We start from the raw sequence: 60,948 nt of genomic DNA on the forward strand, positions 1-60,948 counted from the left end.
TGGTACCTACGATCCAACTAATGAGGGCTCAAACCCATGCTTGTCAAATGGCTAAATAGTGACCATCCTCCTGGGAGGGGTTAGATACGTGAGGCCTTCTTAGAGCTAGTATTTACGGCCTGGCTCTTCGGCAGGAGCTGGAAGGGCAGATCATTCACTGGGGTCAGGGAGTCATCACACTCACCTCCTGTTAACCCTGCAAACTGAAGCCCTAATAGGTAGGGTGGTCCAAGCTGGACTATCAGTGGGAAAGCTTGTCAGACAACGATATCAATAGCAAGACATACGGATTTAGCTGGTCTACCAATACCCCAATGCATCCTCTGGACCCTCAAGCCTTGGCTCTTATCAACCTGTGCCTAATACTGTTTGGACTTTCACCCACAAAATGTACAATCAATTCACTTTACAGTGTATTCTGTGAAACGCTTTGAGATGTCTTGAAGACGTGATAAGGCACTATATCAAATGCAAGAATTATTATTATTAATTGGATGAGATGAATCCCTCCAGGGAGAGAGTGTACATTCCATTCAAACAGTCTTATCTCTGGGATTTCCATGTGTAGGTGGTAAGTCTCAGTTTCGTTTGAATATTCTTAAGTTTCCGCACGTGTCAGACACCCGGCTGTCCAAAAAAAAAGGCCTCGACCATAAACTGGCCCCGCATTGGTTGACATTCTCACGCAATACACCGAGCATTGGCAGCGGTTGACCGCGTGTCACACAGAAAGCAGAATACTGTCACTGCTTAACACCGGCACTGTACAGTCACACAGAAGACAGCATTCGTTAGCACTGGCGCTGCACTGGTTAACACTCGCAGTGCTGCTGCATTCAGTCGCGCGGCTTCCACCTTCTCTTTCACCGTGTCCTTGACTTTAAATTGCAAGACATGGACAAGGCTCCTCCACTGTCGCTTCCTGACTGCACTTCTCTGATCTAAATCACAAGCACATTTGAATGCCTCCCACTTCGCGTCTGTCTTTCTCCCTCTAAAGCCTCGTCTATCCCCTTCCATCTCCAATGTCTCTCCCTCGTGACCTCTCTTCTTTCTGTCTCTTCTGTCGCTCTCTCTCTCTCTCTCTCTCCCTCTCTGCGTTTCACTCCTCGCTCTCCCCCCCCACCCCCCCCACCCCCTTTCTGTGTTCATCTGTCTCTCCATCCCTGCCCAGGATCTCTGTTCCTCTCTGGCTCTCCATCTCTCTCACGTCCCTCGTTTGGTCTCCCTGCTCTTTCTGGTTTCTTCTCTCTCTCTCTCTCTCTGTCTGTCTGTCTGTCTTTCTGTCTGTGTCTGTCTGTCTGTCCCATGGAACACTCCAGCACACAGACACACTGATCACACTGCTGTAACCCCCCCCCCCCACCCCGAGTCCTTTCCTCACATCCTTCACAGGACAAATGATTGAATTCGCATTCTGCAACCAGGAGCGATACAAATAATATAGTCTTGAGACCTGGATCGGGACGTGGGAGTGTGTGCATTGCATGCATACATGCACGCACGCATGTATGTACGCACGCATGTCGGTGCGTGTGTGTGTGTGTGTGCACATATGACCGCGTGCATGGATGTCTCTCTCAAATGCGCGCAGCCTCGCATCCATCCCTGCATTAATCCTGGGGGGGAAGCTGCTGCCAGTCTCTGATCTCCCCACTGCCACCATTCAATCCGCCTTCACGTCGCAGTAAAAGATCGTGTGAAAGGAGAGAGGGAGAGAGAGAGAGAAAGAAAGAGAGAGAGAGGGGCGGAGAGCCTCTCCTTTGTGAGCCTCTCTCCGGGCATCCTCAGCCCTCGGCTCCCAGTCCTGCTGCAGACAGCCCTCTCTCTGCCTCCATCCCTCCTGCCCTCCCTCTCTGCCTCCATCCTCCCTCCCTCCTCCCTGCATCCATCCCTCCATCCTCCCTCCCTCCAGCCCTCTGCCTCCCTCCCTCCGATTGGCTGCGCGAACGCAGGGCGAGGAAGGGCTTTGGGTACCAAGTCCCCACGAACAGGTGACTGTGCTGCCGGTGCCGGTGCCGGTGATGCTGACGGTGGGGCCGGCGGGCGGGCGGACAGTCTGAGCTCTCGGCCCCCTTTTTTTTGCGGCCCCGGTGCCCTCTGGAATGCGGGAGGAGGACCCGCCTTTGTGGATGTACCTGTCGCCGAGACCGGGAGCGGACCGGGAACCCAACCGGCGGCCAACCGGAGGGGTCGGACCAGGCGCTCTCCTCCTTGTGTAGCTGACTCAGCGTCTCGGCAAACGTGCGCTCGCGACGGTGCCCGGTGCCCGGTGTGTGGGGCGGTGCGGGTGCGGGTGCGGGTGCGGGAGCGGAGCGGCGGTCAGGCCGTCGCGGTTGTTGGGAGGAGAGCCGGAGGAGCCCCGGGGGCTGTGTGTGTGTGTGTGTGTGTGTGAGGGGCTGTGTCAGAGAGGGGGGACGGGGGTGTTAGAGGAGGGTGTGTGTGTGTGTGTGTGTGAAGGGGGTTCAGTGTGTGTGAGTGGGGGCTGTGTAGGGGGTTCAGTGTGTGTGAGGGGGGGCTGTGTAGGGGGTTCAGTGTGTGTGAGGGGGGGCTGTGTAGGGGGTTCAGTGTGTGTGAGGGGGGGCTGTGTAGGGGGTCAGTGTGTGTGAGGGGGGGCTGTGTAGGGGGTTCAGTGTGTGTGAGGGGGGCTGTGTAGGGGGTCAGTGTGTGTGGGGGGGCTGTGCGGGGGGGGGGAGGGGGAGTGTGTGAGGAGGGCTTTATTAGGGGGGGATTGCGAATAGGGAGTCTGTGAAGAAGGGACTGTGTGGGGGGCTGTGTGTGTGGGGGGGGCTGTGTTTGGGGGGGGGCTGTGTTTCGGGGGGGCTGTGGTTGTGGGGGACTGTGTTTTGGGGGGCTGTGTTTCGGGGGGCTGTGTGTTGTGGGGGGGCTTTATTAAGGGGGGGCTGTGTGTGAGTGTGGGCTGTGAAGGGGGGAGTGTCTGTGTGAGGAAGAGGGGGGGGGGAGTGTGAGGGGTGGGGGGGGGGGTGCAGTGTGTGAGTGTGAAGGAAGGGAGGGTACAGTGTGTGTGTGTGTGGGGGGTTACAGTGTGTGGGAGGAGGGGGTGCAGTGTGTGTGTGTGTGGGGGGGGGGTGCAGTGTGTGTGTGTGGGTGTGTGTGTGTGTGAGGAGGGGGTGCAGTGTGTGTGTGTGTGGGGGGGGGGTTACAGTGTGTGTGTGTGTGGGGGGGGGGTGTATCAGCCTGTATGAGGGTGGGGGAGGGAGGGGGTGGGGTGCTTGACGGCTCTGCTCTCCCCCCCGCCTGATGCCTGCGGTTCCCGACCCCCCTCTCCCTCTCCCTCTCCGCGCACCATGAGCGAGAGCGGCATCTCGGCCGCGCCGCCGCCGCCTTCCTCCTCCTCCTCCTCCGCCTCCGCCGCCGCCGCCGGCGCCTCCCTGCCCGCCCTGCCCGGCCCGTGCGACGGCGCCGCGGGGCCCGAGGAGCCGGAGGGCTCCGGCGGGTCCCGGGAGCTGCAGTGCAGCGGCTGTCTGGTGTGGCCGCGGCAGCAGAGTTGGCTGTGCGCGGTGCCGCTGCTGATCGGCTGCGTCGGGCTGGGGCTCAGCCTCATGCTGCTGCGGTGGATCGTGGTGGGGTCGGTGCGCGACTACACCCCCCCCCCGGCCCCGGGCCCGGGCCCGGCCGGCTGGAGCCCCCCCCGCGACCCCCGCCCCCGCCCGCGCCCCCCGCCCGCGGGGGCCAGGACCCGATCTTCCTGTCCAAGCCCAGCGCGGTGCCCAAACACGGGGACAGCAGCCGCCACCCCCCGCCGCCGCCGCCGCCCAGCCCCGCGCCCGCGCCCCCGCCCCCGCCCGGCCCCCTCCCCTCCCCGGCCGCCAGCCCGGCCCCCCCCGCCCCAGCCCCCCGCCCGGCTCGCCCGCTCCGCCCTGGCCGCTGCCGCTCTCCACCTCGTCCACCAGGCTCTTCCTGCACGACTCCACGCCGTCCTGGACGCTGCCCGGAGCCGAGGGAGGCGGCACCGCAGCCCGCACGCCGCCCGCCGCCACTGCCGGTGAGTCCTCCCGCCTGTCTCCCCCACTCCCCCCCCACACACCCACACACACACACACACACACACACACTCCCCCCCCCCCCCCCCCCACTCGGTGTTTTGTGTGCAGGGCTCCGGGAGACCCTCCCGGACCCCCCCCCCTTCTCTCTCTCTCTCTCTCTCTCAGCATCCACAACCCGTAACGTCCCGGCAGACGGTGCTCAGCCCCCGGGCACCTCCCCCCCCCCCCCACACACACACACACACACCCCGAGCACACAGGCGGAGAGCGGTGTTGGGAGACCAGGATACACTGTAACCAATACACCAGTGATACACTGCCATCACCCACCCCCCCCTACACACACACACAGACAGTCAGTCACCCCCCCACACACACACACACACACAGTCACACACACACACACAGACACAGACAGTCACACACACACACACAGACAGTCACACACACACACACAGACAGTCACACACACAGACAGTCACACACACACACAGTCAGTCACCCCCACACACAGTCAACCCCCCCCCACACACACACACACAGACAGTCACCCACACACACACAGACAGTCACACACACACACACAGACAGTCACACACACAGACAGTCACACACACACGCACACAGACAGTCACACACACACAGTCAGCCACCCCCCCCCCCACACACACACACACAGTCACCCACACACACACAGTCACCCCCTCACACACACACAGTCAACCCCCCCACACACACACACACACACAGACAGTCACCCACCCCCACACACACAGTCATACATACACACACAGACAGTCAGCTCCCACGCAGTCACACAGACATTGACTGACCCTGAGCCCTGACCACTCCTCCCCCCCAACCCCCACCACACAAACACTCACACACATACACAGATGGTCACTCCCACACAGACCCCCCCCCCCCCCCCCCCTCGCACACAAACACTGACCCTGACACCCACAAAGTGACCCTTTACTCTGGAAATTGTGAACTATGGAGAATAAAGTCCAGATTTGGGGTAAATTCTTCCCGAGAACTTAGGAAAGCTCCATAACGAATACACCAGTGACACCCTCTGGGCCAGTGACAGCCTCTGCACCAGTGACACCCTCTGGGCCAGTGACACCCTCTGGGCCAGTGACACCCTCTGGGCCAGTGACACCCTCTGCACCAGTGCCACCTTCTGCACCAGTGACACCTTCTGCACCAGTGACACCCTCTGGGCCAGTGCCACCTTCTGCACCAGTGACACCCTCTGCACCAGTGACACCCTCTGGGCCAGTGACACCTTCTGCACCAGTGACACCCTCTACAACAGTATGGAGTTCTATAACCAGTTCTATATACTCTGTGTGCTCTATAGCGTATTGGATAGAGAACCAACCTCACAAGTAAGAGGATCTGGGCTTGATAAACGGGCGCAGTGAAACATTAGGCAAGTTTCCTGACTTCACACAACTCTGTTTACCTTGGAGTAAGTGGGAACCCAGCTGTTAGTCAATTGGCGGGTTGCTTTCTGTGGGTAATAATCCCTTCATAAAATGATAATAATTTGTCACTCAGTCTCTGACTGTTTGTCGGACATTGCTGTGCGCAATTGGCTGCTGCATTTCGCCCACAAAATACACAGTCAATCCACTTCATGGTATATTCTGTGATTTGCTTTTGAGACATCTGAAAGGCGTGATGAGGCGCTATATCAAATGCAAGGATTATTATTATTACACCAGTAACACCATCTAGACCAGTGACACTGTAACCAGTGACACTCTGCATCAGTGGCAATCTTCATCAATGACATACTGTGCACTTGTGATACCCCCTTACACCATTTATCTCCTCTACACTAGTGATTCCCTCACACCATCGATTACACCAGTGACACACTCTAAATCAGTGATGCTGATGCTGTCTACACCAATGATATCGTCTGTAATCTCAATGTGCCGTATGCTAGTGATACGCCTACAATAAAATATGCCACCAATACCACCTACACCCTTACACCATTGATACCCAGCATACTGGAGTCCTGTAGCTCAGTGGTTAGAGCACTCGCCTCACAAGCGAGAGACCTGGGTTCGATTCCCGCTAGGGCGAAACCTTGGGCAAGTTTCCTTACTCCACACGCCTGATAATAATCCCTCAATAATAAATTGGTCACTTCAATCCAAGACTGTTTGTGGGACACTGTTGTGCGCAATTGGCTGCCGCGTTTCGCCCACAAATATAAAGTCGATTCACTTGACCGTATATTCTGTGAAGCGCTTTGAGACGTCGAGAAGACGTGAAAAGCGCTATATCAACTGCAAGGATTATTATTATTGTTATTATACAAGTGATACCCCCTACACCATTGACACCCTCTTCACCAGTTAAACCCTTACAGCAATGATGCTGTCAACACTAATGACACCTCTAAACCAGTCATAATCCTACACCAGTGGTACCCCAACACCAATGTTATCCCCTACACCAGTGATTTCCCCCCTACACAAGTGACATCCAGTACTCCTGGGACACCCTTAGTGATGTACTTTAAAATAGTGATATCCTCTAACCAATGCAGCGTCCTGTAGCTCAGTGGTTAGAGCACTCGCCTCACAAGTGAGAACCCTGGGTTTGATTTCCAGCAGGGCAAAATCTTGGGCAAGTTTCCTTACTCATCATGCCTGATAATAATCCGTCTAGAAATAAAATAATAATAAATTGGTGATTTCAATCCACGACTGTTTGTGGGACACTGCTGTGCACAATTGGCTGCCGCGTTTCGCCAACACAAATATACGGTCAATTCACTTTACAGCATATTCTGTGAAGTGCTTTGAGACGTCTAGAAGACGTGAAAGGCACAATATCAAATGCAAGTATTATTATTATTATCCCTACACCCATGAAGCTCTCTACATCAGTGATACCTCCAACACCATTGATTGCCCATACACTTGTCATGGTAACCCCTACATCAGTGACACTCTTTACTCCTGTGACACCCGTGACAAATGTAGCTTTACAAATATAATTACTCCTATGACACCCTCTTCTCCAGTGATACCCCCTATAGCAGTTAAGCTGTGGGACCTACCCAATGTGCAGGATGCTATATAAATGCAAGTTGTTGTTGTTGTGATGGTTTTGATGACACCAGGAATACCCCCTACACCATTGATTCCCCGTACACTAGTGATTATAACCCCTACATCAGTGACACCATCTGCAACAGTGATTCTCTAGGGAAATGCCTACACCAAGGTCAAGTGCTCTGGACACTACTCTGTGTAAGGGGCGCTATTATAAATGCAACTTGTTGTTGAATACACCATTGATTCCCCGTAGACCAGTGATACCCCCTACATCAATGATAACCTTTACATCAGTGACAACCTCTGCATGAGTATTGTGCCTACAGCAGTGATACTCTCTAAGCCAGTGACACTCACCATAACAGTGATGCCCTCTATTAAAGTAATCATCACCCTGACACACCATTGCTGCTCACCACATGTGATCCATGATTAACCAGCGATACCCCTTGCACCAGTTATACCCCCTCCAGCAGTGTTACTCCTATTCCAGGGATATCCACTGCATCGGTGATACCCGCTACACCAGTGACACCCTCTGCATTAGTAATACCTTCTGCACCAGTGGTACCCTCTACACCAGTGATACCTTCTATTCAATGATGCCCTCTACACCAGTAATCTTCTACTCCATGGATACCCCTGCACCAGTGACACTGACGACAACAGTGACACCCTCTACTCGAGTGATTCCCATTGCACCCATGATATACCCTACACCTGTAACCCTCTCTACACCACACTGGTAGACTGGATCATATGGATATCTTATGGATCATAAGTAGTCTGGTACGCTACCCTGTGTGCAGGACGCTAAATAAATGCAAGTTGTTTCGTTGTGATGGATTTGACTATATTGTATTGTGATGGGTTAGACTGGATTCTTTTGTGGTTGGTTAGATTGGAGGATGTGTTCGGACAGTTACCCTTTTATTGGCCTTTTCTTCACTATGGTGTTTCCATTGTTTGGCAGTGGATAAAGTGAATCTGTTCATAATAATAATGCTTGGATTTGATATAGTCGCTTTACCACCTGATTGAGACATCTCAAAGCGCTTCATAGGATATATTGGAAAGTGGATTAACTATATATTTTGTGGGTGGAACTAAAGATGTTCTGAGAGGTTGCTATTTATATGACACCTGTATCTCTTCCTTTGTCTGTTTGTATTTATCCCTCTGTCCATTCCACCATCTGCCTCTATCTGCCTCTCTGTCTATCTGTCTGTCTGTCTCTCTGTCTCCGTCTGCCCCTCTGTCACCCGCGACTCCAGGCCCACTGTTGTCCTGACGGATTGTTTGTCAGATATCAAGTCCTGGATAAGAGCTAACTTTCTTCAGTTAAATGTCAACAAGACCTTACTGCTTGGCTCTAGTCAGCACCTCCACACCTCAGGCACTAACAGCATCACCATCCGTGGAAGCACACTCCACTTCACTGAGCCAGTCCGGAACCGTGGCGAATTGTTTGATCCTCAATTGTCCTTTCTACCCCACATCCATGCTATGACCCGTTCTGCCTTCCTCAAGCTCCGCAACATTGCCCGGCCCCGCCACCACCTCTCCCCTCAGCCCGCCAAAACCCTCATCCATGCATGGAGTCCTGTAGCTTGGTAGTTAGAGTGTTCGCCTCACAAGCAAGAGGACCTGGGTTTGATTCTCGGGCAGGGCGAAACTTTGGGTATGTTTCCTTACTCCATATGCCTCTGTTCACATAGCAGTTAGTAGGAACCCGGTTGTTAGCCAATTGGTGGATCACTTTTCCGGGGTAATAATCCCTTAAAACAAACTACCACTAATAATAATTTGGTCACTTAATCCACAACTGTTTGTGAGATATGCTGTGCACAATTGGCTGCCGCGTTTTGCCCACAAAACATAGTCAATTCACTTCACAGTACATTTTGTGAAGTGCTTTGAGATAGCTCAAAGATGAGTTAAGGCACTATATTAAATGCAAGGATTATTCTTTTATATCAAATGCAAGGATTTTTATTATTATTATTCATCACATCCAGGCTCAACTATGCTAACTATCTGCGTGTTGCCTTTCCAACTCTTCCAGCGCCTTGGGACGTCTTCCCGACGTGAAAGGCGCTATACAAATGTAATCTTGTTGTGTTGTTGTTTTTCCCTCCACAAGCTGCAGATTATTCAGAACTCTGCACCTCATGTCCTCTCCCGCATCAAGATCTGTGACCCTATCACCCCCATCCTCGGCAGGCTCCACTGGCTTTGCATTCCCCCACAGGATACTTCAAAATCGTCATCCTTGCCTTCAAAGTCCTCCATAACCTCCTGATCCCAGCCCCCTGCTCGGGACCAAATCCCTGACTGTTAAGCGACTTTTGGACGTTCCTCCCAACGTGAAAGCACTATAGAAATGTAATTTGATGTCGTTCTCTATCTGTCTCTGGCTGGCTCTTTGTCCCTGTCCGTCCCTCTGTTTATTTCTTTATGGGCCTCTGTCAATCTTTGTTGTTCACTTTCATTAGTACTGTTGGGCTGCTCTTCCCTCTGATACTGTGATACAATGATATTAAGAACTAACCACACGAACAACTGTTAGCAGTCTCAGCAGCTTTATGAAGGTTCTTTTGAATAGGAACTTTGGCCCAACATGACTAGTAAATAAAAGATTGAAATTGTGCATTTTGAAGAATTGAGCTTTTTTTTTTAGCTTCCTCTTAGCTTTCCTCCAGCTGCTGGTGGCGTCGGACGTCGCTCCATTATTGGTGCAGTGATAGATTGCTCATTATTGTCGACTATGTTGATACCTGGTTGTGGAGGATCCCTGAAACTGGTTGCCATGGATATGCATTGGGATAAGGAAATAAGGGTGTATAGAGCGGAGAGCATGTGAGGTTCCTCTTCTCTGAATATAAACCAGACTATTAGTAATCGTGACCATCGCCTGACCCTCTGACACAGAGAGATATCAAAGGGAACAGCACCCTCCACCCCACCATCCCCAACAATGACAACACTCAGACAGAGAGAGGATTGTCAGAGACTATGTCTTTCAGGTGAGACATTAAACTGAGATCTCTTCTGTGATGAGATTCCATGGCACTATTTGAAAAGAGAATTTCCCAAATAAAATTTCCCAACAATCTCCCAAATAAAATGGGTTACTAGCTTCATGACTGTTTGTGGACATTGCTATGCACAACTGGCTGCCATGTTTGCCAACAAAACACACAGGGAAGTGGTATCAGGCTTGAGCAAACTGCTAATTGCTCACTGAATCCCACTTCTAATGGGAGGGTTACTGCTGTACAACACTCATTTGCTGGCTGACTGACTGGCTGGCTGGCAGCAGGTCCTTCTATTACACAGAGCAACGGCCAAGCCCTGAGTCAGGCATCAAATACCCCCCATCCCCAAAACATTCCCACCAAAGCTCCACCACCCTCCACCCGATCCCAGGCTCCATCGTCCTGTTCATCTGGTTCTGTTTTATGTTGTGTGTTTATATCATTTGTAACAATCCTTGCATTTTATACAGCACCTTTCACATTGGAAGGATGTCTCAAAGAGTTTCACAGGATTTACTGTAAAGTGGAGTGACTGTGTGTTTTCTTGGCGAATGCAGGAGCCAGTTTACACACAGCAACATCCACACAAACAGCCATGAAGTCAGTGACCAATTTTATTTGGGGGTTTGTTGACCGAGACACTGGGAGACAGAAATCCCCTTCTCTTTTCCAAAAGCGTTGTGGGATTTTTAACATCCACCTGAACAAGTGCTGACGAGGCTCTGGTTTAACATTTCATCTGAAGGATGGCACCTCCAACAATGCAGTGATCCCCCAGCACTGCTGCAAGAGTGTGAGCGACTGAGCAAGGCTGATACCATTCATCCTATCTTATACATTTAAAAAGTGTCCTGTGCGTTGTACGAGGTGTGCCAACATGTTTTATGGGGTGTATCAATGTTGTATATAATAATATAAAATAAACCTTGCGTAGTGATCATGTTGTGTTTCAGCCTAGCTTTGTCACTCACACTTTTGCTTCAAAGTCAAAAGGTTGTAGTTTCAAGCCCCATTAAAATGAAAGCATTATTATTTATAATAATGATTTCTCTATCTCTCTGTGTCTCTTGTTAGTTCTCTGTGTCTCCATCTCTCTGTGCGTCTCACTAAGACTCTCTCTGTCTTGTGTTCCCTTTGTTGCCTCCCTTGCTCAATATCTCTTTCACTCTATTTGTCTCTTTCTCTGCCTTACTCTGTCTATAACGTTGTCACTGTTTCTGTTTGTGCTATACCATTTACGAGCTTGCTGTCCCCTCTCTGATTTTTGAGGTGACTGTACAGCTTCTGAAGTTGCTGTGTGATTTCTGAGGTGCCGTATGACTTTTGAGGGTGCCATATCATTTAAGCGGTCATTGTACCATTTATGAGGTCGCTGTACCATATAAAAGGTGACTGTACAATTTCTGAGATCGCTGTCTGATTTTCGAGGTTGCTGTAATACTTGCTGCAGCTTTTATGAATTCAGAAGTTTCTGTACCTTTTATGATATTGCTGTACTGTTTGCAACGTAGCAACCCACTATTTACAAGGTCAGTACAATTTATGGGGTCATTGTATCATTTTGAGGCCATTATTCCAATTCTGAGGTCCTGGTGTCCCTTCCCTCGTTTCCATCCAGAGCCATCTCAAGACCTTCCTCTTTGACCGTGCCTTCAATCATCCTCCCCCACCATCACCCTCTTGGCCCCCATCCCTCCCTAATCCACCCACCTTAGCATGTCCTGCTGATATGAAATGTTAATGTTGTTGTTGCTCTTGTAATGTGAGACAGGGAGAGTGTGGGAGGGGTCGGTGGGGGAATGGGTGGCATGTGATGGGGGTCAAGGGGAGAGTGTGTGGGAAATGACCAGACTGTAGGGGTAGTACGTGGGGAGAGCATATGGGGGGAATGGGAAGTGTGTTGTGGCCAAGGGAGCAGAATGTTGGGGCGCTGGGGCTGCAGCAAGAGTATGGATCGATATTGGGGATTAGCATGAGGGGGCCGTCAGGCAGAAAGTGTTGTGGGTATGTGGTGGGGGGAAGAGATGGTGTTGTCCGGTCAGGACAGGTTGGGAGCAGGGGAAGAGGTGAGCAGTGGGAGTGGAAGGAGTGTGGGAGTGGGGGGCTGAGGGAGAGCGTGAGAAGAGTGGGGGTGGCAAGGCGGATCCTGTGCAGAGGCACATTGAGTGGGATTGGGAAAGGGTCTGGGAGGACCGAGGGAGACTATGTGGGGAGCACTAGGAGTGGGGAGAGTGTTTGGGGGCTATGGAGAGAATGTGATGTGAGTGGAGGAGAGATTGTTTGGCAGTTTGGGAGAGAGTGTGAGGAGGGTGGGATTTTATCTGTTTGTGAATCTTCCTGCGGCTGTATGTGAAACACAGTATTGTGTGTGTAGGCCATGAACCTTGCTGCATCTATCTGTGGATCTTGTGGTTGAGTGTGGATATTGCTATGCCTATATGTACATCTTGCAGTGGCTTTGTGTATACCAGACCATACGGTGCTGTGTGGATCTTGCTATCGCTGTATGTGGACCTTGCTTTGATGGTGTGTTGAACTTGCTGTGGCTATGTTTGGAACTCACTATGCATATGCGTGGAACCTTCTATAGCTTTCTGTGCACTTTACTGTCTGTGTATGCGTGGAACTTGTGGGTGTGTGGATTTCGCTTTGGCTGTGCATGAACCATGCTGTGGCTCTGTGTTGCTGTTGCTGTGGCTCTCTGTGGACCTTACTATGGCTGTGTGTGTGGATCTTACTTGAGCTGTGTATGGACTTTGCATGGGTGTCCACCTCGCTGTGGCTGTGTGGATCTTGTGGTGCCAACTTGTAGATCTTTCTATGGCTTTGCATGCACATTCAGAATTCTGCAACTTTCCCGCACGTGACTCCGTGACTATCACCACCACTCTTGTCCGGCTCCATTGGCTCCCCACCCCCTCAGAGGATAGAGATTAAAATTCTTGTCCTCGCCTCCACGGCCTTGCTCCTTCTGTGACTTGCTAATGCCATATCAACCTGTCCGCTCTCTCCGCACAGCAGGCTCCCGCCTACTCCACATCCCCCACCCGACCTGCCCCACCATCGGCGGTCAGGCCTTCAGCCTCTCTGCCCCCACCCTTTGGAACTCCATCCCACAGTCCCTTCGCCTAGCTCCCTGATTTGCCTCTTTCAAGGGCACGTCTCATCTTCGACCGTGCTTTTGGCCACACTCTGACCCCTACAATCTCTGCCTTCTACTCCTCCTGATCCCAACCTCCTGCTTGAGTTCAGATCCCTGAGTTTACAGCACCTTGGAATGTCCTCCTGACAATGAAGGCACTATACAAATGTAATTTGTAGTTGTTGTTTACTGCATGTATGGGTGAACCTTGCTGTGGTTGGGTGGATCTTGATCCTGTGATGGCTGTGTGTGGATCTTGCTGTGGCTGTGGATCTGAGGTTTGTTGTTTGGATAATAACAATAATAATAATAATAAAAGTCCTTGCATTTGCTATAGCGCCTTATCACGTCATTGAGACGTCTCAAAGCACTTTGCAGAATATATTGTCAAGTGGATTCTCCGTATTTTGTGGGATCTCACTGTGGCTGTCTGTGGACCCTGGTGGTGAGTGTGCACCTTACTATATAAGGTCCACACTCGCCTCATTTTGCTATGTGTTGATCTTGCTATGTTTATGGGTTGAAATTGCTGTATCACAGTGTGGATCTCATTGTGATTGTGCATGTGGGACTGTGTGATGACTGCACAATGACTGTGTGCAGATCTCTCTGTGGCTGTTTTTAGGGTTTCTTGTACCTATGTATGGATCTTGTTGCGGCTCTGTGTGGACCTTCCCGTGACTTCATGTGCATTTTTTTTATGTCTTGCTGTTTTACTGATATTGTTTTTTTTGGTTCAGCCAGGTGTCTGACACATGCAGGAACTCATCACCATGCTTGAGAGTACGCAAATTAAGCTGAGAATTTCATGAATCCCACCTAAATATGGAATTCCCAGAGATAGATTGGAATGCAAAGCAAGCTCTCTCCCTGGAGGGACTCATCCTGCTTATCTAATTCCGGAAGGTATTTGGTGCAGGTTAGCAAGAGCTAAGGACCCCAGATTGTGTGTTGGGATACTGCTGGAGTCTAACCAGCTAAAACCACAAAGCTTGCCATTGATATTTTGTCTGGCAAGCATTCTCATTGCTTGTCCAGTTAGGACAACCCTACTCGTTTGGACTTTGGCTTTCAAGGTTAACATGGGATGATTCCCTGCCCCCATTGACTGGTCTGCCCTTCCAAATCCTGACAATGAACCAGGGTGGGCTGTGCTGTCATCAGCAGTGCCCTGGAATACTGCAGACTTGCCTGGCTCAGGAACCGGACTACTGAGTTGACTCCATTCCAACCTTCCATTGCCATACATGTCACCTTGGAGCCAGCCCCCCACCCCACGCCCCTCAAGGAGCACAGTCACTACAACAACAACAAAATTATACTTGTATAGCACCTTTCATGTCAGGAGGATGTCCCAAGGCGCTGGACAGTCAGTGTTTCGGAACCGAGCTGGGTGTTGGGATTGGGGAGGGTGGGGTCAGGAGGGGGAAGCAGGGTGATCGAAAGCACGGTCGAAGAGGAGGGTCTTGAAATGGGTCTTGAAGGAGGCAAAGGAGGAGGTGAGGCAGAGGGACTGCAGGATGGAGATACAGATGGTGGGGGCAGAGTGGCAGAAGGGAGGGCGGGTGAGGCAGGGGATGTGAAGCAGGACGGAGCCCGCTGAGTGGAGGGAGCAGTCAGGATGGTAGAGGGTTAGGAGGTTGCAGAGGTAGGAGCAAGGCCATGGAGGGCTTTGAAGGTAAGGACCAGGATCTTGAACTGTATCCTCTGGAGTCGAGTGAAGATGGGGTTGATAGCATCACGGAGCCTGGTGTGGGAGAAGATACGGGCTGCAGAGTTCTGGATGATCTGCAGCCTATGGAGCAGGGAGTTTGCATAATCAAGCTTCCAAGTTATGAATGTGTGTAATGAGGGTTTTGGTGCCCTGCGGGATGAGACAGTGGCAGAGCCGGGCGATGTTGCAGAGGTGGGGAAGGCAGAGCGGGTTATGGCACAGATGTGGGTTAGAAAGCATAATTGAGGGTCAAACAAGATGCCAAGGTTCCAGATTGACTTAGTAAGGTGGAGTGTGCATCCATGGATGCTTTAGGTGTGGCAGCGATGAAAGGAGCCAATTAGTGTGGAGTCCTGTAGCTCAGTGGTTAGAGCACTCGCTTTGCAAGCGAGAGACCCAAGTTCAATTCCAGGCAGAGGGCGAAACCTTGGGCAAAGTTTCCTTACTCCACACAGAGCCTAATAATAATCCCTCCAAAACAAAAAACAATAATAAATTGGTCATTTTCAATCTACGACTTTTTGTGGGACATTGCTGTGCGCAATTGGCTGCCGTGTTCGCCCACAAATATACAGTTAATTCACTTTACAGTATATTCTGTGAAGCGCTTTGGGACGTCTAGAAGACGTGAAAAGCGCTATATCAAATGCAAGGATTATTATTATTATTATAGGAGAGCCTTGGTCTTGTTGACGTTCAACTGAAGAAAGTTAGCTCTCATTCAAGACTTGATGTCTGACAGATATTCTGTCGGTACAGCAGTGGTCCTGGAGTCAAGGGTGGAGGCAGAGTGGTACAATTGGGTGTCATCCGCGTACATGTGGAAGTTGACTCCTTGCCTGCGGATGATGTCACCAAGAGGGAGCATAAAGATATTGAAGAAGAGGGGACCAAGGACAGAGTCCTGAGGAACACCGCATGAGACGGTGCGGGGCTAGAGGAGAAACTGTTTGTGGAGATGAAGTGAAGAGGTACAATCTCAACCATTTAAGAACAGAACCATGAAGGTTGAGGTGAGAGGAGAGACAGTGGAGGAGGATAGAGTGGTCATGTGTCAAAGGCAGCAGAGAGGTCAAGGAGGATGAGGGGCAGAAGGAGCCATGGTTGCAGATGGATAGAATGCCATCTGTCACTTTAACCAGGGCTGTTTCTTTGCTGTGGGCAACATGGAAACCCGATTTGGAGGGGTTCGTGAAGGGAGTAGTGGGAGAGGAAGGAGCGAAGCTGGGAAGTAACTTTCAGGACCTTGGAGAGGAAGGGAGGTTGGAGATGCGGCGGTAGTTTAAGGGAGGGCTTTTTAAGGATAGGAGTGATGATAGGCATTTTTAAAGGGATGGGAATGGTACCAGTGGACAGGGAGAGGTTGATAACAGTCACTAGTTTGTTTTGTGATAGCAAATGAACATTTGTATTACTGTACCTTTAATACCTTCACTATACATATTCCATTTTAGCTTTAAATGAGATTTTGCTGATGATTGTACTTTGTAACCTTGCTAGGAATGAATTTATGTCTGTCTTTTCTCTTATCTAATATCTTTGCTATGCCAGTACTGCTATGCTTTGAAGTGAGGTTGTATTGATAATTTTGTGACATTCCTCAGTATGAACCTGATGGATGTTTGTTATTCTTTCCTTGCTTGGATGTGTTAATGAGACGAAGGGGTGCACTATCACATTGCCCACGTCTTGAGCGAAAGTAGAATGTTAGTTTGTGATGAGGGAATGGCCTTCGGTCGTAATTGGAGTCAGTCAAGCCTCCTTATCTCATGTCACTGTATAATAGTGTAACGCTGTGCTTCCTTATCTATGTCCATAGTTTTACCAACACTGTCAAGATGCGCTCAGGGGTAGAAGGAATGTTTTAATGGGAAGTTTTTATGAGATGAAAACGTAAAAACGAAAGTGGTATCTGTGAGATAAACCAGCTCACAAGTTGAAAGAAGGGTTCAGCAAACAAGTGGGTATAAACAGAGCTGTTGTAGCTGATGCTCTGCAGAACAGAAACAAAGACTAAGAAGAAAAGATGAAACTCCTGTAACTAGTTCTTCTGTTCTCCAGATTGGTAACTGTACCTTTCTGTAATTGATACTGCCAATAAAACATTTGCAACCTATGGAGACACACTGTGAGCTTAGTTATGTTGGGTCCAAATCCACTGAAGACTTACGTCTGCCAAATCCACTGACAATTTAAGTCGACAATGGACCTTGGTGTGGCTGTATGTTGACCATGCTATGCTATATGTGAACCTTGCTGTGGTTCTATGTGGAGCTTGTTGTTGACCATGTGTTCGTTTTGGCTGTGCTTGGACCTTGCTGTGGCTTGCACTTGTTTTTGCGACATGCCGTCAGTGTGTGTGTGTGGAAATTCCTGTGTGTGTTGACCTTGCTGTGGTTTGCGTGGACCTTAGTTCGGCTCTACCTTGTGTGGACTTTGATGTGTCATTATGCAGATTTTGCTGTAGGTTTGTGTGGTCTTTGATTTGGTTACGTGGCAGGTTGCTGCAACTGTATGTGGAGCTCAAAGTATTTACCGCAGTGACACAGTGATACCTGTTCGTATTTACCTCAGACCCAGTGATTCCTGACTCTATTTGCAGAATTTACACACTGATTCCTGTCTGTATGTGAAGCAGTCACGTTGATTCCTGTTCATATTTACAGCAAAGACATATTCTATCTGGGATTGTTCTCCTTAGAGCAGAGAGGGTTATGGGGAGATTAATAGAGGTGTTCAAAATTATGAAGGGTTTTGATAGAGTAGACAGGGAGAAACTGTTTCCACTGGCAGGTGGGTTGGTAACCAGGGGACATAGATTTAAGATAATTAGCAAAGAACCAGAAGGGAGATGAGGAGAAATGTCTTTTTATTACAACACAGAAAATTGTTACGGTCTGGAATGCAATGCGTGAAAGGATGGTGAAGCAGGTTCAGTAACAACTTTCAAAAGGGAATCGGAGAGGTACTTGAAAAGGAAAAATTTGCAAGCGTATGGGGTAAAAGTGGTGGAGTGGGACTGATTGGACAGCTCTTCCAAAGAGCCGGCATGGGCACGATGGGCCAAATGGCTTCCTTCTGTGCTGTGATATTCTATGATTCTATGAATCCTATCAGGAATGACAGCAGTGACACCGTGATTCCTATTTATGTGTTTAGGAGTGTCACAGTGATTCCTTAGTGTGTATATAGGAGTCACACAGTGATTCCTGATTGTGTATATAGGAGTCACACAGTGATTCCTTAGTGTGTATATAGGAGTGACACAGTGATTCCTTAGTGCGTATATAGGAGTGTCACAGTGATTCCTTAGTGTGTATATAGGAGTGACACAGTGATTCCTTAGTGTGTATATAGGAGTGACACAGTGATTCCTGATTGTGTATATAGGAGTGACACAGTGATTCCTTAGTGTGTATATAGGAGTGACACAGTGATTCCTGATTGTGTATATAGGAGTGACACAGTGATTCCTTAGTGTGTATATAGGAGTGACACAGTGATTCCTGATTGTGTATATAGGAGTGACACAGTGATTCCTTAGTGTGTATATAGGAGTGACACAGTGATTCCTGATTGTGTATATAGGAGTGACACAGTGATTCCTTAGTGTGTATATAGGAGTGTCACAGTGACTCCTCTGTATTTACTGCTGGGATGCATTAATTCCTGTCTGTGTTTACAACTGTGAGCAGGGCTGGATTACATTTGATGGGGGCTCAGGTTTATTATAATTTTGGGAGTCCCTCTCGGCATCTTCAGGTACATAGACCTGCACAGACATGCACAGACACATAGACCTGCACATGTAGACCTACGCGACACACACACAGACAGACACGGCCACAGTACAGACACAACCACTGCCACACACACGGGCACAAGTGCAGGCATGCAAACGCGCAGACACACACAGACGTGGACACAGCGACAGACACAGAGCCACAGAGATACACACACACACACACAGACAGACAGGAACACACACACAGACAGACAGACAGAAACACACACACACACGGTCGTGCACGGCCCCGCGCACATGATCCCGTGCACACAGTCACACGGGTGCACACAGTCGCACATGTGCTCGTGCACACAGTAACGCGCACGTACACAGGCACACGCACAGTCACATGCACACGCAGTCACAATCATGCGCGCGCACAGTCACAGTCACGCACACAGTCAGACCCATACAATCACACACAGTCACACAGATAGACAGACACAGTCAGACATACATAGACACCGTCTCACACACACATAGATACAGTCACCCACACACAGACAGCGTCACACACACACACACACACACATACACCGTCACATACACCGTTTCACAGACACAGTCACACACACAGTCACACACACAGTCACATACACAGACACTCACACACACAAACAGTCACACACACAGTCACACACACAGTCACACACACAGACATAGTCACACACACCGTAACATACACAGTCACACAGACAGTCACACACACACACAGACAGACACAGTAACACACACACACACACAGTCACGCACACACAGACAAATATACAGACACAGTCACACACACAGTCACACACATACACCATCACACACACCGTCTCATACACAGTCACATACACAGACACTCACACACACAGTCACACACACACACACAGTCACACACACCGACACAGTCACACACATAGACAAAGTCACACATATAGACAAAGTCACACACACAGTCGCACACAGACACAGTCTCACACACACACAGAGTCACACACACAAACACAGTCACAGATACAGTCACACACAGACCCAGTAACACATACATACACCGGCACACACACAGACACACAGAGTCACACACAGACACAGTCATACACACAGACACAGTGATACATACAGACACAATCACACACACACGCAGACACAGTCAAGCACACACAGACAAAGTCACACACAGACCCAGTAACACACGCACACCCACAGACACACAGAGTCACACACAGACACAATCACACAGTCATACACATAGACACAGTCATACATACAGACACAATGACACACAGACACAGTCACACACACACACAGACACAGTCACACACACACTGTCACACACACACAGACACAGTCACACACACACTGTCACACAGACACAGTCACACACACACTGTCACACACAGACACTCACGCACAGACATTCACACATGCACAATCACAGACAGACACGCGCAGTCAAGCACATGCACAGTCACACACAGACAGTCACAAACAGGCACACTCAGTCACACAGACATAGTCGCACATACACAGTCAAACACACGAACACAGTCACACACATACAGTCACACATACAGACACAGTTACACATACAGACACAGTCACACATATATACACAGACACAGTCACACATACAGACAGTCACACATATACAGATACCGTCTCACGTACAGACACAGTCACACAGACGCAGACACCATCACACACAGACACTGTCTCACACACACACAGTCACACACACACAGTCACAGTCTCACACACACACCTTCACAAACACACACAGTCACAGACACACATACGCAGACACAGTCACACACAGGCACTGTCATACACACACAGACATTGACACACATACAGACACTCAGAAACACAGACACTGTCACACACGCAGACACAGTCATACAGACAGTCACACACAGTCGCACAAACACACAGTCACACACAGACACTGTCACACACACAGTCACACAGTCACAATCACACACATACAGTTACACACACACCTTCACAAACACACACAGTCACACACATAGACACTCAGAAACTGTCACACACAGACAGTCACACACACAGACATTGTCACGCTCACACAATCAGTCACACACAGTCACACACAGACAGACAGTCACACACACAGACAGTCACGCACACACAGTCACACAGACACAGTCACACAGACAGTTACAGTTGCACACACAATCACACACAGTCACATACACAGACACACAGTTACACACACAGACACTGTCACACACACACAGACACATACACCCACACAGACGCATACACCCACACAAAGAGACACACGCACACACACACACAGTCACACAGGTCCTGGGGTAGAAAGGAAAGCTAGGGATCAAACCTGATGCCTAAGTGGAGTCCTGTAGCTCAGTGGTTAGAGCACTTGCTTTGCAAGCGAGAGACCTGGGTTCAATTCCCGGCAGGACGAAACCTTGGGCAAGTTTCCTTACTCCACACAGAGCCTAATAATAATCCCTCAAAAAAAAAAAAATTGGTCATTTCAATCCACGACAGTTTGTGGGACATTGCTGTGCGCAATTGGCTGCCGCATTTCGCCCACAAATGTACAGTCAATTCACTTTACAGTCTATTCTGTGAAGCGCTTTGAGATGTCTAGAAGACGTGAAAAGCGCTATATCAAATGCAAGGATTATTATTATTCTTATTAAGTTGCGCACGGGTTCGGTGAGTCCGCGGGAGAGCCTATGGAGGTGGAGGAATTCAGACCCACAGGAGGGATGATTGACCGGAGCCAAAGAGTTTGGCTTCCATCTTGCCGACATTCAACTGCAGGAAATTTGTGCTCATCCAGGCCTTGTCCGTCAAACAAGTTGACAGGACAACAGCGGACTGGGAGTCACAGCTGGAGGGGCGAAGTAGATATGGGTGTCATCCGAAACATGTGAAGTTGACCCCATGTCGGTGGATGACATCACTGAGAGGGAGCATGTGGATATGGAAGGAAATGACCAACGATAGAGCCTTGGGGTACCCTACAGGTGACCAGGTAGGGGCGGGAGGAGAAACCATTTGCCAAGATGTACTATTGGCGATTAGTTAAGTAGGACTCGAACCATGCAAGTGCGATCCCTCTAATCATGATGAGGGAGTAGAGGCCATGGAGGAGGATGGTGTGATCGACGACTATGTCATTTGTTACTTTGACGAATGGTGTCTCTATGCTATGGGCTGTAAAACCGGACTGGAGCGATTCGAGTAGGGAATCGAGGGAGAGGTATGAGCGAAGTTGAGTTGCATTGACACGTTCCAAAACTTTGGTCAGGAAGGGCAGGTTTGAGATGGGTCTGAAGTTTATCAGGTCGGAGGGTTCGAGGGTAGAATTTTTTTTTCAGGAGTGATGACAGCGGTTTTGAGGAGGAGTGGGACAGAGCCTGAAGAGAGAGACTGGTTGATTGTCAGGCGTTAAGTGACCAGAAGCTGGTTGAGGAGCAATTTGAGGCAGCAGGTGGAGGGCTTCATCTAGGTGATGGCGGGGGAAAAGGAGGAGGGAGAGATGGGGGCAAAGGAGTGTAGTGTGTGGGCAATGGTAGGAGGAAAGGGTGATGAAGGAGGAATGGGGAGTGGTAGGAGGAGGAGGCAGTCAGGAAGATGTTGTCTACCTGGGAGATAAAGAAGTCCAGGACCTCTTTGCACTTGGCATCTAAAATGAGAATTGAGGGTGCTTAAGAGGGGGCGTGGAGAACAGGATTTTGGAGTTATTTTTGGCCTTAAGGATGACCTGTGAATAGAACGCAGTTTGGGCTTGTGAGAGGGATCAGTGGTGGGTGTGAAGATGCTCAAGCCAGAGTTGCCGGTGAACCATGAGGACGGTTTTGTGCCATCTACGCTCAAGCAACCAAGTTTGGGATTTGAGAGACCAGACATGACTGTTGTACCAGGCGGAGCAGGTAGGGTTAGAGATAGTCCTAGATTTCAGTGGAACGAGGGAATTAAAGGTGGAGGAGAGGTGATCGTTTAGCAGCTTGACGGCTGCATCAGGATCGCTACGGGTGAAAGGCCAGAGGGAGAGAAGGTCCGAGGTCCAGACTGTATTTGCAACAGACAATGATTCCTGACTTGTTTATAACAGACACAGTGACACAGGCCACTGGGCAGTGTCTGTATTGGCACTGTAAATACAGTCACACACGCACATACATCTCTGTATTTACTGCAGACGCACTGATTCCTCTCTGTATAAACAGTAGTGACATAATTGTTTCTGTATTTACAGCATAGTCATGGTGTATTGACAGCAGTATTTCACAAACAGCCATGACATGAATGACCAATTTTTCTTTCTTGGGGATTGTCAGCCGAGAGAAACTCCTTTCTCTTTTTGCATAGTGCCATGGGATCTTTAATCAGAATAGACAGGAACCCTCGATTTAATGTCTCATCTGAAGGACGGCACATTTGACAATGCATCACTCTCCCAGCCCTGGGCTGGAGTGTGTGTATGTCTTTCTGTATGTATGTGTGTGTGGGGGGGAGGCATTACTCTCAGGTACTCACTCAGTACAGACTGGAGGAGCAGTGGTGATGACTCTCCCAGCTCGGGCTGGTGTTCCAGTCGCCAGCTTGGCTTCCTAGTAATTATTTTCCAAGTTCTTGCAACTCAAAGCAAATTTTCTTTTGTAATTAAAACATACACAGCTGGCCTTTGGGAATCAGAAATTTTCTTGGAGTCTGTGCCTGGCTGTGGGGGTGCTTAAAGGAGACACATCACTAGCCATGGCAGAAGGTGTGCACCTGTACCTCCATCATGTTTATTCCACCCATGGTGTGTTTGCCTGAGTTGGGTGTCTGACTGCATGATCACCACAATCTGCTCGGTGTTAGGAACACAGGAGGGATGTCAGTCTGTAACCATATCATTACCTCAAGACGATATCTCAGCTAACCCAATTTCTCCATCTTGTCCCCTACACCCCTTAAATTCAGGCCCAGCTTTTAGCTGGTTAGACTCCAGCAGTTACCCCAATGCACACTCTGGGGACCCCAAACCTTGGCTCTTGCCAACCTGCGCCTAATACTTTTTGGAATTAGGTAAGCAGGATGTGTCTCTCCAGGGATCGAGTGCGCATTCCGGTCTAACAATCTATCTCTGGGATTTCCTTGTGTAGGTGGAATGCATGGAAATCTCAGCTTAATTTGGATACTATTAAACATGGTGATGGGTTTCCACATGTGTCAGTCATCCGGTTGACCAAAAAAAAAATCGTTCCTTGACCATAGAGAATTTTAACACTTACACGATTGTCCATGTTCGCCCAGGCAGATCTCAGTTTAACATCTGTTCCAAATGGCATTGGCTGGTGGGTCTGCAATTTTGTATTAAATCTTTTCATTCTCTCATGAGTGGGGAGCCCCAGCAAACAGTGACATCTACTGTATAAGCTGACCCCAGACAATTCACAGACAGTGACACCCACTGTATTACACTGACCCACACGCTACAGGGTTACAGTTTAAAGCCCTGTTTTCAATCCATTAATACTAATGCAGGTTACTACACCTTACAATTTTTTCGTTGAAGTGCTTTGAGATAAGCTCTGGACATGAAAGTGCTATGTCAGATGTAAGGTTATTATTACCCTTGAAAGAGGCAGATTGCTGCTGTCATCATCTTCTAGTCAGCCTGGGAGCTGAGGACATCTTGGATAAAGCCCTGCCTACAGTTCTTTGTGTCTGTTATTGACACAGTAACAGCCATATCTCAGCCACACTCGTGTCATTTGCTTGACAGATACATCAATCGACAATGTAAAATTGGATTAAAATATATGTATTTTCCATTTGAGACATTTGTTGCTTCGAGAGTGATCTCTTTCCTTTTTATTAAAGATAGGAAAGGTTCACCATACAGGAACATATTGAATATGGAACACAGGCCCAATCTTCGTGTATGTGAGCCTCGTGTGAATAAGAAGGTTTGGGAGGGAATAAGGAGTTGGTGAAGTCTCGGGGGAGCATAGACACCACAGCAGACTGGTTGGTTCAAGTGGCCTGATTGCGTGCTGTACAGTCTGTATAAGGTCTGTAAGGTCCTCTCACACTGGCTTGGTCAGTGTTAAAGGGAGCTGATGTCTGCAGGCTCCAGGGTTAATCCCAGTGAGACTCTTGGTTTAAGTGACACTCACACTCTCTCACACTGTCCCACATTCAGTACAAACTGCACAAAGGGAAGAGAAAGAATATACATTTTTGTTGCATGTTATCATGTCAAAAACACTTTCCAGTAATTTACAGTAAGTATAGTGTTTATAAGCAAACGCAACAGGCAAAGTACACACAGCAAGATCCACAAACAGCCGTGAAATGAATGAACAATTAGATCTGGACGATTGTCAGCCAGGACTCCTGGAGCATCTCCCTTCTCTGTTTAAAATAGTGTTGCTTACACGTGCATTTACACAGCAGCTTTCATGTAGGAAACCATCACAGAGACTTCATAGTAGTGGAGTTAGACACCATCACTTAACGTCCACCTGAACCAGCTTAGACGGGATCTGTTTATTTGTCTCAATCGAAGGATGGTTTCTCTACATTGCAGAGCTCACCAGGTATCAGCCTGGACTGTGAGATCAGAGTCCCAAACCCTCAACCCTCTGACTCTGAGACAAAAGAGTGAATGATTGTACCAGGCTGACTTATCAATTTGTCTCATGAAATACAAAATTTGATTGCCCTAAAATGAATTTGACAATGGTCTTTTAGGTGTGCCATGGCTCAGTCACTTTTTTTGGTCAGTCAGGTGTCTGGCACTTGAGGAAACCCATCACCATGATTAAGAGTATCCAAACTAAACAGAGTTCCATGCATCCCACCTTAACACGGAAATTCTAGAGATTTTTATTAGAATGAAATTCACACACTCTCCCTGTAGGTACACATCCTGCTTATTAACTCCAGATTGTATAGGGGCAAATCTGCCCAGTCTGCTGCTCAAGTCCTGCTGATGAGCAGGATATCAACAATGTCCTGGAGTACAACGGATCTGTCTGGGTAAGGAACCAGACCGCCCGAGACTGCAACACAGAGTGGGCTCAATTCTGATACTCTGTTGGTAAACCTGGAGCCAATTCAGCTCCAAGGAAACTCCACTTACCTAACTCCCCAAGGAGGATAATTACTATAGGAGGTGATTTGACATCCGACAAGAGTTTGAGCCTTCACTAGTTGGATGGTACGTTGGAGCAACACAGCTCAGTATGAAATGTGCGAGAGCATTGCTACGATTTTCCTGCCCACAACACGGACAAATGTCCTTTCCCATTGAGCGATGGTTCCACCAATTGGAGGTGCGGAATTTAAGCAGCAGCTGCTTGCCTCTCTGCAAGCCAAGCAAGGTGGATTACAAGCGCTGGATGTACAAATGCATGTTCACAAACTTGGACTCCAGGTAACACCTTCCAGTAGCTGTGACCCCAAATCTCAGAATTTCCTCATTGGATTTATGGCGGGCATCTGCCTTCAATGTGATGGGAAGATCTTTATGAACAGCTTGCAACATGACAGCCACGTTGATGTTCTCAGGGTCCAAGTCCAATAACAAGTTCAATACCGGCTGCCTAATCCAGGTCATCATGCAAGGGACCTTGGCAAATAGACTGTGTTGTAACGCATATTATTATAAAATAATCCTTGCATTTGGTATAGCGCCTTATCATGTCTTTGAGACGTCTTAAAAGTGCTTGACGGAACAAACTGTTAAATGAATTAACTGTATATTTTGTGGGTGAAACGCAGCAGCCAATTGCACACAGCAGTGACCCACGAACCATATGCAAGGATTATTATTATTATTATTAAATCCATTAATGCAGAATAGGTTGTTGAAACAGATGTACATTAGTTGTGAGCAGTTGTAACGACGATCACTGACCTGACAGTGGGTGTGTCAAAACGTTCCCTCCACAGCAACACAGCATCTGCAATTCTATTAATAAGATGCAGTGACTATGCTTCTGAAGGGAGACATGGCAGTCAATTTATGTGCATCAATATCCAAAAAGAGGCATCAGGTGAAACATTCATTCATCTGTATTACTTACTAGAAGTTCCCATTCCCTAGTCTACCCCTCTTGCCCACCCACCCCTTATCCCCTCTGCAGTGATAGAGACAGTAGCAGAGACACACACATACAGAGTGATATTTTTCGCTGAATTCGGCTCAGAAGTGGACAGAGACACAAAGTGACAATGACTGACAGAGAGAGTGAGTGACAACGGCAGAGAAGGTGCAAAGTACAGGGTATGTGATGTAGCCAAGAGGTGGAGGTTTGGTTCAGACAATCAAAGTCAGTGTATTGTGGGGTTTCCGATTGATATAACCTGACTTAATGATTTGGAGAGATTTACTGATGCAGGTAATAATCTCTTCAAAACTAAATTTTAAAAAATAATAATCACTCAATCCACGACTGTTTGTGGGATATTGCTGTGCGCAATTGGCTGCTGTGTTTTGCCCACAAAATATAGTCAGATCACTTTACAGTATATTCTGTGAAGATTTGAAATGTCTCAAAGATGTGATGAGGCTCCATATCAAATGCAAGGATTATGAATTTCACTTCATACAAATGGTGTTTGGGATGTGTCAGATTACAGTGGAGCTCAACACTTCATGTCAAAGAAAATCAGAGACACACTTGATTGAAAGATGTCAAAAGTATGAAGATAACACAGAGAAGTAGAGAATTCCAGTGGGGGAGCAAGCACCAACAGAGACACAATGAGAAGAGAGCAGGGAATGGGATTAGAGTAGAGAGCTCCAGTGGTGGAGCGAGCACCAGCAAAGACACGATGGGGAGAGAGCAGGGAATGGGATTTGAGGAGACAGCGTGTCATTGTTCACTAAGTGATACCTTCCTAGAGCACTTTCTCTATTTTGAGGTCACCTGTTACCTCCAGAGTCAGTGACTACCTCTGTCGGTAAGATTCATACCTCAAGAAGCTCTCAGTGATAAATATGACAATATCTCAGACTTCAATCAACAACAACAACAAAATTACATTTACAGAGCGCCTTTCATGTTGGGAGGACGTCCCAAGGTGCTGAACAGTCAGGGGTCACGACCCGAGCAAGGAGGAGGGGTGGGGTAGGCGTGAGGGAAGGTAGAGAGATGGGAGGGCGAGAGAGAGGAAGGTCTTGAGATTGGCCTTGAAGGAGGCAAGGGAGAAGCAAGACAAAGTAACTGGCATGGCGTTCCAGAGTGTGGGGACAGAAAGGCTGAAAGCCCGGCCACCAATGGCCGGAGCCCGCTGAACGGACGGAGCGGGCAGGTTGGTAGGGAGCCAGCAGGTCACAGAGGTAGGAGGGGGCAAGACCATGGATGGCCTTGAAAATGAGGACGAGGATCTTTAATTCTATCCTCTGAGCGCTGGGGAACCAGTGGAGTCGGGGAGGGGTGGGGTCACGCAGTCTGGTGTGCGAGAGTACACGAGCTGCAGAGTTTTGAATGATCTGCAGCTCGTGAAGGGAAGAGTTGGGAAGGCCGATGAGGAGGGAATTTCCGTAATCAAGCCTTGATGTAACGAATGCGCGAGTAAGGGTTTCGGCAGCCTGAGGGGTGAGGCATTGGTTGAGTCTGGCAATGTTGCGGACGTGGTGGTAGGCAGTACCGGTCATAGCGCGGACAGTTCAGGGTCAAACATGACACCCAGGTTCCTGACTGGCTTAGTGAGGTTGAGTGTGCAGCTGTGGATGCTGATACTGCCAGCGCCCAATGTGCGGAGGCGCTGGCCAAGCCAATCAGGAGGGCCTCGGTCTTGCTGACGTTCAGTTGGAGTAAGCTGTCCCTCGTCCAGGACTTGATGTCAGACAGGCAGTCGGTCAGGACGGCAATGGTCCTGGAGTTGAGGATAGAGACATAAGCGCTTTGGGACATCCCCCCGATGTGAAAAGCGCTATATCAAATGCAAGGATTATTATTATTATTATAGAGTTGGGTGTCATCCGCATACATGTGAAAATTTACTGCGGATGATATCACCAAGGGGGAGCATGTAGAGGGTGAAAAGGAGGGGACCGAAGACAGAGCCCTGAGGAACACCGCACGAGACGGCGCGGGGGCTGGAGGAGAAGCCGTTTGCTGATGATAACCATAAATTAATCAAGCATTAATTCATGGTTATCATCAGACAATAGTCAGGTTTGCAAGGCTTGAATATTACACTTCAGGTTTAAACATATTTCATTAATAAGCAAACTCACACCTTTCTGCAAGCCTCCCTCATTATACTTGCTGTCAGTGTAAGTCAAGGATGTTTCCTTCAGGTAGCAAGCTCAGGCAATCTCTTCCATAAGGCAGTCTCTTGATCAGCAAGGGTTCAATACTCAGCATGTAGCTGGGATAGCTACCCCCGATGTTTTGACATTGATTGCAGGTTGTTTAAATAACGCGCCAGGTCGCGGATTGGCTTAATTCTCTTCTGCAGCATTTCCCGTGGGGAAGTGAATAGCGCTAATTGCTCTGGGATGAATTATCAAGCGCTCCAGTTTTCTCTGCACTTAAGGTAGCTTCAGCACATCAAGCCTGCTTTAGGAAATGCCTCAACTGTCCTTCCATTTTATTCCGCTCTGGTTCAGACTCACTGCCATGCCATATTCCCAATCAGGAACATCCTCATTCGGATTTTCTGGCTCAAGGAATAAGGTAAGTTCAGCAGACGAGTTATATGGTTGCCAGGCATTCACATTACAGTATGGGATAGCTCCTAACTCAACTCTGCACATCAAGGCAAGGTATTCATGAGTGATACCAATGAGCAGACCCTGACATTTTCCTCTAGCGGTGAACATTTCCATTCAGCGACCCACTAGTTGTAGTACTGGTTGCAGACAGGAATGTTGTCCAGCTAAATTGAGGTTGGATTTCAGTACAGGTCAGGATTTCTGGATCTTTTGGGGGAAGCAAACAAATAAACTGTCCATCCATTCCATGATGTCTAAGACATCCCTGACACATTCTCGACTCACTTCCCAATATCTCTTTACCCTTGCAATAGCAACATTCAATCAAATGTGGGAATATGGGAAGAAACATTTGAGGTTCGTGATTTGTTCCTGCTTCACATTCCTGTTACATAGTTTTTCATAGTTTTCAGACCTCTCACAACATCCCACCCACCCACCCCCCTCCCCCCCCCCCCCCCCCCCCCCACCTGCATGAAATAAAATACAACCTCATATATTTGTACCCGTACATACGGCCATCCATTAAATAGTTAATAGGCTACACATTCCTTGTCCTTCTGAACATAGTTATTAATACCTGCATGTAGCCATGCAATATAAGTATCCCAAATATTCTTAGGGCCAACTGCAACAGCTTTTTGAAAGGCATTTTTAATAACTCAGTTTTTCCAGTCTGCCACACGTGCAGTCTCAGGGTCATAGGATACAGAAAATTGTTGTTTTACTCCCAATGTGGCCAGGACTTCTTGGGTCATCTGGCCTGCAAAGTAACTGCCTTGGTCCAAATGGAGGATATGTATGAGTCCATTTGATATATTTGTTACCCGTCAGAGTCGTTTCTGGAGGAGGGAAAAAATCCATGTGTACTCTTTCCCAGGGTCCTGCAACTTCAGGATGGAGGAGTCTAGTAGTTTAAGGCTTGTTGTTTTGGTTAACTCTTAGACCAATAATGTTGTAGACAGGCGAAAGTTCCTCCAATTCCATTACGGAGACTTCGAAGACCTTCGTGGGCCTGCTTCATGAGGAAATTCTTTGATGTTTCAGGAGGAATCAACTTTCATCCAATTGGTGAATCCCACACTAAATAATAATAATAATCCTTGCATTTGATATCGCGCTTTATCATATCTTCAAGACATCTCAAAGCACTTCACAGAATACACTGTAAAGTGAGTTCACTATTTGTGGACGAAACTCGCCAGTCAATTACGCACAGCAGTATCCTACAAACAAATGAAGTGACCAAATTATTATTAAAATTTTTTTAAAGGAATTTGTATCCCTGGCGATCTGCCAATTGACTAACAATGGGTTCCTACTTAATGCTAGGTAAACAGAGGCTTTTGAAGTAAGGAAACTTGCCCAACGTTTTGAGTTGCGGGGAATCGAACCCAGGTCCTCTCACTTGCGAGGCGAATGCTCTAACCATTAAGTTACAGAACTCCATATAGTCTTCTTCTCGGAGTATTTTATTGTGAGCCCATGGCTCCCTTTGGAGATCTGCTGTGTAGACTGCTGCCAGAAGGCTTCTAGTAGATTAAGAATGTGAAGAACATAATGTTCCTATCTTCATCCGTCGTCATCCTTGGATTTGTCACTACGAACACCATCTTATCCAAGAAGGAAGTCTCAATTTTAAGAGCACCTTGCTTGGCAAATTCATCGAGTTGCCTTGTTGAAATATGTCGCCCACAAATATACAGTCAATTCACTTTACAGTGTGTTCTGTGAAGCGCTTTGGGACGTCCTCCTGACGTGAAAAGCGCATATCAAATGCAAGGATTATTATTATTATTATTAAGTCTGATGATCATTTGTATGCTTAACTGTAATGTTCACATTTTCCTGTAATTTTAATGCTATGCGTTTCCATAATGCTTGATAGCGTTTGGCACAGTAATTGGTAGAATTATTTTGTCGACAATACGGTAGAGATTCATTTATTGCTATTGCACAATAAGAGGAGGTTGGATCATGAGGGTACTTTTTTCTGGTCTGCTAAGGTCTATGACGACTGCTATGGCTTCTGTCTTAGCGTTTTGGGCAGATTGGCCAAATCTTAGCTACATAATCTAGTTCTTTATAAATTCCTTCTTGGCAGTATTTACCCACTGTTACTCCAATTATTGCACTTTTTGAGCCCTCACTGTATGACAGGATCCATCACAGAATATGACTTTTTCTAATTCCCAAGGTGGTCAGTCATTGGGAGTCTTACAAACCTCTTCATTCATGTCAAACATGGGAAAGTCAAGGTCAAATTGTTCTGTCTTAGGTATTGTCTGAAAAGTCAATGTGTCATCTGCTGGTAACGTCTGTCAAGTAAGCCATCGCTTGCTGAGTGCCTTTGCATTGGGAACATTGGCTTTTGTTACTGCTTCCATCTGTGTGATATAATATATAGTCATAGACAGTAACACATAGTTTTTTTATAAAATATACAGTTTTAGCCAGTAACACACAGTATTATTATATAATATACAGGCATAGCTTGAACACAGTGTGTTATTATATAATATGGAGTTCTGTAGCTTAGTGGTTAGAGCATGTGCATCACAAGCAAGAGAACCTGGTTTCGATTCCCTGGCAGGGTGAAACGTTGGACAAGTTTCCTTACTCCACACGCCTCTGTTTGCCTAGCAGTAGGTAGGAACCTGGCTGTTAGTCGATTGACGGATCGCTTTTCCAGGCATAATAATAACTTCAAGAAAATAAATAAATAATAATTTGGTCACTCAATCCGTGACTGATTGTGGGACACTGCTGTGCGCAATTGGCTGCTGTGTTTCGCCCACAAAATATAGTCAATTCACTTTACAGTATATTCTGTGAAGCGCTTTCAGACGTCTAGAAGACATGATAAGTGCCTTATCAAATGCAAGGATTATTATAATAATATACAATTATAACCAGTAACACACAGTGTGTTATTATATAATATACAGTTATAGCCAATTATTGTATAATATACTATATATAGCCAGTAGCACATGGTATGGTTTCCAGATCCAAAGTCCATGTAAGGATCGACAGTGGAGTTACTAGTCCAATCCCACTGGAAAAGGGGACAAGCAAGGCTGCCCATTGTCACCCACCTTGTTCGATGTATTCATCAATGACATGTTGGATGCCATCGAGGGGGAAGGACTTGGTGTATCTGTTCCAGGCCTCTCTGACAGGATTATGGTGCTTCTATTTGCGGATGATATTGTGCTGTTGATATTCTGAGCTGCACCCACATTTGGAGTATTGTGTCCAATTCTGGTCTCCACACTATAGGGATAGAGCACTGACAGAAAGAGTAGATAGTAGATTTATGAGGATGATACCAGGGCAGCAGGTTACTACTATCAGTCCCTAACCAGGGAACACAAATATAAAATAGTGAAGGGATCTAAAAGACAATTCAGGAGCAACTACTTCACACAGAAGGTAACAAGATTGTGGAACTCACAGCCTGAAGTGGTGATTGAATCAGATTGTGTAGATACATTCCAGAGGAAGCTAGACCTTCACATGAGGTAGAGGGGAATAGAAAGTGTGGGAGGGAGTGAGGAACACGTGGAGACTTGTGTGGAGTATAAACACCGGCACGGGCTGGTTGGGCCAAATGGCCTGTTTCAGTGCTGTACAATCTTAGTAATCTTTATAAACTGTGTAATCTTGCCCGTGCTCTCTCCCTCTCTGCCCGCACCGTACTCTAACTTTTCAGCCCTGGTGTTGCTGGCTGGCACACAGTGACTGAGAATGTCTTGTCCATCCCTGCAGCACTCCTGCCCCCATCAGTCAGGCTGTCGCAGCTGCTGAGATGTGACCCATTATCTGTGAGCCCATCACTGAGTGCCGTAGGCGGGCCCAGTGCGAGAGTGATTAGTGAGGTGAACTTTCCTCACGGCTCGGCTCTTTACAGGACAGTCTGTCTGCCTGGACAGCCACTTGGGTGCTCTAAACAAACTGAATACATCTATTAGTCATTCAGTACAACACCATAGAGCAAACAGCTGAGTATACACAGCCTCTGCTATGTGAAACACTGCCCGGGGAACGGCAGATGTACAGACAGGCAGCCCGACAGACAGTTAGCATAGTCCAGTCTGGAGGTGATGAGAGTGAACCCACATAGGTCTCTGCTGCTCCAATGTTACGACCAGTGCTTTTCTCCATTTATATAAATGATCTGGTTCAGGTATATTTCGAAGTGTACAGAACCCACAAAAATAGGGAGCGTAGCTAACAGTGAAGAAGATTGTAAGCAACTTGTGGAGCTTGTGTGCAACTGGCTGCAGCGTTTCACCCACAAAATATACCGTCAATCCACTTTACAATATATCATGTGAATTGCTTTGAGATGCCTCAATGACGTGATAAAGCACTATATCAACCTTAGGCAATAACTCGCTTGTTAGTCGATTGCCGGATTTCTTTCTGGGGGTAATAATCCTTCCAAAAAAAAAATGATTTGGTCACTCAAGCCATGACTGTTTGTGGGACACTGCTGTTCGCAATTGACTTCCGTGTTTTGCCCACAAAATATAGTTAATTAACTTCACAGTATATTCTGTGAAGCGCTTTGAGACGTCTTAACAACATGATAAGGTGCTATGTCAAATGCAAGGATTATTATTATTCTGTTGCAGTGAGTGTGTGTACCTGAGCAGTGAGTGTGTGTACCTGAACAGTGAATGTGTGTATGTAAACAATGAATGTGTGTATGTGAGCAGTGAGTGTGTGTACCTGAATGGTGAGTGTGTGTTCCTGAGCAGTGAGTGTGTGTTCCTGAGCAGTGAGTGTGTGTTCCTGAGCAGTGAGTGTGTGTACCTGAACAGTGAGTGTGTGAACCTGAACAGTGAGTGTGTGAACCTGAACAGTGAGTGTGTGTACCTGAGCAATGAGTGTGTGTACCTGAATGGTGAGTGTGGGCACCTGAACAGTGAGTATGTATACCTTACCTGACAGTGTGTGTACCTGAACGGTGATTGCGTATACCTAAACTGTGAGTGTGTGTACCTGAACAGTGAGTGTGTGTACCTGAACAGTGAATGTGTGTACATAAACAATGAATGTGTGTACGTGAGCAGTGAGTGTGTATACCTGATTGGTGAGTGTGTGTTCCTGAGCAGTGAGTGCATGTACCTGAGCAGCCAGTGTGTGTACGTGAGCAGTGAGTGTGTGTGCCTGAATGGTAATTGTGGGTACCTGAACAGTGAGTGCGTATACCTTAGCAGACTGTGTGTACCTGAGCAGTGAGTGTACGTACCTGAACAGTGTTTGTGTGTACTTAAACTGTACCTGAGCAGTGAGTGTGTACCTGAATGGTGAGTATGTTTACCTGAACAGTAATTGCGTGTACCTGAGCAGACAGTATGTGTACCTGAACAGTGAATGTGTGTACGTGAGCAGTGAGTATGTGAACCTGAGCAGTGCGTGTGGTGCCTGAGGATTGCTCAGTCTTCGTGGTGTAGTGGAGTTGTTTTGCTGAGGATCGGTGATTACACGGTGATCGTGCCTTGTGGGGTGTGGAGGACTAGAGGAGTGGGTAACTTGGGGAGTGTCTGACACGGTACCCCGTTGTGTCTGTGAGAATGGATTGTGGAGAGAGAGGTTCACTGAGCAGAGGTCAGTGTGAGAGTGAGATGTGCCAGCGCTCACTCACTCCCACGTTAATATTCTGTGCGCTGAGCCACGCTGACAGTACATTATCACTTATTGCTATTTCTCACTGACCTTTTCTTTTACCACTAGGCTCACAGTTAGTTAACTCCACAGTCAATAAACGGCGAGAGCGGGCAGGTCATGTGTACAGGAATCTGTTACTCTATCCCGGTCACTGTGTCCCGGTCACTGTGTCCCAGTCACTGGGAGCCGGTCACTCTGTCTCGGTCATTTGGTGGCTGTCGGTCTCTGTCTGTTACTCGCTATGATGTGAGGCTCTGATCTCTATCTCTCTCTCTTTCTTCTGTCACAGCCACCACCACCTACACCACCCAGCGCTCCGAGCACTACAAGCCGTGCAGAGACAAGGACCTCTCGTACTGTCTGAATGACGGCGAGTGCTTCATGATCGAGACCCTGGCCGGCAATAACAAGCACTGCCGGTGAGTGAGGGTGGGGTGGGGCTGCTGGGCCGTAAGGTGGGGGGGGGTCTCTCAGAATGTCATGTCATGTCATGATAGACAGGGCTGAGGCAGGAGGAGAGGACTTGATGAGCTGGTGTGCAATAGACCTGTGTCTCTCAGACTGGAGAGGACAAGGTCATCAATGGCTGGCAGTGAGACACACACACACTACACTACCACGTGTCCTCTTACAATATATAATCAGTCACAAATTCTCCTTCAGAGGCTGTGAGATGTGCTCCAGCCCTGTATTGTGTGTGTGAGAGTGACCAGTGATGACAATTGAGTGTGAGTGACAATGAGTGTTGAGTGAGAAAGTGCAAGATTATCTGACATTGAGTGTGAGAGTGCAAAGGTGACAGTGTGACAATGATTGTAACTAAGTGTGTGTGAGTGTGAATGACACTGGGAGAGTGTGAGTGTGACAATAAGCAAGAGGTACTGGTAGTGTGGAGACTGAAGTATTTCTCCTCCCGCATCTCACATGTTACTTTGACATGAGTCTCGTGAGCACGGAATCTCTGAAAGTGTTTGAAGGCACTTGTCCTGAGGGAGAGTCTCGAAGTTTTAGTGTCAATTATTGTATTTCTCTATGTATATCACTGGCATTGTACACAGAGGAGTGTTAGTGTATACACAGTGTATGCAGTGCTTCTTGTGGGCAAACGCTATGGGATCTTTAATGTCCACCTGAACAAGCAGACGGAACCTCGGTTTCACATTTCATCCAAAGGCATCTCATCCTATCCCAGTGCTGTGAGGATGGTCAGATTTGGATTGTGGACAGAGGAGATCGGAGGGTGGGAAGAGATCTGAAACTCTCCTGTGACTGTTTCTGATCTCAATAAGATTGAGCCCAGAGCCCACAGGTCAAGATCATGGTCAGGCTCATTGCTAGGGGACAGGTGAGATGTGAAGTGACAGATAGGATGAGAGCAAGGACTGCAGAAGGCCATATTTTATAAGGAAACATTCAAACGTAATGTCATTTGTTACGATGAAAGTGGTAATATTTCCACAAATTACATTCATGAGGCAAAACTCACAGAAGCTGGCATGTTTAATTGCAAAATAGACCTTGTCAGATTAATAAAACCCTAAATTGGAACATAATGAAATTTGGAGAGGATATTAATGATCATATAAGGGATTAATTGTGAATACATTATTCAAATTGTTCACAGCTTCCATCTGCAAACGAGGTTAATTGGAGGATCTACTTCCCCAAAACGTGAGCCAACTAACGAAGAATGCTAATTATAGCTCTTGTCAATATGGAAATGACGTATTTACAAACAATTGCTCTCAGGAACTCAAACACTCAGATCTGGCCGGCCTAATGCACAAAGCCCAGAGGAGCAATCAATTGTTTTTGGGTCTGACACACACCAAAACTCAACACTGTGATCAGCCAAGTGTCTGAGACACACTCAAACTCATCACCATGATCAGCCAGGTCTCTGATACGCACAGAAACCCATCAACCCGATCTGCCAGTGTCTGACACACCTGCCCCCAGTGACTATTCTGCCCTTCCAAGTCCCGACAATGAGTCTGACTGGACTATGCTATCAGCATCCCTAATGACAGTATTCCATTGCCCTGGAGTGCTGCAGACCCGCTCAGGAATCAGACTAGAGATCAGCACAGAGAGTGGAGTCAATTATGTCACTCTACGTAAATTCCCTGACCCATAAACATGGCTACCCCTTCAACCTCGTCATCACCCATGGCCTAAACCAGTCTGAATTCAGAAACCGGGTTCCACAGATCTGAAAGAAAACTAAGATGAATTGAATTTAAGACTGAATTGAAGAAGTTTCCACGTTTCTGTATCCCTTCCCTCCCTCACCTTGATCTAGGTCCATCTCAAGACCTTTGTCTTTGACCACCTCTTTGGTCATCTTTACCCTAACCACCACTGGTCTCCCACCCCCAGTTCGAGAGACCAGTCAGCAATGAGAAGGTCTTTGAGATATCCTCCTGATGTGAAAGGCACTGTATAAATGTAAATGTATTGTATCTTAAATGTTGAGACAAAATAATGGTACAGGCTTTGACCAGGTGGAATTCAAGACTTATAATGTATTAGAAGAGAGTATTAAAGATGTTATATAGATGAACACATCCCTGCTTGTTACACAAAGCACGGCTGTGTCCCAGTCCATCCTGAATGCACGTCCACGAGATCTCCCTGGGCGTGAGGTGGCAGGTGGATTCTGGCACTGTGACTGCAGCTACACACGCCACGAGCCCTGGGAAGTGAAGTGCTGCCACACTGCTTATCCTACTGTGTCACGTTAATCACATGTGAGCTGGTGCTAGCATTCAGAGAGGAAGCAAAACAGTGAGACATTGTGAATCGTATCGTATCTTTATATAGATGGCTGCCTGGAGCCGTGAGCAGCTCAGCACACACACAGACCATCAGTCACCACGCATACTGGCTGAATCCCCAATGCAACACATACGCACCAATCACCTGTCAACCTAGCAGACCCGGCAGGTTGTATAAGGATACAATTCACAATCTCTCACCTGTCCTAGGCCAGCCTGGCTCAGTTCAGTTAACACCTGGGTCACAAGGTTGGAAGTTCAAGTCCCGCATAAGAACTTTGAGCTCACAGTCCAGTGTAGTACAAGGGCGAGTTGCAGAGGTGCTGCCCTTCTGATGAGATGTTAAACCAAGGTCATTCTGTGCCTGTTCGGGTGGATGTCAAAGCTACCACAGCACTATCGGAAAAGAGAATTTCTCTGGTGTCCTGGCAGACATTTGATTATTCACTTGGTTGCTGAGTGTGAATTGGTTACCAGGCCAACAGAAACAACCACTACACACAACAGCATCAGATTCAAGGATTATTAAGTGGGGGAAGAAGTTCTCTTCAGCTCATTGATCTCAGCCTTCCACAGGGAGGCGAAGAGTCCAGAGCGTGTAGGAAGAAGGGTAGAGTAGGGGAGGTGGGGAGTCTTTCATTCTCTCTGGAAGGTGACATATTGGGATGTCCTCACCAATGTACTGACGTCCAGGGATTATTTATTGGTGCTGAATATATATTTGAAATGTGGCAGCTGCTGACCTCCAGGCTTAATATTGTATTAATATTTCATGCTGAATTCCAGTTAATGGACTTTTCTTTATCATGAATGAAATTCAGTGTCTCGACGGTCACTTTTGAAAGGGAGATCAAGTGTCTTTGTTGTGAGTGAGTACACGGCCACAATGCTCCTTCCTGCTTAGAAACTCAACAAACAGAGATATTAACAACTCTATCCACCTTGGGCTCCACCCAGTCTTAACCTTCAAAACCAGTTTGTCTTGTGTGTCAGCCCGGCTCAGTGTGTGGTCAGCCCGGCTCAGTGTGTGTCAGCCCGGCTCAGTGTGTGGTCAGCCCGGCTCAGTGTGTGTCAGCCCGGCTCAGTGTGTGGTCAGCCCGGCTCAGTGTGTGTCAGCCCGGCTCAGTGTGCGGTCAGCCCGGCTCAGTGTGCGGTCAGCCCGGCTCAGTGTGTGTCAGCCCGGCTCAGTGTGCGGTCAGCCCGGCTCAGTGTGCGGTCAGCCCGGCTCAGTGTGCGGTCAGCCCGGCTCAGTGTGCGGTCAGCCCGGCTCAGTGTGCGGTCAGCCCGGCTCAGTGTGTGTCAGCCCGGCTCAGTGTGTGTCAGCCTGGCTCAGTGTGTGTCAGCCCGGCTTAGTCAGGAGCACTTCACCACTCAGTCAGGAGGTTGTGAGTTCAAGCCCCACGTCAGGGACTTTGAGCTCACAGTCGAGGCTGACCCTCCATCACAGCGTTGAGAGGGTGCTACATTGTCAGAGGTTCCGTCCTTTGAATGAGACATTAAACTGAGATATTGTCTGTGCCTATTTAGGTGGATGTTAAAGGCCAACTGCCATTGTTGCAAAAGAGAAGGGAGTCTCTCTCCCGGTGTCCTGGCCAACAATCCCTTCATGGCTATTTGTGTGACATTGCTATAACTGGTTGGTTGTCACAATTGCCCATAAACACGCATCCCACTTCTCAGTAAACCCTGTGAAGCGCTGTGAGACATCCTCCTGACAAGACAGGTGTTATATCAAATGCTATATATTATTACAAATGCCTAAGGCAACCCCAAATTGTGAGGATTACTCAAACCTTCGTTTTGAAGCTTTTAAGCAGTTCTTAAAAAGAAACCAAATGAGACTAAATAGTAGAATTTTCCCCAATTCTGAACCATCTTCAATTTTAAGATAAAAAGGGTTTCAGGGCTGACACTGAGGATCAGCTGAGAACACAACAAGATCTCTTATTTCTCTGTGTCAGGACACTGGACTTAGAAGGGATAACTATCGAAGGGAAGTGGTGTTAAAGAAATTGATGGAACTGAAAGAGAACAAGTCATTGGGGCCTGACTGTAGCATTTGAGAATCCTTGGAGTTGAAAGTTGCAGTGTTCATTCGGAAACACAGCAGTCAGTTTGCGCACATCAATCCACAAACAGCCATGAAGTGAATGAGCGATGTTATTTGGCGGACTATTGCCAAATACACCGGGAGAAACTTCCTTCTCTTTTCAAATAGTGGCACAGGATCTTTAAAATGCACAACTTTCAACTCCAAGTAAATGCTGTGAAGTGTTTTGACGTTACAGGTGATGTGTCAAATGTGAGAGTGATTAATGTCTCAAAGTGTTTCCTAATGTGATGGGGTGGTGGAGCTGGGAGGAACCTGCAGGAAGTGTAGTGTGTGTGTGTGTGTGTGCTGTTTTGCAGAATCTGAGACTATTGAGCAAAGGCAAAGTAAACAGAACAACAAAAACAAATTATACTTGTATAGCGCCCTTCACTCTCCCAGGACGCTGGCCAATCAGGAGTTTGGGACCCCAGCTGGGATCAGGAGGGGTGGAGGGCAGGGGTTTGGGGGTGGGAGGGTGTCCAAAGGCATGGTTGAAGAGGAAGGTCTTTAGATGGGACTTGAAGGAGGCAATAGAGGGGGTGAGGTGGATGGATTGTGGGATAGAAAGGTTTTTCAGATGGTTTGAGGAGAGTGTGAGACGAGGCATGGCAAAGGAGCCTCCAGAAGACAGAGTGTAAGATACTGCTCATGGGACAGAGAAGGGGAGGAGTGAGAGTGTGAGAAGTGGACTGTATACCTGATCTCAGAATTCAAGCTCCATATTTTAGACACATTCACTGAAAGAATGAAACAACGACTGATGGAAACAAACACCCAGCATCCAAAGCACTCAAACCCATAAACCGGGATCTGAAATCAGTTGTCAGCTAATGTTTGTCAGACAGAACCACATGCTGTCTCTCTACCACTGCCTCCTCAACCTCTCCACTCCAATCCCATTCCCTGCTCTCCCTGTGCGTACAGTGGTTCAGTGTGAGTGGACTGAGTGTGGAGCCTGACTTTGGTCTCTCACTCTCATATCAAAGTGTAAAGAGCCATGATTAATGGTATCGGAAAGTGATCCGCTTCAGCGCAGGGCGATGGGTTTAATAATTCACACCCACTATGCTTGTAAACTGTTGTTTACCTCTCTTATTGTTCATACCCGACATGGAGAGGTCGCCCTGAACAACACAGAAACCAGCCATGAAATCACTGCAAGCAGCTGCTCAGTGTCCTCATCCACACAGCCCAGGTAGGGCGGTCCTAGCAGGACAAGCAGTGGGAAAGCTTGCCACACAGCGCACTCAATGGCAAGCTACGTGGTTTCAGATGAGCTGGTTAGCAACACAACTTACCAACACACACTCGGGGGTCCCCAAGTCTTGGCTCTTGCCAACCTGTGCCTGATACCTTCTGGAATTAGCTAAGCAGGGAGCATCCCTCTAGGGAGAGAGTGCATATTCCATTCCAGCCACAGGAATTTCAATGTGCAGATGACACACATGGAACTCTCAATCCATCCTTTTCAGATGAGACATTAAACCAAAGTTCCATCTGTTCCTGTTCAGGTGGATGTTAAAGATCCCGCGGCACTATTGGTAAAGAGAAGGGAGTTTCTTTCTCCCGGTGACCTGACCAACAATACCCCAAATAAAATTGGTCGCTCACTTCATGATTGTTTGTGGGATATTGCTGTGTGCAAATTGGCTGCAGTTTTCACCTATAAACACATTATCATTAAATGTTACATTTGTTGTTGTGAAGCGCTTTGAACTTTGAAGCATCCTCCCGATGAAGGATGTGACTGTCAGGGTTAATGTCTCACACAGTGATGGCAGCGACCTATGTCTCCACACGGAGGAATTTCACTGTTGAGGAGGCTATTGTCTGTGTGTATGTCTCACGTAGGGCTTGTACAAATGGGTTAATTATTCATGGAACCACCCGGGAAGCGTTCCACCCCCCCATGTTCTCTCTGCCTGTAACTCAGTCTCTCTCACACATCAATGGCAGATGATTCTGAGGATCACTGGCAGCCTGAGATAGACAGAGAGAAAAGAGCATAAATCCTCCTCCCCAGCACACCGCCTCTCTCCCCCCACCCCCCCACCCCAGCACACTGCTACCTCCCACCACAGCACACAGCTTCCCTCCCCATCACACATCCTCTCCCCCACCCAGCACACAGCCTCTCCCCCAGAACACAGCCTGACACATTCCATTGCATTGGAGAACATCAAGGTGGCTGGAACGTCACAAGCTGTCCTGTAAAGGTCCGCCCACTGTGCCTAGATACCTGCCAGATAGCTGATGAGGAAACACTGAGACTTGGGGCAACAGCTGCTGGAAGGCGTTACCTGAAGTCCGAGTTTGTTCGTCCAACGACTGGAATCCATCTTGATTGGCCTGCGGAGAGGCAAGCAGCTGCTGCTTAAACTCCGCACCTCCAATTAGTGGAACCTTCATTCAGGGAAGGGACATGGGCTTGAACTGGCTCCACGATAACATGCCTGGCAACGGAAAGTCAAAATCAAGCCAGGCCTCTGAAACGATCTCTAGTCCGATTCCTGAGCCAGGCTGGTCTGCAGTATACCAGGGAACTGCTGATGAAAGCACTGCCTAGCCTGGCTCATGAGTAGGAGTTGGAAGGGCAGAACAATCACTAGGGGCGGGGAATCATCCCATTCAGCTCCTGTTAACCCTGTGAGCCAAAGGCCTAATGGGTAGGGTGGCCCTCGCTGGACAAGCAGCGGTAAAGCTTGCCAGACAGCAATTTCAATGGCAAGCTACGCGGTTTTAGCTGGTTAGACTCCAATTTACCCCCAACACACATTCTCAACCATTGCCTCTCGCCAGCCTGCACCTAATACTTTCAGGAATTAAGTAAGCAAGATGCATCCCTCTAGGGAGAGAGTGCATATTCCATTGCAACAATCTATCTCCGGATACATGGAATTCTTAGTTTGCTTTGCAGACTCTTGCATGGTGATGGGTTTCCACATGTGCCAGATACATGACTGACCAAAAAAAAACCAGCACACAGCCTGGCTTTATTGTAGAGAAAGTTACTGATAGGATTTGTGTTTCCCACTGATGGCGGTGAGTGGGATGTTGCCCTGTGCTGCCTCCTCTCTGTCTGTGTTTCCTCTCTCATTGACATCTCTTCTCATAGACAAGTCTAGTCTTACTCTCCCACTGCACGATTCTCTATGTTTGTTATTCTCTGGGTTTTTCATCTTCCATGCAGTTTCTTAGTGTTTCCATCGGGATGCAGACAGATTGAGCTGATCCAGGTTCTTTATCACAGCAGTAACTGGCCCAGGGGGAAACTATTCCACCACTTTATTACATCAACACACCCTCTAACCTCATTCACCTGGTATCTTATCTCCTTGTAAGTTCCAGCTGTGAGCTGTGGTTTATCTGAGCGAAAGTAGCACAAGGAGGCTGATCCCAGTGTTGGAGACAGAGGAAAGCAGCAATGTTGATTTCAGTGTTAGAGACAGAGGAGAGCAGCAAGGCTGATCACAGGGAATGAGCTATGGGGAATGACTGGAGCTGTCAGTCTGTGATTAAGACAACTCAGAGGGTACCTGAGAGAGGTTTCATATTTTCGAAGGTAGTCGGGCAAGATGGCACAGGGTGTGAAGAGCAGGCTGCTGAGATACCGGATATATCTGCACAGTAGGCAGTTGGTAGCTCGAGAGATTGCCAGTGAGGGTGACTGAAATCAGCACTCTGGGATTCATTTCAGAAACAACTGGACAGTGTAATCTGATGCTGGGTGGGTGAGGATTATGGAAGGAGGACCTGAATTCAATGAGCAGAGAGAATTCCGCTCTGGTGCAGTGAACCGGACGTTTAACTATTCCAGTAAATCTAACCAATTTGCTCCCATGTGTTTACAATTAATTCCCACAATCTGGAGCAATGAACACACTGAAGGTGACAGTCCGACCTTCAGGCTTTATACAGAGTAGTTACATTACAGGGGGAATTTTGATGGCACCACAGCCCAGAGCGCCACAGCCCAGGGCATCACGGCTCAGGGTAATACCTCCACCCACAGCTGAGCTCTGAGCTGCACCCAGTGTGTGAGTGAGGCTCTTAGTGTGTGAATGAAGATGTCAGTATGTGAGCGAGGCGCTCAATGTGTGAGTGAAGCTCTCAATGTGTGGGCAAAGCTCTCAATGTGTGAGCAAGGCTCTCAGTGTGTGAACGACGCTCAGTGTGTGTGTGAGGCTCTCAGTGTGTGAGCAAGGCTTTCCGTGTGCGAGCGATATTAATGGATTATAATGTCTCTGTCGTGTTTTGCAGGTGTAAGGACGGTTACCAGGGAGTCCGCTGTGACCAGTACTTACCGAAAACCGACTCGATCTTGTCTGATCCAAGTATGTTGAATCTTTTCTTCTTTCGGTGTGAACTCTCGAGCAACTGCTGTAGTGGTGTTGATGCCAGTTGGTCTGGGAAGGAACATGAGCGGATCAGGGTTCTGGCCTGTGTGTGGCTGCTGTCTCACTCTCTGCGGACGCACTGGCGAGCAGTGTCCTGTTTGAGAGAATCTTGATGGTTTTACTGGCCGGAAAGTGGGGAGCAGGAAAGCTGAACCTGGTATTATTCCCCAGCTTTGACCAGTCAAGCAATTGAAAAGGGCGATGTTTGTCCTGGAGGTCTCCAGCCTGAGAGGCTGTCCCCCCTGTCCCTCATCCTCCGTCCCATCCCCCCACCCCGAGTCCAGGCTGTCTGTGTCCCAGCTCGGCCCAGCCCTCAGACCTGTCCCTGCAGAGGATGCCATCAGGTCAGCTCAAAGATCGAAGTCCGTCCAGGGAGATTTTGGCAATAGAACAAATATCAAAGATATGTGATCGAGTGATCTGGTAACCTGGTGATCCAGTAAGCCAGTGATCTAGTGATATGGTGATCAAGCGATCACACTATCTGATGATCGGATGATCTTGTGTTCAGGTGATCTGGTAGCGTGGCGATCTCGTGATCCAGTGATCTGGTGATCCCATGGTCTAGTGATCCTGTGATCTGGCGATTCAATGATCGTGTGATCTAGTTATCCCGTGATCTGGCGATCTAGTGATTGTGTGACATTAACAATCCTTGCATTTGATATAGCGCTTTTCACATCTTCTAGACATCTCAAAGTGCTTCACAGAATATGCTGTAAAGTGAATTGACCATATATTTGTGGGCAAAATACGGCAGCCAATTGCACACAGCAGTGTCCCACAAACAGTCGTGGATTGAAAATGAACAATTTATTACTGTTTTGGAGGGATTATTGTTAGGCGTGTGGAGTAAGTAAACTTGCCTAAGGTTTCGCCCTGCCTTGTGTGGTGCACATCCACAGATATGAAGAGACGTCAAGGGACCATGTTGTAAGGAGGCCTTGACATTACTTCCTGCCCAGTAATGTTCCAAGGCAAACTTGCATAACCATGACTTATAACCCAGTTAGTATCTGCCATTCATTATAGCACCGTTCACATAAAGTCCTTGGAATTTCAAAGTGTAGAGTTCATTTCGGAATGAGACATTAAGGTTACGAATAAAGCTCCACAAAATTCATTTTCCCGTACATTGTTAGAAATGTTAATATATTTTCAAAATTCAAAAACCACTCAAGTTGTGATGAGTGCAGAAATGCCTACAGGAGGCTTCCTGCACTATAGCCTTCATCGGCCATTTACACAAATCAGATGCTTCAAACCTGAGCACTGAACTGGGCCTCCAGTAACCAGGTGTAATGCTTGGAGCAACAATCAACTGGCTCCGAGCCACTTATCACGGTTTCCTATCAACTAGCCATTAGCAAATCCAGTTTATAAATTGCGATTTATCTCTTGGATTTTGAATCTTCCATCTACAACAACAACAATGTATACTTATATAGCACCTCTCGTTTGGGATGGCGTATCAGAGCGCTTGAGAGTGGCAGAGCAAGACACCGAGTCGGGGGAAGGTGACACGGTCGAAGAGAAAGGTCTTCAGGCGCGACCTGAAGATGGGGAAGGAGGAGAAGACGGAGGGATAGGGGGAGAATGTTCCAGAGCATAGTGATCATGTGATCTTGTGTTCCTTTGCCCAAAAACCTCGATCGACTGTGTCAATCTCTCCTCTCCCGGCACCTTAATCTGACAGTTTAGCTCCTCTGCCGGAACTCTGCCGGAGTTCCTTCTGCAAAACTCGAGCCTTAACAAAGACACACCATCTTCCTTCTTTAAACACATCCGCACTACATTTCCTCCGGTTACTGACCCAGGCCCTGCTATCTTCTTACTGGGGAAGACAGACACACCCTCAAAGCAGTTGTTTTTCCTCAGATTAGCCAACTCTCCTTCGCCTGACTTTAGACTCACAAAGTTTGTGGGAATTACATCCACTTTTTTTTATAGGAAATATAATATTTATTGGTATCAAATATTTATTTACACTTGTCTCGTGAAAACCAAACCCATAACAGAAAAAAAAACGCAACTCTTTCATAACCTGTTACAAACACAGAGGTCCGGTCCCTTTGTGATGGCCCCTATCTCCTCACACTGCCCACCAGACAGAACGGACACGTGGGGGTGGGTTGGGGCGGGGAGGCGCAGTCTCTCAGGCTGAAGGCCTCCAGGACAATCATCGTCCTTTTCAATTGCTCGACTGGTCAAAGCTGGGGAACACAACTTTATGACGTAAAAGGCAATTAAGAGCCAATGAAATAAAAACGGAAGTATAAAGGGGTCCTGGGAAAGGATCCAGAGTGTGGGTAGAGAATTGTTGGGAGGTGCATGTAATTCTACAGAAGGGTGGCAGAGCTGAGACTAGCTGAAAGTGTAACTGCTCTGTGTAGATAAAAGCAGCAGAACCCTGGGACAAGGAAGCCCTGGTCACTCCACTGGAGGGTAGTGTGAGGAGATAAGGGCTGTCACTAGAGGGCGTTGGCTCCCCATCCCTCAGATATTAGAGTTCAAGATCCTCATCTTTGCCTTTAAGGCACTCCATAGCCTTGCTCTATCCTACCTCTGTCACCTGCTAACTCCATAACAACCTGTCTGTTCCCTCCACCATTTCCACCACCACATCAGCGGTCGGGTCTTCAGCCTCTCTGACCCCACCCTATGGAACTCCATCTCACAATCCCCTTTCTCCTTCCTCATCAATCTCTCCCCATCCTGTGTGACTCCCATACGTCCTCCAAGGGAGCCTGTGTACCTGAGCCTTGACATTGAGTGTTGGTGGTGTATAAGGAAAGATGACCAGGGCAAACCCAAGTCTCCACCCTATACCATGCACCCTACACCAATCACAGAAATTTAGTCTGCAGGTGCAGCAAGCAATTAGGAAGGCAAACGGTATGTTAACGTTCATTATGAAAGGATTAGAATATAAGAATAGGGAAGTCTTGCTGCAACTGTATGGGACCCTGGTGAGACCACACCTGGAATACTGTGTGCAGTTTTGGTCTCCTTATTTAAGGAAGGATGTACTTGCCTTGGAGGGTTGCAGTATAGATTTACTAGGTTAGTACCAGAGTTACGAGGATAGGCTGACCAATTTGGGCCTATATTCTCTAAAATATAGAAGAATTAGAGGGGATCTTATAGAAACCTGGAAGATCATTAAAGGGCATGATAGAGTAGATAGTGGGAGATTGATTCCCCTGGTTGGAGAAACTAAAACCAAGGGTCACAACCTTAAAATCAGAGGCCAACCCTTTCGCACTGAGTTGAGGAAGAACTTCTTCACTCAAAGCGTGGTGAATGTATGGAACTCGCTACCCCAAAGGGCTGTTGACGCTCAGTCCTTGAACATATTCAAGACTGAGATAGATAGATTTCTTATTGCAAAAGGGATTAAGGGATATGGGGATAAGGCAGGGTTATGGTATTAGCTGGAGTTAGATTAGAAGATCAGCCATGATTGAATGGCAGGGCAGGCTCGAAGGGCCGAATGGCCTACTCCTGCTCCTACATGTTATATTATGTTATGATAAGGCGCTATATCAAATGCAAGGATTATTATTATTATATCAGCATGCAGGATGTGCCATTTATTGACTGTCTCTCTCTTTCTCTCTCTATATGTGACGCTCCTGGAGTAGCAGAGCATCTGGGCATCGAATTCATGGGTGTGGATCTCTCTATCTCTTTGTTATGATGTTCTGCATGTAATCGAGTCAGTGCATCGGGGTCAATCACTCTGTTTATTACCACATCCTCCCAGTCTCTGTCTCTGGAATGTTCCGCAGAGCAGAAACTCAGAGCAAACAACACGAACAGCATCTTGCATTTATATAGAGCCCTTGAGGCAGGGCAGAATCTCGGAGGGCTGGTCACTTTCAGCCACACAGGAGAGACACTTGGAGGAGAGACACACAGAGACGCCAGACACACACAGGAACACCCAGACGCATAGGGACACAGAGGGACACACATTGACACACAAAGACACATACAGAGATGGTTGTGCTGGGCTGCGCTGAGCGGTATCTGTTGTTCTCGCCCTACAGAGAGCCAGGAGCTGTACCAGCGACAGATCCTCTCCATAACCTGTATCACCATCGGGCTGATGGTTGTGGGCATGCTCTGTGTGGTCCTTTACTGCAAAACAAGGTAACGGTTAGGGTCACTGTGATCTGTCTCCAGGGTGGGGGGGTGGTCACTATGTGTGTGTGTGTATAGAGCAGCCTGTGTGTGTGTGTCCCTGATTCTATTTTTTTTTGTCAGCTGAGTGTCTGCCACACGTGGAAGCCCATCACCGTACTTAAGAGTAACCAAACCAAGCTGAGATTTCCCTGCATCCCACCTACACATGGAAATCCCAGAGATGGATTGTTGGAATGGAATGCACATTCTCTCCCTGGAGGGATGCATCCTGCTTACCAAATTCCAGAAAATATTAGGCGCAGCTTGGCAAGAGCCAAGGCTTGGGGGCATCAGTGTGCGTTGTGGTAACTGCTGGAGTCTAACCAGCTGAACCCACACAGCTTGCAATTGATATCGCTATCTGGCAAGCTTTCCTGCTACTTGTCCAGCTAGGATCACCCTACCCGTTAGGGCTTTGGATTGCAGCGTTAACAGGAGCTGAGGAGGATAACTCCCTGCCCCCAGTGACTGGTCTACCCTTCCAGGTCCTGCTGATGAGCCAGGCTGGGCTGTGCTGCCATCAGAGTGCCCTGGAATACTGCGGACCCGCCTGGCTCAGGAACCAGACTAGAGACCGCCACGGAGGGCCAGCTTGAATCCGACATTCCATTGCCAATCATGTCACCTTGGAGCCAGTTCAGCTCCAGGGAGACCCCACTTACCTCTCCCCCCCAAGTAGGTAGTCACTAGTTGATCGTTCAACATCCGACAAGCACTAGGTGGTGAATGGTAGGTACAAGGTCTCACTGATTGTGTTCTCTCTTGTTACTAGGAAACAGCGACAGAAGCTGCGAGATGAGGCCAGGGAGCTGCGGTACAGCAAGAGCTATAGCCTGCAGCCCTCCCCACTCAGCGGGCCAGGTCTCATCCTCCCGCCCCAGCTTCAGCCACACAGGGTAGGTCAGCTTACACACACCCTTACCCCCACTCAGCCCATCCTCATCCTCACACCCTCCCTCATACCCACCCTCAGGCCCACCCCAACCCTAACCCCTCCTTCCCCCCACCCCTCAGCCTCACCCCCACCCCTCACCCTCAACCCCCACCCTGTCCTGGCCAACAATCGCCCAAATAAAATTGGTCGTTTTCTTCATGACTGGTTGCAAGGGACGTCCCTGTGTGCAAATTGGCTGCCGGATTCATATACAAAACACACAGTAAACTTTACAGTAAATCTGCGGACATCATGTTGACATCAAATGCAAGGATGATATTCTTGTTATTATCAATTATTATTATATCATTGTTAGAACCAATTATTGATAGGGTTGTAGGTTGACTGTGTGTCAACCCCAATCAATCACAGCCTCTATAGGCTGTCAGTGTGAATCCTGGCGGAGGCTGACTGCTCTTCCCTGATTTTTGCAGTGTACGAAGGCTGCACGGATCACCGGGAATGGAAGACGGAAAATTCTGGAATCACGGTTTTCAGGTCCGGCACCTCAAACTCCAGACACGCCCGCTGCTGACACCCAATGTGTCACACCCCAGAGGTGAGCACCAGTTAAGGGGACAGTGGGCACAACTTCATTTCACTCGGGAAACAACACCAGTGTGTAACTGAACTCCGGGTACAATTTTAGGTGGACGAACATCAGGGATGTGAAGCTGAGACGAGAGCCATAGAAGGGGAGGAATTAATCGAGGATGAATCAGTTGAGGATAAATGGACATCTCTAAAGATACATGCAGGGACTGTAGGGCTATATTATTCAGTATAGATCCAAGGGTAACAGAAGCAAAATAAACACAACACACCAAAATGGATCAATAGGAAAATAAAAGGGAGATAAAGAGGAAAAGGAAGATTTATAAAGCTTGGCGGAAGAAAGGAGAGGGAGACTGGGCTGAATCCAAGACTGTTCAGATAGAGGTTAAAAAGAGAGATTAGGGGAGCCAAGAAATGACTGGAAAGGGACATAGCAACAAATGCAATAAATAATAATACTCAGTTGGTCACTCAATCCATGATTGTTTGTGGGACACTGCTGTTCGCAATTCGCTGCCACGTTTCATCCACAATGTATAATCAAAATATACAGTCAATCCACTTTACAGTATATTCTATGAAGCACTTTGAGACGTCTCAACGATGTGATAAGGTGCAATATAAAATGCGAGGATTATTAGTACATCTAAACTTCCAAAAGGTGTTTGACAAAGAACCACATGAAAAACTCCTCCAAACCACAAACTGTGAGCAAGGCCAATCAAGGTATCAAGGGCAAGGCATGAACGTGGATACAGGATTGGCTGAAGGGCAGAAAGTAGAGAGTGTTAGAGGAGGCAGGACACAACGTGGTATTAAGGTTGCCTCAGGGATCTGTCCTGGGACTCTCCTGTTCCTCGTTTATATTAATGACCTGGATTCACAGACCCAGTGTACGATAGTTACATTTGTAGATGACACCAAGTTGGGGGGGATCCATGAAATCAGAGGAGGCAGCAAAGGTACCAGATCCTAGCAACAGTAAATCCAGAACATTGCTTTAGGATGCATCATGACAGTGAAACAAGAGGACACAGGTTTACAGTTGTAAAGGGCAATTTCAGGACAGACACCAGGAAATGTTTCTTTATGCAGAAGATAGTCAATGATTGGAACAGGGTTACCAGGATGGGTGGTAGAGACCAGGACACTGGACTCATTTAAAACTGAGCTCGATTCTCTCATGCGGGGAGATGGCAGGGTGGACGTTCTGGGGGATGAGATTGAAAGACACAGTAGTGTCCCGTACACAGTCGTGGATTGAGTGACCAAATTATTATTATTATCTTCATCCAGACCAATCATATGATAGTGTGATCTGGAGTCTTATCACAGACACCTGGCCACTGATCTGTCACCTCTGGGTCTGGGTTCAGACAGAGGTCCTATTGAACGTCTGTCCATATTTACGCGCTCTCACTGGTCTCTCTCCCTAGGCGTCCTTCCTCTTCCTCCCTGCCCAGCCCGGCCCTCAGAGCCACAGCCCGGCCCTCTCCGCCACTGGCGCGCCCGACAATAACCCGCAGCTCAGGGCCTGTGTCTCTGCCCACAACTGGCCTGTATCAGGAGCTCGCTCCCATCAATAAGGGAGACACTGAGAGGTAAGTGAGAAAAACACACATTACAGTGCACAGAAAGCCAGCCAACCATTGGGTCCGTCTTTTCAGGGCAATACGTTCCATCCCATTTACCTTCCCTACATCTGCACTCCCTTCCCCACAGACTCTCCCCCATCTCCAAAACCCTTCCCTCACACCAGCACAATGGGGAGAGGGCAGGAATGGGATTAGAGTAGAGAGATCCAGTGGGGGAGCGAGCACCAGCACAGACAGGATGTGTGTCTGGGGGCAAGAGCAGGATGAAAGTAGTGAGCTCTAATGGGGGGGAGCATTCATGCATAGGCAGGTGACAGCACTCCAGACAGAGAGGCAGGCGAGGTCAGATTGGGGCAGACTTGACCCACTGAGCACACAGAGAGGGGGGAAAGCAGCATTCACAGCTCAGAACCAAAAAGACAGATGTGAAAGCTTAATGCATTTGAGTGAGCAGGCTGTAGCGTGCGGTGAGCAGTGAAAACTTGTGGAGAGATCTCTCCTGGGAACCTGGCGACTGGGAACTGCAGTGAATGCTAAAGCCTCTCTGAGTGACTGCCGGATTACAGCCACCATTAATCAAGCGTGAATCCCTGGGAGTCCCTCCTTAACCATTAACCTAAAATCTTACAGCACATTCACTCCATTTCATTCAGACTAACCCATTTGTAGAGTGCGGGCTCACTCTCAGAATGTAGACTGTGGTTCTGAGATGAAAGCCTCTTGCATTGGGGGAAACCCCCCACCCCTCTCCTGCTAGTTTACTCCAGTCTCTTCCCAAAAAGGAGTGAAATCCTGGCATCCAGACTGTCCGTCCTCCTGCCAAAATCCATCCTTCTCCTCCCAGCCAGTCACTGGGAACAAAAACGTCTCTCCTTTTACTAACAAATATGAAACAAGAATAAGTCCTGCAGCATAATGGTTACTGCGCTCGTCTCACAAGCGAGAGGACCCGGGTTCGATTCCCGGGGAGGGCGAAACCTTAGGCATGTTTCCTTACCCCACGTGCGTCTGTTTACCTAGCAGTAAGTAGGAATCCGGTTGTTAGTCGGTTGGCGGATCGCTTTCCAGGGGTAATAATCCCCTCCCCAAAAAATTTGGTCACTCAATCCACGGCTGTTTGTGGGACACTGCTGTTTGCAATTGGCTGCCGTGTTTTGCCCACAAAACATACAGTCAATTTACTTTATAGTAGCAATGTGCCTGAGCCGGACATCAGTCTATTCATTTCAATGTCTTATTTTGTTCCAGGTTTCCCTCTGTGTCACGGATACCTCCAAGCGATTCGCTGACCAGGATCGTGCCTCTGTCAGCCGAGACCCGCGGGCAATCCTCCCTGTGGACAGCTTGTGCCCCCGGCAGAGCCGAGGCTGGGGAGGTGGGGAGCGGTGTGCAGGGTCAGAGGTGCAGCAAGCCGGGGGTTGTGCCGACCAACCAGGCCCCCCACCAGCGTGGTGAGAGGATGCCAGCACTGGCCTGCAGCGGCCTGCGGCCAGAGGACTACCAGCCAGTCCCCCAGGGCCAGGAGCGTGCTGTGAAACCTACCACCTTCCTGGCAGCAGCCGGGCTCACCACAACCGAAGAGTTGGCATATGTGGCGAGGAGCGAGCACCGAACCAGGGACTCGCACCCAGCAAAGTGACTCTCCAGCAGCTGTACTGTCATTGCATTGTGACCCTGGGCAAACAAGAGAAGCCAGGAGACAGAGGAATTATTTATATGCATTTACTTAACGCATTTCCTTAGAGAAACCAAATAGTCCGTTCTCTCCCATCTCGTGGTTTTATGGAATCTCTTTTTTGTATTATTTCCATCTTTCTTCTTTTACATTTTTTTTCTGGTGAAAATCTTAGTGCCTATTACTGCAAGGCTTGTGGTTGAGAATGTGCGGTGTGTCTCTCTCGCGTGGTTTGGGGGGAGGTCCCGTTGAGACCCCATCACCCCCACCGCTTGAGTCACCGCTCCACCTTCTCCCCTGGCACCAACTCCCATCTGATCGCTCAGCACGGCATCTGTGGCACAAGCATGTGGGGCGGGGCCAATATGTGATAGACACACCTTTGCACACCTACACACACACACCTACACACCGACACACACTTACACACATGCCTACACACACCCATACAATCCTACACAAACCTACACACACACACCTACACAATCCTGAACACCCTTACACACACAATTACACACATTTATACACACCTACACACACCTGCCCAATCCTAAACACACTTCCACACGCACCTACACGTACTTAAACAGTACACACCTACAAACACCTACACACACACCTAAACACACCAACCTACTCCAGCCAACACCACACACAATCACGAACCTGACTATTATTTTCCCTGAGCAGAGTATTGGGAAGAACCACACATTGTGTACATGAGCCACGGTGATGCTCAAGGGGAGATATGGAATGTTCCAATAAGTGGCACTGTATAATCAAGTCAAACAATAAAGGTTTCATTATTGATACAATACCTCAACCACTGTCAGGAGCTGAGCTAGGAGCTGTGATCGCACCACACGCTCAGATACGGAGAGACGTGTAACATGCCAGCACTGGGCACACTGAACCACGTGTGAGTATTCACACCAGGACTGGAATTGAGTCAGGAGTTACAGAGCGCTGCTCACACCTCACTGTGTCCTTGGGTCAGTTTTGAGCACCCAATCCGAGGAAGTTTATACCAGCCTCGGAGTGCGTTCAGTGACGGTCACTAGATCGATGCCTGTGCTGAGAGCTCAGCAATGAGAGGCTGGAGATGGTGTTAACTGGGTGATGCGACTGAGGTGTGTAAAATAGTGAGAGCAATTGACAGGTTAGAGAGTGGACAAGTCTTCCCTGTGGGAGAAGGAGCATCACAGGGACAGACCTTGCACTCAGAGCCAGGACAGTGAGAACTTGAGGGCAGAGAGTGTGCCCTCACACACAGGCTTGTGAGGGTGTGGAAAGCTTGGCCACAGAGAGCTGTAGACACACAATCAATACGGATGTTTAAAACAGAGATGGATAGAGGTTTAGGAAGTTAGGGGATTAAGTTGTGCGGGGAGAAAACCAAGGAAGTGAGTTTAAAGATCTGGTATGATGTAGGAAACTGTGATATGCAGCTGTTGTCCCTGTGTTAATATTGTGTATTTATTCTTGTTGAGATGCTGGGTGTCTGCAGTAATAATGGCTGGTACTGTCAGTAACAAACACTGACAGCTGGTGATGGGGAACTGCATGTGATGATAATAATAATAATCCTTGCATTTGATATAGAGCCTTATCACGTCTTCGAGACATCTCAAAGCGCTTCACAGAATATACTGTAAAATGAATTGACTGTATATTTTGTGGGCGAAACGCGGCAGCCAATTGCGCACAGCAGCGTCCCACAAACAGTCGTGGATTGAAGTGACCAAATTATTATTATTAAAAAGGACATCAGCTGTACAGTCTGGGAGGGTGGGAAGAGGCTTGGTTGGGGTCAGACAGCCACCCTTTTGCCCTCCCTCTCTATTGATGATTATATTTCAGATTTTGCAAGCAGAAAGGAAGCAGCAAGCGGTGGGGGTGCTGGGGGTAGGCGGCAGTCTATTTCCACTAGCAGAGAGTCAGTGACTGGGGACAGACATATAAGATAATCACAAGAAGAGTGAAAGGAGAACTCGGAGAAGTGTTTTCACACAGCGAGATGATGTGATGTGGAATGGGGAATGCCTGGCCAAGTAAGGTGGCTGTGGCAGAGTCCTTTGTGGGTTTCAATAATCTATATATATAATAATAATCCTTGCGGTTGATATGGCGCCTTATCACGTCTTTGAGACGTCTCATAGACTATACTGTAAAGCGAATTCACTGTATATTTTGTGGACGAAAGATGGGAAGTAGACAGAGATATGAAAGATGGAGGCTTGCAGGGGTGTGGGATAGGGTATGGCAGTGGGATTGACTGGATAGCTTGCTCTGAGAGCTGGTGCAAACTCGATGGGCCGAATGGCCTCCTTCTGTGCCATAAATTTCTATGGTTCTATTTTGTGATAAGCTCAGTCACTCAAGAACAGAGCAACTCCCCTCAGAACATCTGTCTTAGCGCAGGAAACAGGCAATTTTCACTGGGAGGGCGAGAGTGGAGAGCGGGAGGGGACAAGAGAGAGGGACAGAGAGAGGGAGGTGTGGGGGAGGGGGAGGAAAAATCCTCATCTTGGCCTTTCAGAATATGTGAATCACAGACAAACCTTAAGTCAGTATGTCTTTGAACCATTTGTGTTTAAGATCATCGGAAATGCCTTGCAACTGAATCCCATCGATTAGAGAAAGTCACAGGCCAAATAGTCATCGGCCGGAAAAGCCTTTCTAAACAAAACTTCAAGTTAAACTTCATGTCCCAAAATAAGCTGCTCACTCTGATAGGCCAAGTATAAAGCCCAGTGACTCTGGCCTGGATTGTGCACGTGTAGGAAGACTGTAGCAGTGGGGAGGGCTGTCCTGTGTCAGGGTGTCAGACAGCAGGCAGGGAGAGCAGCAAGGTTTAACTCTTCCTTCGCTAATCAGACAAACACTGCCGCCATCGCCCCCACTCAGCTTGATGTGAACCAACCTCAACACAACAGGAATAGTCGGTGTCAAGACAGAGACTTCTCCAGTAAGAGGAGCCACGGGCTGGCACTCTCTCTCTGTCTCTGTGTGCATGGTGTCTGCTCATTTCACCTCAAACAGTTGTACTGGACTTTATCAGACAGAGGGACATGTCCTCTGACGTACCCTCCCCTCGTGATGTGATAATTAAACTAAAACATACAAAAGCATCGTTTTTGAGCTAGTTTTGTTCAGCAATTCTCAACCTCTCTAACACTGGAGCTGAGTGGGTTAATGGGTGACCTGACCGAGGGCTTCACGATGCGATGCGACGGGGTAAATAGTAACAGATTACGTCAGTGGGCAGCCAGTCAGGAACCAGAGGCACAAATTTCAGACAATTACACTGAAATTGAAGGGGAGGTTAGAAAAGAAATAGTAATCTCATATTTATACACCCTTCTCGTCAGAGGACGTCTAAAAGCTTCTGCAGAATTCACTGTAAAGGATTCACTGGATTTTATCTTGGGGATTGTTGGCTAGGACACCGGGAGAGAGAATCTCCCAACTCTTTTCGAAATGCAGCATGAGATCTTTCACCTGAGCGATGTCCAACTGTACGGGAAAAACAGGGCCTCAGGTTAACGTTTTTTGAAGGACAGCCCCTGTGACAAGTTTGCATTCTCCCTGAACCTACAACATTCTGTCTCAGAACTGTACCCGCACGTGACTGAGCCCGGCTTTGCTTCAGATTGACACTGTGTGAGGATGGAGTGATGGAACAGAGCCTGGGCTGGATAGCAGCAGACGTGCCCAGGGATCTGTCCTGAATCTGTCAGCCTGGCTCTGTCAGGCTGATTGTGTGGGGGCTATTTAGCAAAGTGTTTCCTGTTTGTTGTCTGTCTGTCTGCTGAATATCTGTGTGTCTGCCTGTCTGGCTGCCTGTCTGCCTGCCTGGTTGACTGTCTGACAAATGAGTAGATAGGCGGACAGACAAGTCATCCTGGCCAACAATCTCCCAGCAATTGATCGTCTGTGTAACATTGCCATGCGCAAATTATCTGTCCTGTATGCCTATACACAGTCACTACACATTGCAGTAAATTCTGTAAAGTGCTTTGAGACGTCCTCCCACTGGACCATTAGTGTGCAGTAAACTCCTGATGTCTCCATCCTGACTTAGCTCATCACTACCACTTACCATGCTATCATTATCCAAACCACTTCCCATGAAAATAATAATAATAATATAATAATAATTCTTGCATTTGATATAGCGCTTTTCACGTCGGGAGGACGTCCCAAAGCGCTTCACAGAACACACTGTAAAATGAATTGACTATATTTGTGGGCGAACGCGGCAGCCAATTACGCACAGCAATGTCCCACAAATAGTCATATGGATTGAAAATGACCAATTTTATTATTGTTTTTGGTTTTTGGAGGGATTATTATTAGGCTCTGTGTGGAGTGAGGAAACTTGCCCAAGGTTTCGCCCTGCCTGGAATTGAACTCAGGTCTCTCACTTGCAAAGCGAGTGCTTTAACTACTGAGCTACAGGACTCCTAAAATATTAATAAGGAATATTAATCAGGGCACTTTACTTGTCACTCTGCTTAACATGTAACTCATTGCCTTACAGAAAAGCGAATTGTACCTGGAACAGAGAAAGTTGAAGGGAAACCTGATCGAGGTGTGTAAACGATGAGAGGTTTGATAGTTGATGGGGAGAAATGGTTGTCACTGGTCTGTGAGTCAGTGACGAAAGGGAATCAGTTTAATAATAATAATCCTTGTCTTTGATATAGCCCCTTATCACTTTGTTGAGACATCTCAAAGCGCTTCACAGAATATATTGTAAAGTGAATTGACTGTATATTTTGTGGACAAGACGCGGCAGCCAATTGCGCACAACAGTGTCCCACATCAGTCGTGGATTGAATGACAGTTTAAGACAGTTAGTGAAAGGGAGATTAGGAGGAATGTTTACAGTGAGACTGATTATCATGTAGAATGTCCTTCTAGGCACGGTGGTCGTGGTAGTTTAGCTTTCAGGAGGGAACGAGACAGAACAGACATCATTTATACGCTTTGGGAGGCAGATAGGTCAGTGGGACTGAATGGGTTGTTCTCTCACAGACACAATGGCTAAATGGCCTTCCTCTGTCTGCAAATCTTTATGGTTCTCTGACTCATCGCCAAATGGAAATTGCCTCTCCCTATTTAACTTTAGGCACTTGTTATTGTGAGCACCTCTCAAGCCCTCTCTGCTCCTGTGAAGAAATCTTGTCCTGTACCAGCTCAGAGCTCAGTTCTTATCATTGGTACATTTCATCACTCAATGACAAACAGTGAGCCCACTGTACAGCACTCTATCTCTGATTAATAGACTGCTTTAACCATCAGCTGTTTGTTTGATCAGTTAACTCAATGAGTCCCTGAATGAAGATCATTCCCGTCTCTCAGCAGCTCCTGATTCGTGGCACCCAATCTCCAGCACTCAAACCACTCTCACGTTCTCAGCAGAGAAACGCAGAGGGTCACAGCTCGAGGCTAGGCATCACGTGTGCTATTAGTAGCCTGCGGCTCGCCTTGCTTCTTATTCACAACATTGATTCATGGCCTCGTTCTGTCTCACATAATTCCCTCTCTCTCACTCTCTCTCTCTCTCACACACACACACACACACAGAGCCTTCTGCTCTGGCTGTCCAGTCCTTTACCTTGCAGTCTCTCTCTGCATCCAGCACTCACTCACTCACACCCTCACTCATTCACACTCTCACTCATTCATTCATTCATTCACACCCTCACTCACTCATTTACTCATTCACTCATTCATACCTTCACTCACTCACACACATCTTCACACAATCACACCCTCATTCACTCATTCACTCACTCATTCACATCCTCACTCACTCACACACACCTTCACATCCTTATTCACTCGCACCCTCACTCACACTCGCTGGGAGGGGGAGAGATGTGGTGGTGGGGTGGGGGGGAGTCGCCACTCCTGCTCCCTATTACCTCGGCCATTGCTACAAATACACAGTCACTACACTTTACAGTAATTCCCTGCAAAGGGCTTGGAGACACTGTGACATCAGTATCAAGGCTAATGGGGAAGCCTGGCAATGAGAGGTGTGAGCTGCCTCTCCTCTCCTCCACCTGTCACTGTTCGAGGAGTGGAGCACAGAGTCTGTCTGCACTGCCTGCTTGCTGCCACCCATTAACCTGCTGCTGTGCAGTCCGGGTTTGCTGTGAGGGAACATTATCTGTGCAGGGAAATTGTTTCCACCCTTCAGTGAGTTCTCGCTCCTGTCTGCAGCTGTAAGGCTTTCTCCTCTCTAATCTCTCCTCATGTCTCAGCCGCTTTACAGCGCTGCATTAAACACTGTCACCAGCCCCATACAACCTCTAGGTTTTCCCTATCGGGCTCTCCGTGTCTCTACAAACACCGACATTCACACACTGCACATCTATTCAATCACTCAACACGTCGTAAAGTAGCTGACAATGGTCTGTCTGTACTTCAACTCAAGGCCTTAGTGATAGTCTCCCAGGTCAGTGAAACATGGGTTAGAGACAGAGTAAAGCTTCCTCTACATGCCCGTCCACACTCCAACATCAGGGTTAGAATCATAGAATCATAGAATATTACAGCACAGAAGGAGGCCATTCAGCCCATCTTGCCTGTGCCAGCTCTTTGGAAGAGCTACCCAATCAGTCCCACTCCCCGCTCTTTCCCCACAGCCATACCATTTTTTGCTCTTCAAGTACCTCTCCAATTCCCTTTCGAAAGTTGTTATTGAATCTGCTTTCACCATTCTTTCAGGCAGTACGTTCCAGACCATAACAACTCACGGTATAAAAATATTTAAAAGGAAACAGCTGGATGCTGTGATGGGAGGACAGTCGGGCGGGAGATCACCTGATGCTCTGGTGCCAGGGATTACTGCCGTGGTGAAGGGAACAGCTGATGTTTTTCTCAATGCTGGTGATGAGCGTGAGCTGAGCAGCATTATTGTGGTGAGCAGGGCGTGAACTCGGTGTGAGCAGGATGTGAGCTCAGGGGAGCACACGCTGGAGTCCATGGCCTGAATAACAGAGAATAGGTTTGATGTGAATATTGATCATTCGTTGTACCCCGTGTTTAAATCCGTGGAGCTGAGTGCCAGACAATGCTGGGCTAGCATTACCCGCAAAGCCTCTCAGCACTAACAGAGGGAATGCTGAGGCTGGCATTGACGTCTCAAAGCGTTTCACAAAATATACTGTAAAGTGAATTGACTAAATATCTTGTGAGCAAAACATGCCAGGCAATTGCAAACAGCAGCGTGCCACAGACAGCCCTGGATTGAGTGACCACATTTTTTTTGGGGGGGCGATTATTAACCCCAGAAAGCGATCAGCCAACCGACTAACAACCGGGTTCCTACTTACTGCTAGGTAAACAGAGGCGTGTGGGATAAGGGAAGGAGCTGGTTTGACATCTCATCCGAAGGACAGTGTCTCCAGCATTGCACTGGACCAGGTGAGCGTGTGAGTGACTGAGCCAGAGGGGCCAGTCTTGGGAAGTATTTGACACAGAACTGAGTTCCTCGTCCCAGTGATTTTCCCACTGTTTATCAACATCTTTGATCATTATCAATGTCTGTGATCACTAATACT

At 47.9% G+C, this 60,948-nt stretch overlaps 1 protein-coding gene across 1 annotated transcript; it reads left to right on the forward strand.

The window, feature by feature from the left end:
• Positions 1-22,573: 22,573 nt before the first annotated feature.
• On the forward strand, positions 22,574-53,748 carry LOC103185252 (pro-neuregulin-3, membrane-bound isoform). The gene is made up of 9 exons (XM_007903652.2): positions 22,574-22,688; positions 35,448-35,577; positions 44,288-44,361; positions 48,069-48,095; positions 48,477-48,579; positions 49,385-49,508; positions 49,981-50,105; positions 51,538-51,702; positions 52,945-53,748. The coding sequence occupies exons 1-9, from the start codon at positions 22,574-22,576 to the stop codon at positions 53,333-53,335; spliced, it is 1,254 nt and encodes a 417-aa protein (XP_007901843.2). The 3' UTR covers positions 53,336-53,748.
• Positions 53,749-60,948: the final 7,200 nt, after the last annotated feature.

Source organism: Callorhinchus milii, unplaced genomic scaffold (genome assembly GCF_018977255.1).
Source record: "Callorhinchus milii isolate IMCB2004 unplaced genomic scaffold, IMCB_Cmil_1.0 Scaffold7, whole genome shotgun sequence".
Taxonomy (NCBI): domain Eukaryota; kingdom Metazoa; phylum Chordata; class Chondrichthyes; order Chimaeriformes; family Callorhinchidae; genus Callorhinchus; species Callorhinchus milii.

Coding starts and splice junctions, on each gene's coding strand:
- LOC103185252 (XM_007903652.2), top strand. CDS start 22,574: ATGCTCAAGCCAGAGTTGCCGGTGAACCATGAGGACGGTTTTGTGCCA. Junction 48,096..48,476: donor TCTGGGCATCGAATTCATGG/GTGTGGATCTCT, acceptor CTCGCCCTACAG/AGAGCCAGGAGCTGTACCAG. Junction 51,703..52,944: donor AATAAGGGAGACACTGAGAG/GTAAGTGAGAAA, acceptor ATTTTGTTCCAG/GTTTCCCTCTGTGTCACGGA.